The sequence below is a fragment of the Lygodium microphyllum genome, chromosome 16 (assembly GCF_053477565.2).
Source record: "Lygodium microphyllum isolate KBCC chromosome 16, Lygodium_microphyllum_v1.1.10, whole genome shotgun sequence".
NCBI classification, from domain to species: domain Eukaryota; kingdom Viridiplantae; phylum Streptophyta; class Polypodiopsida; order Schizaeales; family Lygodiaceae; genus Lygodium; species Lygodium microphyllum.
In genome coordinates this window covers 87405895-87477983 of record NC_141150.1, presented here as the reverse complement: position 1 = coordinate 87477983, position 72089 = coordinate 87405895, and the positions used below count along the sequence as shown (strand labels likewise).

The window sequence follows — 72089 nt, the reverse complement described above, 5'->3', positions numbered from 1 at the left end:
TATGGTAAATTTATAATGGTCATACCTAGTATTGAAAGTTGTTTTTGTAATGTTCTCTTCCTTGATCTAGATTTGGTAATACCCAGATCTCCAGTCAATCTTTGAAAAGATCACATCATCTTGCAGTCTACCTAGCAACTCATCGATTTGGAGAATAGGATACTAATTTTTTATAGTCACTTGATTTAGTCCCTTGTAATCGATGTAAAGCCTAAGGGTTCCATCTTTTTTCTTTTGGAAGAGAAAAAGAATATCCTAGGGTGAATTATTGGGATGTATGAACCCCTAGCCTAATAGTTGTTTCGACCACTTCTTCAATTCAATTTCTTTAGGAATAGACATCTTGCAAGGTTCTTTTTGCAACTAATTTTGATCCAAGTGTTAGCTCTATCTCATGGGTTTACTTCTCACTCAAGAGGAAGCTCAGTTAATTCCTTGCAAAAAATATGTGCATATTCACTCAACCATGAAGGTTCACCCCCATCTATAGTGTGATCTACCTTATTGAGTTTGATTAGATAGATGGAAAGCCCTTTCCTTATTCCATGAAAGATTTGGTTTGCCTTGGCTAACTAGATCCTAGGTTTATTTGGATTTCCATGCGATTGTACTATTTCCCTAAAGAGATATTTTAATGTAACTTGGCCTTCCCCACAATGTATATTTTCCTAGTTAGGAACTAGCCACTCCATCCCTAAAAGACAATCATATACCCCTAGTGACATGACTCTAAAGTTGGTTTTAGTAGCTTCCCCTCCTAGTTGAAATTCCACACTATTGATTACCTAAGTTGAGAGAGTTTTTTTTTTTTGTTTGCTAGCTCTACTAGGAGTTTCCTAGCAGGTTCTAGATTTAGCTTCATCATTCAATATTTCAAACTGTGAGTTTCAATCGCTCAAAGGAGTAAGGGGATGTCCTTGTCTCACTAATTTGTCCAACCTCCAAGATTTGTTGAAATTAGAAAAAATGATACAAGGCACTTTGACATCTTATGTGGGAGCTTTCGCTCAACCGCCAAGACCCACGGACCGCTTATTGTTTCAAGCATTCCAAGCGAGCTCTAATGGCTATCTCTCACCTAGCCGACGCGCCATCAATCCTATGAGTGTAGTGAGCTTACCTTGATGCCAATACGAGTTGCCTACTCTCTCACACACACCGGTAGCTCCACGATCCTAGATGCTAGCTCAAGCATCCTCAAGCCTCCTCCACCTCCAAGCTCCATCCTCCATAGCCGCGCGTGCAAGAAGAGAAGAAGAGAAGAGAAGATGGTGAAGAGCTTCACCCTCTTAATCCCTCGCTCTCACACACTCACTCCCTCACACTCTCACACTCCCTCTCTCAAGAGCACACACAAGCAAGAAGATGAGAAGGAGAGAAGAAGAAGAAGAATCTTGTTGCCACACACCAAAAGAATGAGCTTTCATTCACTTTTTGAACTTTATATACAAGCCCTAAAATCCCATGGACACCCATCCCTTTTTTACATGACTGGCCATTGTGGCAAGGTCCTTTTTCTATTTCCCTCTTCTAGCCTTGTGCCTCTAGCCTACACCCATCTAATATTTTACAATTGGCACAGGAGGGAGCCTGGCGCTCTTTTACAAGAGTTTTCTGAGTTTTTTGAGGCGCCTTTTCATTTAAAGTTGCGCTTTTTGCCCTGATTCATCTTTAGAGGCCACCTGCGTGTCTTTGCTCTTTTTCCATCTTCCTTTTGCTTTTTCCTTCATTTTTCCGCCGTCTTGACTTGGGGTTAACATCTTAATAGAGCTAATAAATCACATTTTGTAACTTTAGCCTAAACCCTTCTTTACCCCATGTTTCAGATTGAATGTCATGCATTGAACCAAAGCCTTCTAGATAGATTGTGCCATAAGAAGACATCTTGATTAGAATGATTGTCATATTAAATGAAAATTTAAACATTAGATAATTTTATCAATAGTTTTCTATGTATGAAACCTTATTGAGATTTACCTAAGCATTTATGAAGAGTCCCCTTCAATATGTTGGCAATCATTTTGGTACAAAGCTTGCATTTCTTTTGCCCCAAGATTGAATATGAAGCTTTATAAAGTACAATCTTAAATATATTAGGAGTCATTTTGTAAGATCCTACACACCTTTGGCATAAGCATGATAGTATGCTAGTTATGTCAGTCTCCAACCCATGCTCTTTAGGAAAAAAGTTTATAAGATCCTCCCATGAGTGGGATGTCGACTTTGTATGATGTGGGTTTTTATCAAAATGAGAAAAATGTATAATGATCATCCTAAAAAGCTTGGAAGAAAAAACTATGAGACCATCCCAACAAGCAACTTTCATGTACTAACTTTGAAAGCATGATCTAACTCCTCTTCTCCAAAAAACTCCTCAAACAAGAAAAAGTTAAGGTTGCAAAATAGAATAAACATGCTCAAAGAGCATTTGTCTAGCATTCAAGGACTTTAGTACAAGGATATAAGTGCTTGTAAACACATTAGTATAAAGTAGTGCATAAATTCTCATTCTGATTTGAAATTAAACATAGTTAGGTCTTTTAACATGCCTAGAGTAGTATAAAACTTTGAATAAGTCCTTTTCAAGATGCTTGCATCTTCCCCTTATTTATCATTTTCAAGTTTTCTATTGCCATTATGAGCTAATACTTTCTTATCATCAACAATTTTTGCATGTTGGGCCTTTTTGCCTACTTGTATTGCTTGCATGGAAGATTTTCCATAGTTAGAAAGAGCTCAAAATTGTATCTCGAACATTTTAGTAAAGCAAGGGGGAACAAAATGCAAAAGAAACAACGCTTCAAGCGTCTGTGTATAGTATCTACATCCTCATTCTTTGCACACCACATGATACTTGGAAGTCAATACCTATAAAAGTAATCAGACCAATAACCAAAACATATGAATTCAACTGATTTAGACAATGCCGCACCTTTGGGAGTAGCCATTTCAAAAGAGTCCATGTCTAAGTCATAATCAATCATCCTTGCTAACCAAATTTTTATTTAGGAGCCTACAATTTGCTTTTGGATTTCTTTTTAGGTTTAATATTTGCATTGGACACATTGAATCATCCTTTATTTCCTATGTCCCAATTTGGCCTTAGAATTTGAGTGTGGATGAGCAATTTTCTTATTTGGCTCAGGGTCAAGTTGATCCATTGTAGTAGAAAGCACATTATGTATTTCATTAGCATACTACTTAAATAGATCTAAAGTGGTGATGTTTATATTGATCCTCTCCTAACATACCCTATTTGAGCTTACAATACCTTCCAATTCCTTGAACATCTTTGAGCTTACAATACCTTCTAATTCCTTGAACATCTTGAACGTGTGTGCGTGTGCGTGTGCGTGTGCGTGTGCGTGTGCGTGTGCGTGTGCATGTGCGTGTGCATGTGCGTGTGGGTGGGCGTGTGTGTGTGTGTGTGTGTGTGTGTGTGTGTGTGTGTGTGTGTGTGTGTGTGTGTGTGTGTGTGTGTGTGTGTGTGTGTGTGTGTGTGTGTGTGTGTGTGTGTGTGTGTGTGTGTGTGTGTGTGTGTGTGTGTGTGTGTGTGTGTGTGTGTGTGTGTGTGTGTGTGTGTGTGTGTGTGTGTGTGTGTGTGTGTGTGTGTCCTTAGGGCAAAAAATATCTAAAAGGGGGCAAAAGTTACAAGTCCAATCGATAGACAAATAGTACAGTAAAATGTATGGTCAAATGCAACTTTTGACACTTAACTAATTTGAGATATATTTTTCTATTTTTTATTGAACTTGGAGTGGGGATAATGGCTCAAAAACTTTCATATGCAAGATGTTAGGGATGAGATGAAGGGATGGGGATGTAATAAGAAATCATAAAGATGATTCGTATGGCTAATCTTTTGTGTTTAAAGACTTGAATGGAGAAGTAGATGCCGGTTTCTAGATGGACAAAGTAAGATGTTGATTCTAGAGGGACAAGATCTTGAATGGAGAAGTAAGATGTCAGTTTCTAGAGGGACAAGGTCTAGTTGTGAAACATCTAGTGGCCATATCAAAGAAACTCAAACCATCTCCATTTTGAAGATGAAACAAAGATACTACCTAGTGGGGAGGTATTGAGTGCTATGACTTTCTATTCTCAAAAAGTATCCCATTTTCATGGGATATGGTAGTAGGTGGTTAAGCTCCATGGCAACACCCTTTAAATAAAACTTCTTATATAATCATGACCTTCCTAAATAAGAGATGGCCCATGTGAGGCAAGAGCTTACTTGTCTCATGAAGGCTCTATATTGATCCACCAATACACTTACGAATCGTTTGGGTAACTTCTATGTTTTTCCAAAGGAGAGTCCAAATACATACCTAATATGTTTTGAAAAGCTAACCATTTTTTTAAAAGTTAGCAAAAAATCAACAAATATTTTTGGAACTATCAAATTTAAACTTTGGATAATGCAATATTTTGATAATGGTAGTTGAAAATAAGTAAAAATTTAAGCACTTTTATTCACACAAATACACGCTTCGATATAAAAGTTTCAGGCATCACAAAATCTATGCTTCTTTACTCTCTCTTTACTACATGGGAATTAGTAGTTAAGGTATTGCGCCATACAAAGGATTGTAATATGATCTTTGCTAGTACATTGAGAATGCAATCGAAAGAACATTTTTAACCTACATCCATTATAAGATATGGCACACCTCACTCTCGAAGTCACAATCCAAAAAATCTTCAATGAACATTACTTGAAGTTCCATGATCCTCTAATCTTCTTGAAAGCATCGGCATTGCCTTAAACACATCAAGGATAATCTCTTGTGTCTACATTTGACAAACACAATTATCTGAAAAGAGAAACTCTCTCTAAGCATTACTAAGAAAACCATACGTATACAAACTCAAGAAAACATCAACAAAAAACCTCCTGAAGGGAAGGTAAACGTTGGACTACATATCAGCTACAAACGCATAATTAAGTCTATCTACTGTACATCGGTGTATTACAGACGACGCTCCTAGCCCACGAGGCCGTGTGGTGGGGTTGTCTGTTGTGTGCATGAGGTCTGGCTTGGCTAGTGTCATAGCCAATGCCGGCCCATTTTAGGTCCCATCATGTGATCAAGCTTGGATGGAGTATGTAAAGGCAGTTGACTATGAACAAGTAGGCATTGCCTAGCCAAGTGTCTGTATGTTGATATACATGTTGTATATCATTTGGGTTCAAGATTTAATACCATAAATTTATTCTATATTTGGGATTTTTACATAAATAATAGTTAAGCTTTGCTTTATTGGATGTCATCTTCTATCAAGGATATTGTGTACAATTCTCATAAAAAGTACAAAATTATAGGCAAAAATAGGAAAACAACAAATCATATGAATCCATACATATGCACACATTGTTTGGGTTGCCTGGGGTTTATACACTAATACATGATAGTTCACATGCATCAATTGCATAAAGAAAGACTATTGATTTGCACATGTAGGGTAATTAAACTTTTCTTTATTGGATGCCCTCTTGCATCAAGGATTTTGTGTACGACTTTCATGAAAAGTAAAAAATTAGAGGGAAAAAATAGTAAACAACAAATCGTATAAATCCATACATACACACACATCGTTTGGGTTAACCTTGTGTTTATACATTAATACAGGATAGTTCACATGCATCAATTGCATAAAGAAAGACTATATTGATTTGCACTTGTAGGGTAGTTAAACTTTGCTTTATTGGATGTCCTCTTGCATCATGGATATTATTTGCATGCTGGAAATCGCTATAGTTAGTCTTTGCATGCTCATCTCAAACTTGGGCAAGGAGTAATTGTCATCAATATGATTTCCTACTTTTTCCTTTTCTCGTGGCTTCAAACGATTCGGTCCAATCCAATAAAATCATGCTATGTAATATGGAAGAAAGGATCCAAGTGAAATTGGGGTCTCTTAGCAATGCGACACTATACTATGCACATAGGTGGGTATGCCTTCTTGGAAATTCTCATTTGATACCTTTATGAGTGGCCCTGCTATCGGTGTTATGTGTAGATATTTCCATGGCTATTGTCAAGGAGGTTGGTGTTTTCATAGCAATATCTAAATTTAGATGTCATGCAATGAATTTCACGCAAGTGATTATAACTATGCACTCTTTTTTGCTCTTCCATTTAGTTTGCCTCTTGGTAGGCGGCTTTATTTTTTAACTTCTTGGCTTTGTCTTGGGACTAGATAGGAAGCAAATTTTGTATTATACCCAGTATTAAAATTTTCTTGTTTTAAGCCAAGTTTCCATAGAGTGGTTATCAAATGGAATATTTTCACACACACAAAATGACTCTTGTGAATGTATAGATGGAATGTGGCAACTCCATAAATTGTAATCCTATCTATAGGGAGCTATCAAATGACAAAAAAATTTAAATTCTCAGTGAATAATGCATACTCTACGATTGTTCTTACATGGCTCATAGCTTTAGCTCAAATTATAGCTGTTAATGTTTATCTAACTAGGGCTAGTTCTTTGATAGGTTCTATGATTGACTTAAGTATTCTTATTGTTCACATGTGTTGTTTCACCAATTTTACCATTGATGAATATTTTTATATAACTATGGTGGTTGTTTCCATCGACCACTTTTACAATTTACAAGCCCATTGCTTAAACCACAATTTTATACTTGACACTGAATGAATGATATGTACAATTATTTGATATAGTGATGTTTAAGTAAAGTTTCCATAAAGTGATTATTGTGAATGGAAACTTTTCGCACAAATATGCAAGGCTAGCAAGCTTAATGCATTACTTGATATGTTATGGAATATATCATTTTCATGTGGTGACTCTATAGATTGTAATCCTATTTCTTGTTCCATTTGAAAACAATTATGCATGAGCATGCACTAGAGTATTGCCTCCCATTTAGTTTTTTGGGGTGCATAGTATCCTTGCAAGCATAGTAATTACAACCTTCAAACCCTCTAGTAGAAGCCTTTGTGAAGAATGCCAAAAGTGCCCTACCCACTCTCATTATGGTTGTCCTTGATGAGACCTACCTAGCGGGCTCGAAGGGTATAGAGATGGTGTGAAACATGCAAAGTGTAGTTTGATGCTCTTGAATAGTGCTAACAAAAAACATTCAAATATAACAACCTTTTTCTCAAAGTTTTGGAGATTTTTAAAATTAGATTGCACAAATTTGAGCATTTTTTGCACTAACACTTTTATGAAGTTTAGGTTTTGAACCTTCTTCTTTAAGTTTTGAAGGTTCTTTTAAAATGGTTGCACTGTAAGCCTTAGTTCTTGCAATTTCTTTTTGAAGTTTTGCACTTCACTTTACATTAAAGATCAAATTTTTTAACTTTTGAAATCATTTTACTTTAAATCTTGCCTTTTCATGAAATAGCAACTCTTAATAAGAAGAAGGTAATTGCGATAGATCTACATCAACTTGACGATAGAGTCAAGACACTGTGGTTCTTTGGGTAGCTAGAGGTCTATTAAGGGACAACAAGTAATCAAGTAGGAAACATTCTGCCACCAGCAAATAGGCAATTGATTGTGGTGAGAAAGCACTATGCTTGAGTTTTCCATTGACCATTAGATAGCATATACATTCTTGTAGAAGCTTATGAGGTGATTGAGCTTGATGGCCTATGGTTCATTGGCAGTTCATGGTCATACAAAAGTTATGGATGTGGGACAATGATACTAACAAATATCCCACTCTTCCCCCATTCTTCAAAACTCTAGTTTTGTATAACACAATGGATATGATAAGAGTAAATGGGAAAGATACATTCGAAGTGTTATTCTAGGTGTCTTAAATGAGGATGAGACCATACATCTAAGACAATCTCATCATCTAAGAGATGTGTTTCATACATGTTATTGTAAGCAAGCCATTAATGGATTATCATCATTCACAAAGAGTTTCTAACAAAGCTAACTTTTGGGGGTCTATGCTCTACTAAGCATTGTATCCAATTGTCTTCTACCAACAATCTTCTCAAGGAAATATACATTCAGTAAAATGAATTATTTAGGCATAGATTGAATTTGGCTGATAATGATCTAGGTCCAGTAGAGGCAACTTTGAGCCATCATGAAGTGTTATTGATCATTGAACTTGGATTGGGAAGTATTATGCTCCCTTTCTAATAATCTAATGTATGATCATAAGATTCTCTATAAAGAATCACGAATTCCTTAGGAAATAAGGAATCCTTTTCATTTTAGATATACTACACAAAAAAATGTTATATTGCTTTTTACTCTCTGCTTCCATTATTAGACCTCTTTTACTCTTGCATGAGGGGTTGAAATCCACAATCTTAGTTGTGCAAATGCTTGGAAAACATGATGTCCACTTCCTCAATAGTCTCGTTGGATTCAAAACCTAAGGTCATTAGTGTGATTAGTAATTCTATCATCCATAAGGCCTTCTTCAGCATCTTTGTTTTGTTCATAATGTTTATTCGACTAGGCTTGTTTTTTCTAAATCTAATGAATAAGATATGTGCTCTTGAACATGCCATTGATCTAGTATTTCAAGGACGCCAAGGAATTGTTATCACATACTTTATGCAATAAGATGTTTCCTTTGTGTTTAGAGTGAGGTTATTAGTTCTCATTAAGCATCATTTGTCTACCTATGAGGATCTTTTATTTGAATAAGTTCAAGATTTCATCTCATTCACACATTTATTGAAGAGATATACTTTTGTCTTACAAGTTAAGAATGGTTCCTATTCAATGCATTAGCTAAATTATATTAGCTATATCTTATCTCACGGTTATGATGAATATGATAACATATAGCTAGATGGCCTAATAAGAAAACCCATTCCTCATGCATGTAAGATAATTGGAATCAAACTTCAAAATACACACGTGGGGGCTATTTAAGTCTGTTTACTTGAGAGAGAGAGAGAGAGAGAGAGAGAGAGAGAGAGAGAGAGAGAGAGAGAGAGAGAGAGAGAGAGAGAGAGAGAGAGAGAGAGAGAGAGAGAGAGAGAGAGAGAGAGAGAGAGAGAGAGAGAGAGAGAGAGAGAGAGAGAGAGAGAGAGAGAGAGAGAGAGAGAGAGAGAGAGAGAGAGAGAGAGAGAGAGAGAGAGAGAGAGAGAGAGAGAGAGAGAGAGAGAGAGAGATAGATAGATAGATAGATAGATAGATAGATAGATAGATAGATAGATAGATAGATAGATAGATAGATAGATAGATAGATAGATAGATAGATAGATAGATAGATAGATAGATAGATAGATAGATAGATAGATAGATAGATAGATAGATAGATAGATAGATAGATAGATAGATAGATAGATAGATAGATAGATAGATAGATAGATAGATAGATAGATAGATAGATAGATAGATAGATAGATAGATAGATAGATAGATAGATAGATAGATAGATATATATATATATATATATATATATATATATATATATATATATATATATATATATAATGAAATGATATATATAATGATGATACAAATATCTGCAAAGAACAATAAATAAAAGCATTTAGTTGAAACAATGAAAATTGTATTGGATTCGTTCCTCGAGTCTAGGTTATAATCTAGAGCTACTAACAATATAAAAATATTAACAAGAATAATAGAAGTAAATCCAACTGTCTGGATATGTTTGGTCTCAAAACAATGAAAAATGTATTGGATTCATTCTTCAAATGTAGTCTAAGCTATAATTTGGAGCTAATATGTATATAGATGTCTTCAAACGAGTTTACTGTTCTTCCTAGACAATTGTATCATCATACAAATGATTGTAACTCATGGTCTCATAGGTCATTTTGGACTTTTGCAAATGCTAATATATCATTTCATTTTCTGTTCTTTCAAGACCGTTGTATCATCATATAAATGTTTAGCCTATATTCACAAGCCACGAGTAAATCCAATTGTATCATCGAACTATACTAACAAGTTTGGAGATGTTGAGTCTCAACAATGAAAAATGTATTGGATTCATTCCTCCCATCTATTAGATTGCAGCAACTCATTTGAAGACATCTATGTCCAAGGGAGAAAAGGAAAATGTAGGAAATCATATTGACAATTACTTCTTGCCCAACTTTGAGTTGAGCATGAAAAGACTAGCTAACGATTTCCAATGCGCACACGCTATCCTTGATGCAGGAGGACATCTGACAAAGTGAAGTTTAACTACCCTACAAGTGCAAATCAATTTAGTCTTTCTCTATGCATTTGATCCACATGAACTATCCCATATTAATGTATAACTAACCCAAACAATTTGTGTGTATGTATGGATTCATATGCTTTGTTGTTTCCCTATTTTCACCTCTAATTTTCTACCTTTCATAAAAGTCATGAATTGCGTACTTTTTAATTCTGTGTGTAATCTTGGATTAATATTAATTATGCTCTGGTTGAGAACCTATGAGACAATGATGCAAATGTGTGCATGTGCACATGTGCATGCATGTTAGAGAGAGAGAGAGAGAGAGAGAGCAAAGGTTTAAAATCTTTAAGTTAAGACTCCCTTCCAGCTGACAAAGGAGAATCTATATCTATACTATAAGTTAAGGAAAGGTGTGGGCAAAGTGCCCCCGCCAAACGCAAGGAGCCCTTTGGAGAGCCTCCTGCCCACCATTCGTACGGAGTGCCCATGTGTGAAGCGTATATGCATGCATGCATGTATGTATGTATGTGTAAACACTCGAAAATGAGGCCACCCGCCAAAAAGGCTAACTAGGGTCTCTCTTTCTCTCTCTCTCTCTCTCTTTGTGTGTCTCGTGATCGAGCAATGCACACTGCGCCCCTCTCATGGAGTTGATAGTAGGTAATTGGGAGCTCAAATGCGCCCAACTCAATCCCTTCTCTCTCTCTCTCTCTCTCTCTCTCTCTCTCTCTCTCTCTATCCTTTGATATCTTAGGCTATAAGCCCTTCCTCTCTCTAAGTTTGGACGACAATCACGAAATCGAGGCGACCCCTCTCACGTGGTGAATCGCTCAGGCGTAGGAAAGGCTCCGTGAAGAAGTGGAACATGAAGCCCTTCATGTCATAAGCCTACAAGAATGTCAACATTTCCTTTTGGTTCAACAACAGGAGCATCGATGTAAAGGAAGCGGAGTCCACATTCCACAGTCTTGCTCTTCATGGTTGGGGTATTCATGGACTTCTTCATTCCCTCTTCCTTAAAAGCTTTTCCTCATGTTTCCATGTGCACACCCATTCTCACATGACACTAACATGTATTTCACCTGCAAAAAGGAGTAAACTGCCTTGCCACCTGCGAGAATTCTTTCGGAATCCCACATCTTGGGCTATGGCATTCTCTTTTGACAGTTTCTGCTATTCTTTCAGCAGCCCCTGTATTGATCATGGCCGTGGTTCATGTAGGCATCCTTCTTGCATTGTATGGATTGAATTTTTTTAAATAGCTTATCGCTGATAAGTTCACCAATAAGCCCAAACTATTGTCATAGGGCATATGAGCAAGGAGTCATACTCCATGCATGGCTATGCATAGGTAGAGCTATCAAGCGGTTAGCATCTTTGGGCAATCCTAAGGCCTATTGCACTCCACAATAGCGCAATGTTCTAAATGTGGTCAAGGAGGAGCCAAGAGACCTCACAATGTTCCACAATTGCACACGATTGCATAAGGTAATTATATAATTATACAAGATATAGCAAACATTGCATAAGGTAATTGGCATGTTGCAAAAACTGTATAATTATGGCTCACGTACCTTTGAGCTCTCACAAAAGTTCAAAGTTAAAAAAGCTTTGAGAATACTCATGCAAAGCACCGCGAACACTGATGCAAAGCGTCAAGAGAAACTAGGCTCAAAAAGTTACTATACAAAATTGGGAAGTATGAATAACCTTTGACTACCCATAAGCATTAAATAAAACCACCGAAATAAAAATTGCCATAGATGATAATACTCTCTCTCTCTCTCTCTCTCTCTCTCTCTCTCTCTCTCCACACACACAAAAAGAGTCCGACCAAGAAAACATTTTGTACCAACCCTTATTAATAAAGCTTAAAGTTCCACCTCAAGAATTGGTTTTACCCCAATTACATTTTCAGAATGACAAATATCTAGTGATTGCCCTTGTATGGATTTGCAATTCTCCTGTTGGGACTCTAATTTTCTATTTTCCACAGAGTTCACAGGAGTAGACTTGCTTATTGTAGGTGTAGCGGTAGAACCACTTGTGCTGGATTTACTCTTGGACAGTTTGTAGACACCAATGCGTTGATTGAAAACATATGAGACCACAATGCAAAATAAAATGAATCCAGCGATTAAGATTATCCTGCAAAAGGATACATACAAAGAGTAACAAAGTCATTCTTTCTAGTCAACAACAAATTAAAAGCAATTAAGATTTTGTCTTGAGTCTGTCCATTTGATTCAGTCAAGGAATAGGCTAATGAGAGAATCCTTTTCTAAAACCCAAGCATTTGTTGATTGTACAGTATACTAGTAGATCCAAATGGAAGAAGACATCTCATACAAGGACAAAGCACGACAGCCTCGTACGAGCAATACTTTTGATTTTCTTATCTCAAATCTATCCATGTGGTTGAGTCAAGGGACAAGGTAATGAGCAATAAATATATATCAAGTTATGTTTATACTGTGTTAGTTCAGGGTGAATTTGGCAATCTGGGGCAAATTGAGGCTAATTATGTGCTAAAATAAAGTGTCAACATTAGGGAGCCACCAAGTTTAGGCAAAAGATACAACGTATTAAAATGTTATACACATATGGATGCAACCATGTTGCATGAGGACATAAGAATGCCTTGTGTGCCCTAGAGGTTTATAATGCATGTAAAGTGCATATCTTCATCCGGCCTGTAGAAGTGAGAGCACTTGTCTATCATCAACTATAAATGTTTCTAATGCTCAATTTAAACAAATTGTATGCCATAGGGGGCTCCTAAATAGTCAATGGCTCTTGCTTTCTAGATGCATGATGCTGCCATCTGGTGGCAGTTTAGTCACACAAGTCTTTTGCAATCCTAACTTAAATGAGTTCAACAAAGGCAATTTGAACATTCACATTGGTAACCATTGCAATTGCCCATAGGCTTCATGGTATCTCCCTGTGCTGATTTTGAGCGCCCCTCCAACCCCCATACACAATCCCACACCACCGCAACACCCACCCACCAATCAACCAACCAACCAACCAACCCCCCCCTGATGAAAGGAATCTACATTTGGCTGGAGTGTTAAGTGCAGTATCAAGCAATCTTTTGGTCTTTAAGAGTGTAATACAAATGCTTTGGGGCGCAATTGACCAAAGTAAGAACAAATTATTTTTAAGGGGAAAAAACATGAACTCTCACCGGTCAAGAACATCTTGTCGCCCCATAACTGATAACAAGCCTCTGGTAGTAGTTAATAAAGAACGCTGACCTTTGTACTCCGAATCAGCTTTTCTCAGTGTCGTGTTAGAATCGTCTAGTCAAGAAACAGGTCATTAATGTACATGAGCGAAAGTCCATCAAAATAAGTGTTCAAAAAAGAAGCATGTTGAACAAACTAAAAATAATCATAAACAAGCCCATATTGACCCTTCCAGTGCATTCAACATACACCTTAAAACTGAAAAAGAGATTGGGGGCACACCTAGCACGGCAAGAGTATTGGCACCTCTTTCCAGCTCCTGCATTAGAAGCATACTTCATTAGCCAGACCTTAGGACTCTAATTCGAACATTTCAGAGTGCAGTAATTTTCCAACATCAGATTTTGCAACTGACCTGTACCATCATTTGTCTTGCTCTTCTTAAGGATTCGGTGATGCTTTCTGCAGCAGCTGACATTCCTGCTTGTGTCCTTCAGCATTACATACGTTTAATAAGCTGCTGAGATCAAAATAGCATGTCTGGATTTCTGCATTGTTATGCTAGTTAAAAATTGATTAGATTAAATATGCAAATGAGCATGCATCATGGATGTGGTGAATGTGACTTGAGAAAGTGTTTTTTATTTGAGTCATCTCATCCCTTAAATGTTTCACTCTGAAACACCGCGTTTCAAAACAACACATTTCAGGACTGAACTGCTCTGACTGAAACCGGAACCACAACAGTATTTCATAAATTACATAATACAAATACATACTGCATATTTAAGTAAACAGATACACTCGTTTCACATTTCAGGGTTCTGAAACAGGTTTGGCAGTTATGCTGATTTGATTCTACTAGCATCAAATAGATCCATTATCATTTAATACACAGCTGCTAGCAGTAGGCAAACTCAATTTATCTTACTGTACAATGGAAGGAAATATTGGCACAGCTTACCCTAATTATCACCGAAAGTGTAAACATAAATACAAGCAGTATCATAGCAGCAAAGAAACGCATTTCTTTGAGTTTAAAAGTTAAAACTTACAAGACATTTCTTTAAGTAAGAAACACTTCTGATAGTACAAAACATGAAAAGTCTTTTTCTTGGCTTTTTTGACAAAAACTGTCGGGGAATGTTAAACATGATGTTGATATTGAATTGGAATAGTGACTCGTGAGTGCTCCAAGATTTTGGATAAAAGACTTTCTTTGGGATTAAGTTATTGACTTTGCCACTCTAGTATCTATTCTTGTCTCGAGAGTTGTTGATTATTGTATGGCTTTAGTCTCATGAGTTATCTATGAGTATTATGATTCATCCTGGATTATTGTCAATTTGTTTTGGAATCAGAATCACGATGTTGCAACTGACCCATTCCATATTGTACATGAGCTATTAATATGTTTATGTTTATTTCAATTTTCTTTGTGTGATATGTACAACTCATAATAATTGAGGTATGAACCATAATATAGCTTGTCCAAAGACTAACTTTGAAGTAAATCAATAACAAATCATGGATGTTAATGTATTATTCTCAATTGACTCTCATGTATTATCACTTAGGCTCAGTTGGCCTTTCTTTGTTTAAGAGAAAGCTCCATAGAGGTATATAAAACTTCTTTCCCTAGTTAAAACCATCAAAATGTTTTTATAAAAACCCACATTTCTTATTTACCCCCTCTTGAAAGAAACTTACGAAACGTGTTTCTAACATTTCATTTCTAAATGTTTCTAATGTTTCTGGCTGCTATGACCAGTATGGGGTATCCCCTCTTCAATAAGATATTTTTAGCAACAAAACAAAGAAAAAATGATGTGGCTAGCCACTTCTTTACACAGCAGGTAACTCAATTCTATAGTCCTCTATCCAATCTCTGACCCAAGAACATCAGGAAAATATGCTCCCATCCACCACACAAAGAAGCACTGTAAATTTATAGGCCATGATATAATTTTGGTTGTGTCTAGTTTGAGATTCTGGTTCCATACAGGGAGTAAGACACTCCATCCAAATCAGGCACTGATCCTGAAATCGTCAAAGGCTTCAGTAAGCAATAAATCCCAAGGTCCACAGATAATCACATTGGAGCTATATGATGTCATCATAGCATTGAGGTTAGTCTTTTCACAACGGGTGTTGAGGCACAACCAATTGGGTCGCTTTCTGGTGGCATCCCACAGCATGCACAGTCAATTGCAGTTGGGTGCCTTGAGACTTGGGGGTGCCAACACATGGCCTACTGCAACCACTGCATCCTTGAGAAGGGCCCAGTAAACAACCATGGAACTCTCCATTTCCACCCATACTAGCATGCCTCCTTGAGTAAACATTGGAAATCTGCCATTAGACGCAATGAGACGATATGCACCTACTGTTTATCAAAGAAAAGGGGCTTCTTATTGAGAAGGAGATCCCGTGCCAAAGTAGAAAAAAAGCACAACCTCATAGAATCCACATGGATTTGGTCAAGCACTTAATTACAGCAATTAGTAAAAAAGCATAAACTAAAATGCACACTTCACCTTAACAATCCTGGATATTATACACCCTATCGGCCCCAAAACTCTCACACCCCTTTCGGTATTTCTTTAACTTGAATTGCTAATGGATTAAGTACAATCTAAGAGCTCACAATCTCCTCTACTAATCCAAAAGCCCCTTCTTGTACAATTGATCAGCAAGCAATTTGGGCCAATTGCCCCTTGATTTTCACCCAAGACTTGCTTTAATGGAACCCCAATTGGCCAAATGTTGCCCCAAATTCACAATGGATAACCTGGCATCTAAAATCACTAACAATTCCTAGAATTTCAGGTGTTGATTTCAATGTACAATGCCCTTGACTAATGGCACGGGTTCCAAGGTGCCCACTGGCTGCTAAACCATTCTGGAGAAATTTAGGGTCTATAGCAGAATTCTCCTTGCTGTCCACCAAATTTGGCTGAGATCTGCTGTGAATGGCCAAGAAATGTTGAGAATGATTGAGCACAAGTTAGAGAAGGTGAGAGAATCTAACAAACATAAAAATAGGGCCTACAACAAGAGAAATACATGCTAAAATGCCAAAGCTCGCATGTATCCGTTAGACTCTAACAAGAGCTCATAACCGGGAGATGAAAGACTGACAACACTAAAAGTGGCAAGCTAACACCCCCTCTCAGATCCTAAAAGTGTTTAAAGATCCAACAATCTCATGTGATGAAGCATAGAAGCCTTGGGTAAAGGCTTCACGAAGAGATCCGACGCATTGTCCTTATTAGGACAATAGGCCACCGTTAAACTCAGAATCAACAATCCACTCTCGAACAAAGTGATACTGAACCTCAATGTGCTTCATGCAAGCATGAAACATCGGTTTCTTTGCCAAAGCAAGGGCACTCTAGTTGTCCACGCACAGACCCGTAGGTCCTATCTGTAGAAAGCCAATCTCCGCCAACAAGCGATGGAGTGAAACTGCCTCCACAATTGTAGAAAGGGCACAGTACTCAACCTTTGTAGATGAAAGAACCACAGTAAGCTGCTTCTTCGTTTTCTATCTCTTGTTAGTCACACTCTGTCTGGCAAGCCATGACTTTTTTTTTTGCAGTCAAATTGCATTTATTGCAGTCCTATGGTCCTTTCGAGCTGGTTGCCCATATTTTTGGCCCATTTATGCAAGTTGGCCAGATGTGGGGGATTTCAGCTATTTATAGCTGATCCCCCCACAATTGGCCATCATTTGTTGCAGGTTGCTCCTCCCAAAGAATGCTCCTCCATCTTTGGTGCTGGTGCTGCCATCATCATTTTCATACAGATTTGGTGCCCTCACCAACACCTTAGGCTGTGTGCAGGGACTGATCAGTCCTGTTTGTATTCAACATTTATTACAGTCAATGAAAATTTTTTATTCCTCTATCTTCCTGTTGTCTTCTTTTCTTTGTGTTCAAGTTCCTTCTCTGTAATGGGTGGCATCACTAAGGAGATCTCCTACTGGCAAAAGCTTGGACTCTAGGTCCATGCGGGTAAGAAATAGGCCTACACTCCGCCATAAACTCCAAAAGAAGCTTGGAGATATACTTGTGCCAGGAGATAAAAATGCCCTGTGTCATCTCATAGATCTCCAAGCCAAGTAAGAAGTATAGGATATGTCAAACTCCTAGCCCAGTATCTATGGAGTACAATCAACCCCATGTGTGTCACTCCCCGTAATGATGAGGTCATCAACATACAAGATGATGAGAAGCACCTGTCCTCTGCAACCTTGAAATAAAGGCTAGGGTCATGATCCCATCGATGGAAGCCACTATCCTAGAAGAAGTGATCAATCCACTGATACCAAGCCCTAGGAGCATGCTTCAGGCCATAGAGGACCTTCCACAACATGTAAACATGGTCCTCCTTCCCCTGCACAAGAAAACCAATAGGTTGTGAGATATAAATCTCCCCCTCCAAGACACCTTTCAGAAAAGCCGATTTCACATCCATCTGATACAAGGGCTAGTAGTGACGTGCGGCCAAAGTCAAGATAGCTTGAATAGTCCACATCCGAGCCGTCAGTGCAAAAGTCTCAAAATAATCCAAACCTGCCCTCTAGGAGTATGTGAAACCAGTCTTCCTTCTTGGAGAGGGAGGTAATTCCCTAATGAAGCACTTAATTACAGCAATCAACAAATAAACATTAATTGAAATGCACACTTTACCTTCAAAATTCTTGGACAACAGACACCCTATTGGCCCCAAAACTGCCACCCCTTTCGATATTTCTTTAACTTCAAATTGCCAATGGATTGATTACAAGCTGAGATTTCACAATCTCCTTGGCTAATCCAAAAGCCCCTTGTTGGTCCAACAATCAGCAAACAAATTGGGCGATTTGCCCCTTGATTTTCACCCAGGACTTGCTCTAAATTGGACTCCAACCGGCCAAATGCTGCCCCAAATTTACACTGGATGGCTTGGCATCTGAAATCCTTGTCAACACTACAAATTGTAGGTGCTGATTTCAGTGTACGATACCTTCTACTGATGGCATAAGACCCAAGGTGGCTGCCAAACCCTAATTTCTGCTTAGGGTTTATGGCAGAATTTTCTCTATTGTCCACTAGATCTAGAGAAGATCTACTTCAAATGGCTGAGATAAGCTGAGATCTCCTAAGGATGGATTGGACAAGGTGAGAGAATGCTAGAGGAGAGAAATTTCTGATTTACACGCGGGAAATAGCTGAAATTGATGGCTGCCTGCTCTGATCAGCCCAAATTGCTATCACCTACTGCCAAGGGAACAAGGGAACTGCCCAACTACTGTCACCTGCATTTGTAGGCATCATAAATGCTTTCACCTGCATCACCAAGGTCTCCTACAGCAGTTGGCAGCCTCCTGAATGTCTGCACAACAGCAAATTCTGACCAACAACCTTCTCTTTTTTTTTCGTAACCTCTCTCTCTCTCTCTCTCTCTCTCTCTCTCTCTGTGTGTGTCTCTGTCTCTGTCTCTCCAGCTGAAAATTGACTGAATGGCTGACACCCAGTCCCCAAAAACGTTTTCTTAATTGCATGAGCATTTTTGCCAAGTGGTAGACTTCTAAACCCATTTTCTAGCATTATGCAGCCATTAAATTGATTTTCAGAATAAATAATTCTGAAATTTAATTTAAGTCCTTCTAACCCTACCTAAATTAAATGTGCCCATCCATAATAAATTGGATGGGCCATTTGCAAACTGGAGTAGTCCCAACCTTTGTTGGCCCTTAGACTAGCATTAATCAATTAATTGATGCTAGTCCCTATTGTCACCACTGACACTTATTGGCCAAACAACTGTCCTAGGGTCAAAAACGACACCAACTAACCACCAAATCCCAATTGACATAACTTATCACAACTTTTGTCCTTAACATCCATTGCAACCTCGGGATCCTTGGCCTATTACTATGAAATAACTGCCATGTGCATCACATGTGCTAAATAACCTTGCACGTTTGATTAATAACTTAATTAAAATGTTATGGACAGGACTAAAGCATCTCAAAATTTCATGTCCCCGTGACAGAATCCCTTCGCAACAAGCCATGCCTTATGCTTGTCCAAGGTCCCATCTACACGATACTTGGTCTTGAAGACCCACTTCACACCAATCACCTTCTACCTCTTCGAATGAGGAATCAACTCCGAAGTTTGACTCTACTCAATAGAATCAAGCTCAGCCTACATAGCACTACGCCAAACATCCTATGCAAGTGTCTCATCAACTATAGTAGGCTCATGGTCTTCAAGAATCTGAGACATAAGAGCATAGTTCACATAGAGTGAACTGTCCTGCCGAGCTTGTAACCTGGCTAACCAGCGTGGGCCAAGAGGCGTCTCAAGGAACTGAGTAATCCCTGTGCTTGATGATGGATCTGCTTATGCAAGAGTCAGAAGCAAAGATGGGAGGAAAGCAGACCAATTTCTTACCGTTTGTGTTAATCATCCTAGTAATCATGATACGCTTCGAGAGTCTCCTTTGGTTCCAAATGCAAGGGAATTCAAAGACCTGGATTTTCATTAAGCACTGCTGTAATGCGGGGCTACAGTAGTGCTGTTCAGAGGGTGTACTCGCCTCTTGATGAAATGAAACATGTATTTACTATTGGTAATTCTCAGTTTACAGCAAGCAGTTCATGTTGGTTTAAGCCTATGGAAGCTATGTGTAGGGCTGAACGCATATCTATGAAACGGGCTATTAAGAAACTGAGATCATTGGGCCTGTTACACGTCTAAAAGAGGTGCATTTAACTCTTTCTGGACAAAAGTCTGTCTTTGGAGTTGAGGAGGTTTTGATTGTTGGGCATATGTATGGGCGAAGACCATCACCAGCAAAAATAGATGGGATTGATAGAATGCAAGATGTATGCACGAATGTATCAGAGGTGCATAGATTCTTGGGTGCATGTGTGTTCTATTTGATATGGATTCCTCACTTTGCACATGTAGCCGATGCTTGTCCATTAGGTTGATGAGGTCAGGTAGATCCACTTCCCTGATAGTGTCGGTCCTTGCTACGTCAGGCTTTTCAATTGTGTTCTTCGCTTGGTCCTACTTTTGGGGATTCAATCACCCGTCTATGTATGGTCCCCACTCCAAGTACAAGGACTGAAGAGTTGTCACTAACGGTGATAGATCCCCTCTAGTTCACATATCCTGAAGTCGAGGCCCCACTATCCACGAACCAAGGCTTCTTCTCAAAAGAAGAATCAAAAGTTGTATCCTCCACCTCAAACAAGTATACAAAGACAAACTAAGTGGAAGTGGGTGTAGCCTTTGAATCCCTAGAGACCTCCTTAGGCTTCAAATGGGGGTACTTCTACCAGCATGTCTCCTTAGGATAAGTGCCCTTCCCACAATGTGGGTACTTGGGCTTCTTCTCATCCTTGGAATCATCCTTCTTGTCCTCCAACTTCTTAGCCTATGGCTTCGCCTTCTTCTTCCCACCCCCAGAACTTGCAGTAAAAGCCTTTGTAGAGCCAAATCCACTAGTCCCCATCTCTCTAAGATGCTCATTATGCTCCAAGACAAGCAGTGAAAGCTCCTCCAAAAGAAGCGTATCTCGGGTCCTCGAAGTCAAAAGACTGGTGTAGAAGACATCATACTTAGGAGATGGTAGTTGAGTTGATAGAATCATGGCCATATCCTCCGAAGAATCCTCCTAAGAGACACAAGCTCGTCCTACATATCCTCCAGTTTGTTGATGTGATCCTTAATAGAAGGGGAGTCATCAACGCCAAGTATCTGAAGCTTCTTCTCTAAGCAAATCCTGTGGCAAACATCTTCTGAAAGTAAAGAGACGCAAGCTTCTTCCACACCTCTGCCACGGTCTTCAATCTGCAAACGTGAACGAAGACAAAATCTTGTAAACTCATAAAGATCGGGCTCAAGAGTTGAGCCCATCCCAAAGGGCTACACGAACCATCGATGACCCATGTGCGGGACCTTCCACGAGTTAGGGAATAGGGAGAGATAAACTCCCAAAGGTTGAAGGTGTCAAGAATACACTCCACCTTATAGGACCATCAAGAATAGTTGAAACCATCCAACTTAGACCCAAAAATGAGCTAGAACAGGCGCGTTGCCTCCGTCCGCAATGTGTCAAAACAGAAGCGGTCTCTCCCTTCGCCATTGATCCCCCACTCTCCAAGTTGCTCCCTTGATCTGCAGAAACTTCCCCCCCTCAGGGAGCACCGCGACGTGATTGGTAGTCCTCGCAGAAGGGACGCACAATGGAAACCTCCGGTTAGACGTTGGCGCACTCAGTGAGTGTCCCGAAGTCAAACACCTTACGCGTCATCCTCTCTGAGGAGCAACTCTTAACCATCCGAGCTAAGGAGCTGGAGCTAAAGGAAACAGCGATTTATGGTCACATAGTAGGACATTCCCCAACCAGGGCCCAGCTTTGGGACTGGCTTCACTCCACGCTGCACATCGGCACAGCGCAAATCGTGGAGGCGGTCCTAATGGGCCAAGGGATCTTCATGGTCCAGCTCAGTTTAACGGACGCAGCTCGCGAGTTACTCGCCAGTTCACCATATGCGTCCACGAAGGGGGGTCATATACATAGTCCCTTGGTACAACGGCTTTACTGTGGAGGCGTTTGCACTCCACAATAGGTTTCTCCGACACCCGGTCACCCTTCTTTTCCCCGGCCTGGCAATAGAGTATCACCAATTGGTGGAAGATTTTGGTCGGCTCTTCAGCACTATCCTTCCTGCGTCTTTCACCCATGCAGTGACAGCTGCAGGAGTCCCAAAGGTACGGGTGGCAGTGAAAGAGGTCAAGAATATCCCACAGTTCCTAGAGATTGAGGCGGTAGGGCACTCCTTTAGGCAGCAAGTCATTGTGACGGGGCAGCCAAGGCAGTGTCTGCGCTGCCACGACTTTGGGCATCAAGCAGCAGGTTGCACGCGTTTCGGAGCCAAGGACACTAATGACTTCACACGGGTCCAGAGATGACAGAGAGGGAGATGGCAGGGAGGGCCGCAGCCAGCATCTCAGACCCAGCCTCAACAGCAGGGAGTAGAAGGGCGTGTGACGCCCCCTCAGCAGAGCACTCCACAGCCCGCCCCACCCGGCAAGACCGCAACCCCCCACATCCACCACCCGCGCCACAGACTACCTCTCCTAAGTTCCCACAGCCCCCACACCCACCGCCCTCCACATCCTATGCCTCCCCCAACTGACCTTGGCCCATAGCCCCCCACTTCCAAGACTACCAGCCCCCTCCCACACCCGCCATGTACTTCCATCCATCCCACCATTCCTTGATATCCTCCCCTCCACCACCTCCCGTACCGAGCACCCCCCCCCCCCCTATCCGTACCTGTTTCAGGCGATCGCCCCCAGACCCACCACCCCCCCTCCCACAGGAGGTGATGAGCCACACGCGCCTACATTCTCTTCGCACCAGCAGTCCTCCCCCTCCCATACAGCCACCAGCTCATCCACCCCTGCCGCCCGTCACACTTTCCCGAGACAGGCACACCTGTTGCCATAAGAGTTCTTCCGCAGTGGCCCATGGTCCTACTTGAGAGTTGCGGAGCGCAGAGAGTTCCCACTACCTCTAGAGGTGGGGATCTTCGTGGTTCGTAAGTCAAGGAGGGGCAAGGTCCATCTACTAGCACCACCGAATGGACCAAACTATGCTTTTTTTATTCAGTCCTCTCACTCAGGGGAGTGGATGACGCACAAATAGAGGAAGAGTTGAAGAGTCAGGTGGCGGACCACACCTCCCAGTGGATGGGAGAAGAAGAACTAGCATTGTTTGCACAGCAGTGGCCTGGTTGCATGATGGACATTAACTGGTGGGCTAGTGTCGAGGTCCCTCACCTGAGCATTATCTTTCGAGCCCCTCCACAGTGGAGGGCTCCGAGGGATGTGATCGAGGGGCCCCTGGCACAGCAGCTCGTTTCTACCAATGCACAGAGTCTCGACTCTCAGCTTGGCTGATAGACGCATTGATAGTACCACCTGGAACTTTGATCACCCCTATGGTCCGACCGAGGACCACCATGGGGGAATGGAGCTCACCGTCCAGACTGGCGGCAAAGCGTACCTGCATGCCTCATAGCTCCTCCTCGTCATCAGCAGCCTCCACACCAAACAGATGCTTGTTCGGGCAGTCACAGGTTTTCCCATGAGTTTACACCTTGCATCCTGGAATGTGAATAACCTCCACTACAGTGGGGCACGTGGTTCCAGGAAATTGATTGTTCGGCAGGAGTTGCAGCCTACCCTCGCCAGACGGATCGACATCTTACTTCTACAGGAACACAAGCTCACCCCCCCACCCAGGCCCAGCGGGTAGGGAAGATACTCCCAGGCAGCTCGCACACTTACTGGGAGCATGCCATAGGTACCCACGGTAAGAGTGGAGGCGTGTGCACCTCTATTGGTCCGAGTCTTACCGCTTGTGTTCGAGACCATGGGACGATAGTGGCAGGGAGGGTGCTATGGATCAGTAGGTTCTGGGTGGAGATCGCGGAAGAACTCCCAGAGGTGGACTCCTCGATTGTTGGAGGAGACTTCAACAACCTAGAGGCTTTGGAGGACCAACAGGGCAGAGGGAGAAACTACCAGGGCATGGCTGGGGAGGAGCAGGAGGCATGGGAGGTGTTTCTACTGGCAATAGGAGCACACGATGCCTAAAGAGACCAGACCCTGCCTTCCACAGGAGGGAGAGGTTGCTGGACTTCTCTTGGGAATACAGGCAGCTAGGTGGAGTCCTGCTACAGCGGTTGGACAGGTTTTATGTGGGAGAGTGGGGAGGCTCTCGGGGAGACCAAATTGGGCAGTTGGTGGGCACCACGTTGTCCAATCATTGCCTGGTCTCCTAACACTAGATCCCCCAGCATCTGCCCTAGATACACGATCTTGTCGGATCCCTGACTCGATCTACAGGAGGGAGAAGGTGACGAGACAGATAGAGCAGATTTGGACCAAAGAGTGGAACAAGAGGGGCCAGATCGCAAAGGAGGTTACAGAGCCCCTAGCTGAGTCGAGCAGAATCTGCCAAGAGGCAGCCATACAGGCCAAGGCAGCAGAGCTGGGAGGAGGAGAGAGTACTCCGGCGGGACCTTGCAGCCATGCAGAGATTATTACAGGAGGCACTAGGGGATCCCACTCTCCACGCACAGGATGTGCGTGTGCGAGTGCGAGTAGCCATTGCTGGCCTAGAGGATAGGCGCTCTGAGTTCTCTTTCCATACCTCAGTAGCTTTCTGGGCACGGAAGGGGGACACGATGTGCAAGGAGTTTTTTCAGGTGCACCAGCCTCGCAACTCAAAAGAACAGATGCGTAGCCTCCGAGATCAGTATGGGAGGACCCGTTCTAGCCCAGACGAGGTGATGGAGATTGCCACCGATTACTATAGTCGCCTCTTCCAACAGGAGACAGCCTCAGCTAGAGGACAGCGATGTAGATAGCAGGTTTGGGATAACATCCAGTCCCTCGTCACAGAGGAAATGGGACGCTCCCTCCTAGCCCCCTTCACAGAGAAGGAACTAGAGGAGGCTTTCCATACACAATAGCTGGAGGCCGAGAAGGGTATCGTATTTTTTATGGCTAGTAGCACATGGAGGCTTGGCAGTGGGAAGCTGGCTTGCCCAAATGCAGAAGGAGGGAGTTTGTAAGTGCTGCACACAACTGTCTATGGAAACCCCAAAGCACTGCCTTTGGTCGTGTGAGGCAGCACAGCTCGTGTGGAGAGGAATATGCCGCATCCTGCGCCGCATAGCACCCAGCCTTGGATGTATCTCTTGGGGTACTTTTTCCTGACAGGCGGTCAGCCAGGGCCGTCACCTTCTATATGAGGCCAGGATACAGGATACAATATTCATTATCGAGGCAGGGTCATGCGCAGTGGTGGGTTTAGAGGCTCTACCCATCCGCCAGGTACTGGAGCCCACAGCAAACCACTCTGAGGTATGGGAAATCATAGGGAGTCTTACTGGTTGGCATATCTAGAAGGCGCGGTGTCAAGTGGCTTTCGGCGGAGAGAGACTTTCAGTACAGGCGACCTTAGCAGAGCTCTGGACCTCCATCATCCACTCCCTTCAAGGCCGATGGGATCAGGTGCAGGGCGAGTCCACGGCTCGTCACGAGCTCCGAGGTCATTTCATGCGCACTTGGGGCGGCCAAGACCTGTTCTTCGTGATGCAGGCAGGCAGCCCCAGATGGCAATACACCCCCCCTCCATGGTTTCTTGCCCCTATCCCCCCCATACCGCCTTGAGAGGCTTGTATATATGATGTATCTGTGACTCTCACCAGCTCCAGCTTGGTCTGTTGAGCATGAGCACTTCTTTATATTCAAGGTTTTTTCTAAAGTAATATAATTAGCCACACTTTATGATGAAAAAAAAGAAACCATCCAACTTGTCTTCTTTGGGCAAAGAATAAAGCACGAACACGTATTCAATGAGTGCCGTGTAAGGGCATCTTAAGGTCGGTAGACCAAGATTAATGAGAAACATGAAGGGAGGGAGGAGGAGAGGGTTGCTCCACAAATGGGGAGTCGACATAAGGGACTCAAACCTCTAATAATCTCGTCATCGCTCAAAGGAATGATGAGAGACCTCATCCTTGGAGTCAATAAAGCCGAAAAACTCATGTTGAGACATCTTCAAAACCTGCAATCAACCAAAAGGATGTGTTTGACAGTCAAACAGCACCCAAACAGGAGGAAGTTGGCTATTGTCAGGATCTAGATGGGCTACCTGCACAAAAAAAGATGTCGCTTGCACCCAGTCGTCGTTGCTTGCACCCAGATGTTATCGCCTATAGTCAAAGATTGTTGCCAAGTAAAAAAATAGACATCGAAGAAGTAGAGAAAAACTACGTTTAGCAACCATATGTTGACGCCTAGTTAGAAGGACTGTCACCTAGGCCAGAGAGGAGGTCGGAAGCAGTTGGATGATGTCGCCTTGGTTCCAGCAAACGTAGATCTGGAGGAGGCTGCCTAGCAGTCAACCATATGTTGACGCCTAGTTAGAAGGACTGACGCCTAGGCCAGAGAGGAGGTTGGAAGCAGTTGGATGATGTCGCCTTGGTTCCAGCAAACGTAGATCTGGAGGAGGCTGCCTAGCAGTCTGACGTGGGCTTCGCAATGGAAATTGTCTTTTTGATCTCTCGTAAGGCGATGATACCATGTGAGAGTGCGCAACGGACGAAGGAACTCAAACACAAAGAAAAGAAGACAACAAGAAGATGAAAGAAGAAAGAAATCTGCACTAACTGTAATAAATGCTGAATACAAACAGAAGGACTAATTAGTCCCTGCACACAGCCCGAGGCATTTGTAAGGGCATCAAATCTAGCTGAAATGATGACAACAGCAATATCGAAGACAAAGGAGTATGCCCAAAGTCGAAGGAGTAGCCTGCAAAAGATGATGGCCAAAGTGTGGGGGGATCAACTATATCTAGCCGACCTGCATAAATGGGCCAAAAATATAGCCTGCCAACTGAAAAGGACCATGTGATTGCAATAAATATGATCCAATTGAAGAAAAAATTGCCATAAATAATGTCATGGCATGCCGAACAATGTGTGACTAACAAGAGATAGAAACCAACTGACAGGCATAAGACCAAGGCCTAAAACAAGAGAAATGCATGCTAAAATGCAAGGTCTCCGTCAAACTTTAACAGGAGATGACAAACTGGCAACACTAAAAGTGATAGAGGCTAACACCCAGGCCTCATAAATGCTACCGCCTAATCAACCATGCTATTACCAATCCCTAGAGAGGATCTCTTTGCTATCACATGCCTCCTGGAGCCCTCTAATAATCAAATGTGCCCATCCATGATTAAAAGGACTAGGCCATTTGCAACTTGGAGTGATCACCAAACTCAATTGACCCTTAAGACAGGCATTAATTAATTAATGCCTAGCCCCTAGTGTCACTACTAACACTTAATGGCCAATTTGGTTTGTTACCATGAAATAACTGCCATGTGCATCACATGTGCCTTACAAACTTGCAAATGCCTTACAACCTTGCACATTTGATTATTGAATTAATCAAATGTTACTAGCAAGATTGAAGCATTTCATAAATTTCACATCCTTTGACAAGCCTTCTCCTTGATATCCCTGTAATCATCCTCAATTGCACTGCATTATGTCAAAGCAAAAGTGTACTGTGTTGGAAGTTCCATGAGGCATCATAATCATAACATTGGCATTGATGTCTAACCATGCCATATGCCCAAAATTTGCTTAAATTTTTCAACCAACAAAAACATTACATAAAACTAAAAATCAGTCCAAAACTGTTGTTGGAAACCCATTGAATGTATCATTAATTCATGTTTCTCAACTGTTTTGACTTCCATAATAGAGCATGTACTCACCATAAACCATGGCTGAAACTATCAATGGCATTTACTAATCATGTTGTTGTTCATTGAACCAACTGAAAACCATTGATATAACTAATGATCATCACTCAAAACCAACAATCAATAATCAATCTCTGATGATCATAAACTCATGCATGGCAATGCATAGTGATGCAAATGTATAGTTTTAGAGCTACAATGAAAACCATGTCCATCTCCATACCAACTGCAATGACTAATACATTGAATAGTGATTCTCATGGCACAAATATTGCCAGCATACAGTACCCTGAATGCAAACTGAGTACATCCGAGAAGCCACTACATAATTGACCTTTGTACTTTCACATTGCTACAATTCCAACTTAACCAATATGCAACATTGCATCCAATTGACCAGCCCCTTATGTGTACTTGACATCAAATGCATTGGGAAACAATCTTGTTTGCATACTTTGGAGCATTGCAATATGACTGTGCATGGAAATTTGCATACTAGCAGCCATATCAAGATACATTATCCCACACATTGCATGCATTACTAGCTGCATTTTTACTCATGACCAACAGCACTATAGAGTGCATTTGCATGACAATAATTAATACAATGAGTCCCAAACACAGTAGGCTGCATCGTGCCAACATTGCTATACATGGGGTTATACATATTACCAGCCATACCCGGATACATTGGGTCTTGCACACCATGCATTGGTTGCCGCATACCATCACGAATTGTGTCATACATTCCTATATGCGGCCCTTGTCCAACCATAGTATGAAAAATCGTGCTATCACCAAAATATCCTAGTTGTCTCATCATTGCATGCATGCCCTGCTGTCCAAAAAAGCATTGGATTTGACACTTCCAAGTTGGCCTTGCATATGCATCAATTGCCCCACCGGTATCATTTGATTCTACTCACTACCTACATTTGGAACATCATGCTACTGTATTGGCTCTTCCTTCCATGCATCTTGCTATCCTGAAGCTCTTGAAGACTATTTTCTCTCCTTGCCTTTACTGCCCTATTTTAAGGGGTTCAAAAAGCCCATGAACTAAGGATCATTTGCCAATTGCACAAACATTTCAACTGCTGTCCTCAACCGATCTTTAAATTGGTCATCAAATTTCTCTTGCTGGTCATCATCTTCAAGAGACCTCAAAGGACTCCCCTCTTGTCCAATTCCCTCATTTGCAGGTTGCTATCGGCTGTCGCCTGCAGCAAATACTGATTTCTGTGCAAAGAATTGGACCGCTAGTCACACGCACACACACACACTCTCTCTCTCTCTCTCTCTCTCTCTCTCTCTCTCATAGCATGCCAACACTAAATGGCTCTCCCCAGCCCAAAAAACCTTTATCCTCAATTGCATGGGTATTTTTGCCAAGTGGCAACGTTCTAATTCTATTTTCCAGCAATTTCCAACCATAAAATTTATTTCAACCCTTCTGAACCCACCCAAAATAAATGTACCCATCCATAATTGAATTGGCTAGGCCATTTGCAACCTAGAGTGGTCCCCAACCTGAATTGACCCTTAGATTGGTATTAATTAATTAATTGATGCCTAGTCCCTAGTATCACCACTGACACTTATTGGCCAATTAATTGTCCTAGGGTCACAAGTGACACCAACTGACAACCAAAGCCCAGCTGGTGTAACATGTCACAACGCCTTTGACACCCACTGCATCCTCGAGGTCCTTGGCCTGTTACCATGAAATAACTATCATGTGCATCACATGTGTCTTACAACCTTGCACATGCCTTACAAAATTGCATATTTGATTATTGAATTAATCAAATGTTACTAGCAAGATTAAAGCATTTCACAAATTTCACCTCCTCATGACATGGACCAATGAAGATCTACACACAATCAATCTAAAGGATAGATGTCAACCACTAACATAACTTGGCATAGCACAAGAATCCGATCAATGAGGAGAATAACGCCTCACTTGTGAAACGCATAAAGGAGCGAAGAACCTCCTAAGTACGCACTTGTGTATCCAAAATCTCCTCCGCACAAGCAAGAATAGCTTGATGGTTGTTGGGTATAAAGGCCCTTCCTTACACTTCCTGTGTATATATTTACTTGTACATGTGAACGCACCCTTATAGGTGTAAGTGTACCATACCCTAAGTACAAATATATTCTTTTATTCTTTGTGTGTACCACACCGGTAAATACCCTACTCATGCTTTTGCTCTCTTTGCACTCTCTACTGCTGCACACACAACACTCTTGCTACACACACCCCCTTCAATGGTTATGCTCCACATATTTCTCCAAAAGAGAATTCCCAAACTCAGGCAATTGTTCCCAGTTAGGTTCTTGCAAATCTTGTGAAGTAGAAGCCACTTGAGCATATTGTTGAGCTACAATATGCATTACATAGTGAACTAGTCTCTTGAACAGCCCCAAAAATGATTTGTTAATAAAAACCCTAAAACAAGGAGTGGTTCGAGAGAGTTTAAAATGAGGAGAGGTTCAAGGTCCCGAAACTTTCTATAAAAAGGCAAGCTACCCTCCATTCAGTCTAATCTTGTTTTCGCAGGTTTCAGGCCCTCTAGCTTCACTACCCACACCCCGTTCATGAAGGACATCTTAGCAAAGGCTGCCCGACATTGTCTACATCCATCCAACACCTTTTTGCACCCTTCATCGTGCAATCTACACCATCTACTGCTGCTGTCCAGCCTCAACGATTGCTGCTGATCACTCACCCTACTACCGCTAGCTGCCATATAGCAGTAACTGGTGCGTTTACACCATCTGGCTGCCGCTCTGCCCCTATCTACTGCAGATTTGTTGCGTTTTGCACTGCTGGCTGCCATACAGCCTGCCACATCATCAATTGCTGCTGAGTTGACAGTTTTTCTCTCTCCTTTGCATGTCCAACACTCATCTGGCACATGATCTGCTGCATTTGCAGCTGTCCGACATCTTGAAGGCTGCCTTGCCGCATTTTGGGATCTGTCAGGACTAAGACACTCTCCTGCTCATTACCTCACCCTCTATCCTTAAGACACGAGAGTTCAGGATACAGTTTTCATTCCATGCATGGTTTTTTTGCTGCACAAGCATCATATTATATTTATTCATTCATTTAGATCTTTACTGTGTTAGTCTTTGAGTTACCGTAACCCTAACTGTGTTCTATTGAGTTTATGCTTTGTTGTTCACTTTCATTTATGTTTTTGCATTACGGTATTTCTTTCCATGGTATCAAAGCAAGGTTCTCTTCAAGGAAACCTCAATCTTTGATCTGAAAGTCCTTCACAAGAAGCAAGAATGACATGAGGGCAAGATGACTTCAAAAACATCTTCACCACATCATCATGATGCTCCTGAGCCTAGCACATCGAAACATGAGACAAAGTGGGCCTCACAGCTTGCTCCTTCAACTTCCAACATTGCAAGAGAGTCTTCGGACTACCATGGAGTCCATAGACCATACAAGATCTCACAAGCTAAATACGATCTCATCCTCATGTATCAAGCTACCGTTTAGATTCAGTGCACTAGTCTAATGATTTTGCAAGAAGGACAAAAGCTCCACAAAGAACTAGCCATCCTAACGTGGAAACTGCATCATCCTTTCCATCTCTACCTCTTTCATCTTTTCCATACACATCTCCATCTTCATTCACTCCATACACATCTCCACCTTCATTCACTCCTATGTCACGTACACAAATCAATATTTCTCAATCTTTTGAATTTACTTCCTCTTTTTTGCAAGATATTGGTGATGCTCAAGATGAAGGAACTCTTCATACCAAGTATTGGTTTATAAGCCTTGAAGAGGATAGATTTTTCCATTTGAACTCAAGAAAAGGTAAGCAAAAGTTGTAAGATTCATTGGTGAGTGCTCCTTCTTCATCTTTAAGTTCAACTTTTACATCTCATGGTCAATTTGATTTTGGTGAATCATCTTTTTTATCATTTGCATTTAATGGACAAAAGGTATCTAACTCATTTCGTACTACTACACAAATGACAAATCCATTTGATCTCCCGCCCACCAGTTCCACTCCACCTTCCTTTCAATCTCCATTAAGTGCACCTTTCATATCTTCACACATCACACTAAGGGATCCTTTATCCTTAGGCATGCCTTTAGAACCTAGTCTTTTCCTCAACCGGGTGATGTCTCCATGATGAAGGTTCATCCTCCCATCTACACACTTTTGGGATTTTCCCAGCCATAGAAATGCCACCCAACCATTATCAAGTGTGGATCAATTGGTACCAACTTCACGTCCATGACATTACCTAGTGGACCTTCTGGTCATTTTGTTGCACCCTAGCCGATAGTTGGACACGGCTTACGTATCTGGATGCCTCCATCTCCACCAACACTCTATGGAAACATTCATGTTCAAGTGCCTCCATATCAATCAGCACCCATCACTAAATATTTTAAGCCTATTTCTATCTACCCACCTCCTCCTCCTCCTTCTTAACCTCCTCCACCACCTCCTTATCCATCTTATTCCACTCATTGGACACCTCATGGTTCTTCCTCCTCATCAGCCAGAATGCCTTTAATCACAATACTTGTTTTAATAAGTCGAACTTCACTACTTGGTCAAACCTAATGAGACATGTCCTTGACTCACATAACATACAGGATCTTGTGCATGGATTGAAACCGCAACCTGATCCCACACTTGTTCTATATGAGGTTGTTCACTCATGGAAGGCTAGGAATGCCTCCGCTATTGTCAAGCTAATACAAGGTCTATTACTTGAGTTTCATTCACAGCTTCAACATTTAGACTTAGCATCCAAGCATTGGGCACACTTGACTAATTGCTATGAGGCTCGAGATAGGACTCGTCACATCAATTTAAATCATGAGCTTCAAAATTTTTAAAATCACTAACCGAGATGACTTGACAATCAAGTTGACTGAGTATCAACGCCTTCTCGCCAAGTTCTCTACCATGGAGGCTCCTAAGTCCTCGGACGATCAAGTCACATTGTTTCTTAACAAGATACCATGAAATACTTCCATTTTGTACAAGTAATCTCACAAAGGGGGCTCTCATTGCTTTTCTCATAAGGGGCAGCAAGGAAAGGGTAAACAAAATCGAAACTCCAATCAAATTAAAAAACAAAACCAAAATCAAAATCAAAATCAAGCTAGTAAGATCCAAGGAAACTCCCAGTAATCTCTCAAACCCAGATGGCAAAATGTACCGAAGAAAAATCAATATTGTCAACAATGTCAGAAGGTTGGCCGCTCTCACAAGGAGTATCAATCAAAGATAAGAGACAGATAACCAAAAGCTAGGACTTAGACCCCTGCCCCTCAATCCGACAACCCCCGACGGGGAAGTAGAGTCATGGCGACCCTCAACAAGGGCAATGGCATGGCCAAACCCACACTGCCACCGATCAGCCATCATAGTCAACAACATTCTCAATGCCGAAGGGCTTATCTGACTCGCTTGTAGAGACCCTCATCATCTCCATAGAGACATTTGAGGATGTGAGTCTTGTCCACATCTACAAGTTGTCTCCTAACGAGATGACTACAGAGGCCCACTCATCATAGCCAAGTACTTCAACTATTCCTTGGATTGTGGACAATGGAGCTACTCATCATATGACCCCCATTGAGGACATTTTCATTTCTCGAGCCCCTACAATCAAGAGAGTCTGAGTTAGAAACAACTCCTCGATCGAGATTCAAGCTCACGCTCACGTTAATTTTGTCACTAATTAGGGCCCGGATTGCGCTACACATTGAATTATGTATACTATGTCCCCAAGCTTGGGGTGAACTTATTATCCATTCAACAGCTTTGATGTTTGGGTCGAGCAGTTTATTTACAATAACTGTCACGAGGACGTGAAAATTTGATGCTTCACTTATGTTTAATTGACAATTGATTAAAGGATTAATCAAATGTGCAATTAAAAGATGCACATGTGTTGCACATGTGAGGTGCAAGCTACTTTCTCACAGTTGAAGACCGAAGGACCTTGTGAAAAAGATGGGTGTCAAAGGTAAAAGTTGTAACAAGTTACACTTGTTAGATTCTAGGTGAATTTTGGTATCAGTTTGCCCCTAGGACCATTAATTGGCTATTAAGTGTCGGTGGTGACACTAGGGACTAGGCATTAATTAATAGATTAATGCTTGTCCAAGGGTCAATTAATGCATGGGACCACTTTGGGTTGTAAATGGCCTAGCCAATTAATTTTTGGATGGGCAAGGTCAATTTTCTGGGCATGGATTAAGAGCTAAATTAATTTTCAGAATTAATTAATTCTGAAAATTAACTAAATGGCTGAAAATTGCTGAAAATGGATTAAGAAAGCTGCCACTTGGCAAAACTTTCCCATGCAAGTGGGGGAAAGGCTAAATAGGGCTGAAGGGAGAGGGAAATCTCGTTGGAGCTGTTGGAAAGAGGTGTTGGACTGTTGCTGCCAGCTTTTGGGGCTAATTCCCAGCCATTGGAGACCATTTTGGTGATGGAGATTGCATATTTTTGACCTTGGGAAGCTGACAATTGCTACTGATACACTTTCTCCTGAAGATCACAGTCTCTGATGCTCCTATTGTTGTTGGTGTATCCGTTTGGGGCTGGTACAGCAGGGCAGCAGCTGATTTTGATCAGTTCTTCGCGACAAATCTCAAAATTTTCTCTCTCTACAGCATTCTCTCATCTCCTTCAGCCTATGTGCTCAGCCATTCTCAGCAATTCTCAGCCATTCGGAGGAGATCTCAGCCATTTTTGGTGGGCTGATCTGTAAATTCTGCAGTAAACCCTAATTCACAGCAGAAATTAGGGTTTAGCAGCCACCTTGGGATCCGTGCCAGAGATTGAAGGCTTAAGGGATTGAAATCAGCAACTGATAATTGAAGATTATCAAGGGATTTAAGGAGCCAGCCCATCCCGAATTGATTTGGGGCAGCATTTGGCCAGCCACGGGTCAAATTGGAGAAGAAGCCCTGGGTGAAACAAGGGGCAAATGACCTAAAAGACTTGCTGGACATTTATGACAGCTGAGTAATTGGTTAGCAGGAGGAGATTGAAGAATTTCAAGTTGTAATCCTTCCAATTGAATGAAAGCTAAAGAAATACCGCAAGGGGCGCCAATTTTGGGGCCAACAGGGTGTCTACTGTCCAAGAATGTTATGGTAAAGTGTGTATTTCATTTTATGTGCATTTATTTATTGCTGTAATTAACTCTTAAATCAGGTTATCACCACCCATTCCAAGAAGGAAGGCTGGTTTCAACAACCATAAACGAGATCCTTGACTCTAAAATTGATTTAGTAATTGCTCATGGTAAGGCACGACCTAGTGGCCTATACCGCATGACACAATTTCTTTCCAAGCCGCCAGTCAAGGGCTCTGAGTTCCATCGCTTTCAGACTTTAGCCACTACACAAGAGCCCATGAGCACTGAGTGTCTTTAGTATTTTCGCTTAGGACATCTCGGATACAACTCTCTTTATGAGTTGTCGCATCAACAAATAGTTGATGGCCTTCCATACCTAAAGCTACTTATCAACTCAAGAAGCAATATCGTACCCCATTCCCTCAGTAATCCTCACATAGAGCTCAAGCGTCTCTTAGATTGATTCATGTTAATCTTTGTGGCCCGACATCCACTTCCACCTTGAACAACGCACTGTACTTTTTTATCATGGATTATCATTCTATATGTATGTGGAAGCAAAAGTCCCATGCCCTTACATATTTCCCTGCTTGGGTGTTGTAGTGCATAACTAGACCAATCGTCATATAGGATGCATGAGGAGTGATGGTGGAGATAAATTTACTTCCGACGAGTTTTTCGAGTTTCTACAGAAGCATGGCATTTTGCGCCAGCTTATCTCTACCAACTCCTCTTCATAGAATGGAGTCGTAGAGTATCGGAACCCGACCATCATAAACATGGCATGCTCTATGTTGTTCGCAACAGAGCTCCCTAAGTGCCTTTGGGTCGAGGCTATTAACACTTAACAATACATCCTCAACCAGTGGCCGATGTTGAGAAACCCTTCACCCGCAGTTTGCGTTTTTGCGTTTGTGCGTTTTGCATTTAGGGTTTGCAGCCCCAAAAAGGAGCGCCATCCTAGACTGACTATGCCTATTTATAGGCCACTCTCTCATTCATTCCTCATGGCTGATTTATTCCATCCGTCACCTCTTCTCTCCAGCCTCTCCACTACCCTCACACCCCTTCACGAGGACATTGCGGTTCGTGGTTTGTGGCTATCTTCATCATCTTCCTTGTGCTACGGCACCCTTGTTCCCTTGTATCACATTCACTCCATGGTTCAAATCTTCATCATTCCATTCATCAGAGTTTCTTCTCTCTTCCCTTCTCTTCTCCATGAAGGGCAGTGGAAGGGCTGGAAGTGAGCTGTCTGTGGGAGGAAGATGCGACCAGCAGTAAGAGATTGCAACCAGTAGAAAAACGCAAGTGAGGAGAGAGAAAGACTAAAAACGCAGGCAGCACAGCCTGTAGGAGAGAGAAAGACTAAAAACGCAAGCAAAAAGACTAAAAACGTTTGCAGGACAACCTACAGGAGAGAGAAAAACTAAAAACGTAGACAGCAGGTGAGAGAAAGACTAAAAACGCAGGAAAAAACAGCGGCAGCAGTCAATATGTTGAAATCAGCTCCGAACAGTGTGTAATAGGCTGGAAATAGGTGTCAGACTGTTGTAGACAGCAATGACCAGCTTGGACCGCGATGTCCTCCATGTTTGGGGTGTGGGCAGCAAGCTGAAATACCTGAAATCTACAAAAACGAGATTGTTTTCTGGATGGAGAGTGATCAGCAACAGTCGTTCTGTTGTAAACAACTGCAAACTGCGGATGGAAGGCTGGTGCCAACTAATGGAGACAGCAATGGACAACTTCGGCCCATCTATGTACTTGTAAATTGTCGCGCATGTTGCGGTGTGCACATGTGGCATGTGTCATAAAGGTTTTGGCATGTTACCCTCATGTATTGATCCTATAAACTCTAATAGCATTGCTATTTGGACTTTAAAAATATGCTCTATCATCGTAAGTCCAAAATAATCAAGTTTTTAAAAAAAATCATACTAATATCTTAAGGTATGATTTAGTACCATATTTTACTGTACCATATGCTATTGTACCTTTCGTACCTGACAACTATAAATAGTGGTGCTTTAGAGCAGATCACTTTATGCAAGAAGCTATTTACTGCTTTACAAGATGTACATCATGGTGGACAATCACTTGAGCTAGTGACCCATCTCACATGTAACATCATAAAAGGCATGAAGATTGACATCATGTAATAGAGACACATTTACTCTTGTTGATGCTATTTATGTATCTAGCATCCATAAGGATCTCATTTCTATTGCAATACAGATGAAGATTGAATGGCTTTTTGGTCCTTTGTTTCATGGTCTTCACAAACTTGATTTGTATGAGCACAATAATACTGCACATGAAGATTGAATGGCTACTTCTACATTTGGTTCATATTGTAACATTGAGTTATGGCAAGGTTGGTTTGGTCACTTGAATTTCCCTCTCTTGTATGCTTATCCATATGCATTTGCAACTTTCCTTATGTTTTTTTCCTCTAGCTGAAAACGAGTGTGGACATTATTCACAACTTCTGACATTCTTTTCCTTTAGCTGAAAATGGGTGTGGACATAAGTTTATGACATTATTCGCAACTTTATGGGGGCAGTATATGTCCCATAAGTTCTCAAATTATTTGTAATCTTGTGGCATTGCACATTAATGCACAACTTTTTTCACAGAAAATGGTGCAGTTAAGCACCATAATCATACATTGATGGAAATGGTTAGATGTATGCTTAAAACCAAGGACTTGCCCAGTCAGCTTTGAAGCAGCTTGTACAAAGTATGTACTTCATCTTTGTTCTATTAAAGCATTGGCATCAATGATTGCTTGTAAGGCATGGATTGGCAGAGTACCTGTTATAACTCACATGTGAGATAAGCTTGATACAAAGGCATTAAAAGATACCTCTGTATGTTATAGCAATGAAAGTAAGGCCTATCAGATTTATGTACCTTCTACAAGAAAGATCATTGTGCCTAGGGATGCCATTTTTAATAAGTATGCATCTTAATCTTCATTTTCATGTAAACAACTACCTGCTATTGGACTCATGGAGATATCTGGCACATTATTGCCTGTGTTCAGCTCAAGCAGTGATGCTTTGGAGCTTCTACAAGCTGATTTGCAGCCCACTAATATGACTGAAAATCAAAACATTAAGCCATTAAACACTTCACCTTTTGATCATGTTTTGTCACATATTGATTGTGAAAGTTTGGAGGATTCAGTGCATGAGGAAAATGCTGATAATCACTCAAAAACCAGGTCCACCTAGATGGCTGGTGAAAATTAAAAGAAACTTGTTTGATGCCAGCTGCTATTCGCAATACACATGCACATTAAATCGTATTTATAGGACACAGATCACTAGAGCGGCAAATAATCCATCCTCAATTTTGCATTCATGGAATTATGCAAAGCTGATTCTAGCAACTGAGACAGATCTGCTTCTATTTTTAGCTCTCTGCTCTACTTCTTTACTATACAACCTCCAAAAAGCTGTCTAGAAGCTGAAGTTTGCATACTTTGTTGTCTAATTTTGTTTGAGCTTGGTGTATTCAGAGATCTGGGATTTCAAGGTGTCTTTTATGGAGAACATTGATCTGCATGAGAGGAGGATCTCCCAATATTGCTTTTATCAAAGAGGCTGATCTGTTCCTATTTCACACATTGTGCTCTACTTCGTTGTAAATAGAAATCTTCAAGAAGCTGTCCAGAGGCTGAATTCTACAAACTTTCTCATCTAGTTTCATTATTGCTTGGTGTATTCAAGGAGTCTTCTATAGAGGGCATTCATCTGTGTAAGGCACCTGACTAGAGGAGGATCTCATCATCAGATTGTTCTGTTTCGTTTGCATTATGTTGTTAAGAATTTTGAAAGAGGATAGCTGCTGCCCTTTTGCACAGAGACGTGTTTCAAACAGGTTCAATATGTGCCTGTGTTTCCAAACTTTTCACGCTTATGAAACCCCTTTTTATACACTTGACTGTGTACAAAGTAAGGTCCTTTTTCAAAGGTAAAATAATTTAACCCCCTTAAGCGTTCATAAACAATGGAACATCTTAGCTCTTCCTTGTTTGCATACAATTGAGTACTTATTGCTAGGGTGAATTGGGGTTTACTGACAACCTTTAAACACGATTTTTATGTATTGGCCTATTTGCCATGAACCTGTATCATGCCATTTCTTAACTTGCATGGAACATGTGATATGTATGAAGCCAATGTAAAATTTGCCATTTCAGAATCTCCTGGCTACATTGAGAGACTGAAAGCCTGCCATAATGTGAGGGTCCTGAGACTAATCTCTCTTTCCTATGAACAAGACAAAACCTTCCCATCTTAGTGTTGTGTTGCTATGTCTCTATCCAGCTTCTTTACTTTCAATACTCTCTGGTGCAACGGACACAGAGAATATCTTACACACAACCCCTGCCGGGTTTCTCTATACTCATAGATAAACTGCACAAAATTGCTTACTATACCTAGATAATTAAATTTATTGAACTGACAGATTAACTAACCCAGCAAAAGTCAGATTATATATTAGTCTTCAACTGGTTGAGTAGACCTGGCAATGCGCTGCAGTACTTTCTTGAACTCTGACAAATGACTCAAAATTGCTGAAGCATCAGCTTAATCTGCAGCTGGAGCTCGCTGAGTTTTCTGCAGAGCCGGTGACTGCAGCTGGATAAGGATTATTGCTGAGCAGAGACCTAAGTAAGGACTCTAGACAACTGACCTGAAAATTGCTGATCTGTACAAGTCTCTGAACAAATAATGTAAGCGAACAACACACTTGGCATGCGAAATAGGAGATACCTAACAAAGAATCAAAAGGCTGCTGCTTCTCAGTCTGAAGCAAGTGATAATTCTGTCTAGCTAGTTTAACTTCTGTAAATTACATGCTTTCAGGTTTTCAACTTAGGAATTTGGTTCCTTATCCAATCCTCAATCAAGCACTGACAGCATCTGATGGTTTGTCAACTTGTGCCTTACAAATTCTTCCTCCATTCTTCCTAGAACACCTTAAGTGGCCTTGTTTTCATATGACTAGGTTTTTAGCTCCAACTAGGGTAGGCTGTCAAGCACTTCTATTTCTTTGAGTTTCTTCTTAGACATATAGTTAGCCACACTTTATTTCGCAAAAAGACAAAAGCCAAACAAAACGAAACCTCACAATTTCTTCTTCTTTTTATCTACAAAGCACCAAGGAATGTGCTTGTACATCCTTCTCTCCTTATCGAGATGTCCCGTGTTAAGGGTCAACTGTCCCATGTACACTCTTTGCTTTATTTATAGTGTATTACAATAAAGGACATTGCACACCAAGATGTAAACATGTAAGGTTTATCAGGTTCTTTGAAACTTCCTATAGCACACAAATGTATATAAAAGTATCTAAAATTGGAGGAAAACCTTACTGTAAATTGCGTCGACGATCTGTAAATTCCTCTCCACCACCCAGGAGAAGCTCTCTCTACACAAAACAAGTAGTAGTGAAAATGTTGATCGGAAAGGAATAATCCTCACTCTCGCCTATTGAGCACCAGAACAATCAGAAGTATACCTCCTTTTTTGCAGCTTTCTGAAGGTTGGATTTAGCCTGAAGATTAGCACTCCTTAATGTGGCATGCAAACTATAAGTGTAACATCAGAATTAGTAGATCCCAAGAAAGGAAAACATGACATTCTATAAGGTTTCCAATCAAGGTTGAAAATACTATCAGGAAACAAAAGACAAATAGATCTGAACACTTACCTTTGGTATTTGCTTTTCCATTCCTCCAGCATTTTTGAGCAGGCATCCTTTTCTTCAATACTGCTTTACACAATAGAAGTTTCCAGTTTGCGGTAAAATGAAAAAAAAAAAGACTTAGATCAAGCTTCACAACTATACATGCATGAAAGTTGACAAGGCAAATTACAAGTATAAAATATCTTGCTGGTGGCCTTCTCATAAGTATTGGCATATGCTGTATGTGGCATATGCTGTATGTGATTGATACAAGGCCACACACAACTATTAACATAATATTCTAACAATAATCATAGTTCTCCCAAATCTCCAGGCCAATGTCTATAAACTGGTTAAAAATGTATTCTCATTTCCAAGGTGGTGAAAATGCTACTCATGGATTTTTTATGATGTAACTACTCAATATTTCTCCTTGTTGCTTTCACAAAAAAGAATTGTCCACAATACTTGGTTTTGATAACTATGTTGTGTTGAAAAACCCATTCTTCAGTTCACACACTTCATTTAGGGTTTCCCACCGACAGTCCCAAAAAGGGCTGACGTCCACATTTTGGCCACTTTTTCAGTGGGTGCCCACACAATCGTGCACCACCCTAAACAGCTTATGCCTATAAATAGGGAGTCCCTTCATTCATTCACCACCCCACCACTCTTCAATCATTCTTCAACCCTCTTCCTCCATCATCAAACACCCTTCACTTCTCTCACTAGCCCCTTCCACTGCCCTCACACCCCTTCAAGAGGACATTGCGGTTCATGGCTCGTGGCTACTTTCACCCTTCTACTGCTTCAGGCGCCCTATTCCAACATTAGGCCTTGCGTTTGGAGCATCTTCCACCTGGCATCACCATCATCTGCTTGGCGTCAACACCCTTCTCCTTTAGGCTCCACCTTCAATTGCATTTTTTTCAGTCTGGAGGTCTTCTCCTTGCGTGGTGTCATCATGTTCAACTTGGCGTCTACATCCTAGCCTCTAGCGACAGTCTACATCATCAAGCGTCAGTGATTTCATCATTCGTCTATCACAGGGGGCTGCTAGGACCTGCATTTTTCCAGCTTGAATCCTCCTCCATCACTTGGCATCACTCATCTATCCACGGGCTGCTAGGACCTGCGTTTTTGCAGCCTGGCTCCTCCTCCATCACCTACCGTCACTCATCTCTCAGAGAGGCTATTGGGACCTATGTTTATGCAGCCCGGCTCATCCTCCATCATCTGGCATCATCATTATCCACCTGGCATTAGTATCTAGGCTGCTCTCCTTGCATTTGACAACTCCAACACTCTGGGATTTGCGTTTTGCTGCCCAGGGCACTCCCCAACATTGGAGGACTGCCGTCTGCTCCCTTGACAACGGGTAATCATCTTCCGCATCTCCGACAGCATCAAAGGACTACAATTCGCTCCCTCAAAAACTTTCTTTCACCTTCCAATGACTACTTCAATAGCCCACTACCCCGGAGGTCTACATTTTGCTCCCTTCAATGTGCAGATTCCCATAAGTGCTACCGCCTGATTTAGGCAGGACAGTGTAGTTATCTTCTAAGCTTCGGCTCCATTGTATCAGCTTTTCTTCTCATAGCATGATTCAATGCCTCATCACTGTGTTCTTGTGTTTCTGAGTTTCTCTTCTCTCTCAATATTTGCCATACACACTATGTTACTCCCCACAAACCCTACTATCTCTCTGCACTGTCACTTATTTTTGACATGGTATCAAAACATACCGGTTATTTTTGACATGTTATCAAAGCGCAGGAGCTTAGAGAGCTAAAGAGCCTATTCATTAGAGAAGGCAAAGACAGGTTGTGGGTTCAGCATCATCTACTACTTTCCCCCTTCATTTCTGCTACATCACCAAGAGATAGGGATACCCTTCTCTGCCTTTCCCACCCACCCTCCCTTTGCAAGTTGACACTCTGATGCTATACCTTCTCCACAGGCAAATGGACAGACCACTAAGTGCTCCCCTTCTAGCATCACCGGAACCCCCACTGATGCTTACCCACATGGACCTTTACTCCCTACCCCGCCGGAGTATATACATCTATCCCCAAGCACTCAATGTGCAACCTCTCCCTTCTGGACCACAGAGTTGAGTTTGCACTAGCTTTCAGATTTTTATGCTCAAGGCAATAAGACGAATCCAATGCACACTAAGCCTTTTCAAGCCACACGAGGATCGATTGGTATCACAGCCTCCTCACGACCACTCACATGCGCTACAGAGGTTGCTTCTACTTCTTCTAGGGTTTCAAGAATGCCACCTCGACAACCCGCAATTCTGCAACCCGCTCCCCTAAGAGAATGATTGTTGGGTACCATCCCCTCAACAGTCCACTCCTTCGAGAGACAGTGATTGTTCAACACCTTCTATTACTTCGGCTCCGCAGTCCGCTCCACTAAGAGACAATGACTGTTGCCCACCCTTGGCTCAACCTAAGCCTCCCTTTTCCCCACTCTCGACTGCTCAAGTTTGAGAGGCCACCTCTGGGAGTTCTTCAATATCTTCGATACCCCAGATACCTTCTTCGGTACGACCAACAGCACTTCCTTTGTCATCAGATGATTTGAAGTCCATGATCCATGAGTTTTTAGATTCCCTATCTCTAGCAAAGGGGGCTTCAGAGGGGAATGTACTCTCTTTTCCCTTAGTGGGGGCCTCTACTTCTTCGGCTTCTAAGGGGGCCCTTGCACCTTCATCCTCTAGGGAGGCACCTACTCATCATGAAGTTCGTCACCCACCATTTACTCTTTTAGGATGGTTGTCTTCGAGTAGTCATTTCTCCTCCCGATACCTAAGATCTTCAAAGACCACCTAGATCGAGATCTTGGAGATTCAGCCGCCCGCGACTTGGTGATGAGACCTTCGAATTTCTTCCAACATGGAGTTACGAAGCTAGTGGCTTCTCTCTCGAGGTGGAGTCAAGTTCTACAATTCATCCCGTCTACTATTCCTTACTACAAGTTTCCTTCCATGTGGACATCTTGGATCTTCCAGATCCTCTACATCTTCGTATCTCTCTTCGCTCCTCTTTCTTCATCTCTTTTCAAGCCTGAGAGGAGGTGTTGAGAAACCCATTCTTCAGTCCACACACTTCATTTAGAGTTTCACACTAATAGCCCCAAAAAGGACTGGTGTCCACATTTTGGTCACTTTTTCAGTGAGCGCCCACACAGTGATGCACCACCCTAAACAGCTTATGCCTATAAATAGGCATCCCCTTCATTCATTCACCACCCCACCACTCTTCAATCATTCTTCACCCCTCTTCCTCCATCATCAGACATCCTTCCCTTCTCTCACCAGCCCCTTCCACTGCCCTCACACCCCTTCAAGAGGACATTGCGGTTCATGGCTCGTGGCTGCTCTCACCCTTCTTCTGCTTCAAGCACCCTATTCCATTATCACGCCTTGCATTTGGGGCATCTTCCACCTAGCGTCACTATCATCTGCTTGGCATCAACACCCTTCTCCTTTAGGCTCCACCTTCACTTGCGTTTTTTTCGATCTAGAGGTCTTCTCCTTGCCTCATATCATCATGTTTAACTTAGCGTCTGCATCCTAGTCTCTGGCAACAGTCTATATCACCGAGCATTAGTGATTTCATCATTCATCTATCACAGGGGCATGCCGGGACCTACATATTTCCAACTTGGATCCTCCTCCATCACTTGGCATCACTTATCTATCCAGGGGCTGCTGGGACCTGCGTTTTTGAAACCCGGCTCATCCTCCATCATCTATCATTATCATTATCCACCTGGTATCAGTATCCAAGCTGCTCTCCCTATGTTTGAGAGCTCCGACACTCTGGGATTTGCGTTTTATTGCCCAAGTCACTCCCCGGCATCAGAGGACTGCAATTCGCTCCCTCGACAATTGGTGATTATCTTTCACATCTCTGACAACATCAAAGGACTACAGTTTGCTCCCTCAACAGCTGTCCTTCACCTTCTAGTGACTACTTCAATAGCCCACTGCCCACAAAACTGCGTTTCGCTCTCTTCACTGTGCCGATTTGCACAAGTGTTGTTACCTGATTCAAACGGAACAGTGCAGTTATCTTCTGAGCTTTGACTCCATTGTATTAGCTTTTCTTCTCATAGCATGATTCAATGCATCATCACCGTGTTCTTTTTGTGTTTCTGAGTTTCTCTTCTCTCTCAGTGTTTGCCGTACAACACTGTGTTACTCCCTGCAAACCCTACTATCTCTCTGCACTGTCGCTTATTTTTGACATGGCATCAAAGTATACCTATTATTTTTGACATGTTGCTAGTCACTTGATGACCTCACACTCAACATAGCATCCACCATCCATCCTAGCTAATGCTATAGAAAACATTAAATATACCTGCCAAGATAAAGAAAATCGTTCCCTCACTAAATAACATACCAACTAAATTCTCCAATAATCACTCCTAGTTTTGGTATCTACCAAAACAAAAATTGCCACCAACAAATCCAACATGCCAATGCTTCTTGAAGATACCACATTCTATGATGAAAAGCATCCACAAAAGTAAACTAATTGGCAGGTCTTACGTAAGACACTAGGTCCTAAATGCACAACTCGTAGACAAGATAAAAGAACCTAGAGAGGCAGAAACAATCCTCAATGTTGGGTGTAAAGTCCCTTCGTCTCCGTGTAAATAGACTTACAAGTGTGAACACACCCTTAATGTACCCTAACATATAAATACATTCTTTTTATTCTTTGTGTACCATCACAACAGTACACCTATCTCTGCGTTCACTCTTCCTCTAACTCTCAACTCATCTCTGCTCTTCAGCTAACACCTTGACCTTGCACGCCATTGCGCACTCTCTCCCCTTCAAACTAGTATCAGAGCTTCAATGAAGGTGTGCGCGCTTCCCGAAGTCAAAGCGAGTCAGTTTCAGCTCACGTGTGCAAAGAAAACAGCAGGTCTTTTTTCAGCAGACGGCTACGCGCGCATCGAGGTGACACATTTCAGCAAGTTGTCACCTCCCACAGGTCAGGTTGACAGTTTTCTGGTCTGCGTTAACAGTTTGCAGCAGGCGACAGCCAAGCGGCAGCAGGGACAGGTCTGCGCAGGCAGGCAACAGCCTGCACAAGTCAGTATGACTACAGATGACAGCTCCCGGGCAGGCGATAGGCAGGCGACAGCAGACAACCGGCAGGCGACAGCTCATGGGGACAAGTGCAGGCAGATTCGTCAAGCGGCAGGCATGCGGGACAGGCAACTGGTCGACGGCTGATGTTTTCATCACGTTATCAGCAATTTATGTCAATTTTTCATTAATTTTGCAAGGAGACCCTTGCTCACTAACCGGGATTCACGTGCGCAAGCACAATTCACAAGTTTGTGCAGATTTAGCCACAGAAATTTGGGCTTTTCAGATTGAGTGCTTCTCATGCAAGATTGAGGCATCTGCGTCATAAATTGCAAACATTGTGCGCGTTTGAATTGGGGATTTTGCCAAATTTACTGAAATTTTGCTCATCCGAGTGAAATTTCTCAACATTGGACCGGGCTTTTGTTGTATATTGGTGAAATTCTGGTCAGCTAAGTCAGATTGGCTGACATTGGTGCACAATTAGACTCGAGAAATTTGAGCCTTTTGCAAAATTTTGGGAAATTTTGCTAAAATTTGCCCGTTTTATGCTTTCAGGAAAATGTATTAATGCAATCGGGGCAGATTGGTCAGTGAAATTTTGGGGTTTTTGCTGAAATCTGTGGATTTTGGCAAAGTTAATGTGTGAAATGCACTTCGGGAATATTTCTGAAGCAATCTTCTTGCCATAAGCAGAGTGATTTGAGCATTTTTATCTCCCGCTTGTGCGATTTGGGAGAAATTGCAGAGAATTCTTGGTGTTTTTGGGTATCACAAGTTGATATGCGCACATATGTATGCAATACATGTCATGAGGACATGTATTTTTGAAACCTCACTTAACATGTGGATTATTTTTTAATCACATGGTTAAGTAAACGTTGCACACGTGAGGTGTAACTGGGGTTAGAGTAAATTTACGAGCTCGGGACCCAAAGAAATCACGAGATGTCAAAGGCAAAAGTTGCTATAAGTTATGCCGCACAAGTACTTGGTGGTATCTGGTGCCAGTTGTTGGCCTAGGTCATCCATTTGGCCATAAGTGTCAGTTGGTGACACTAGAGAAGTGGCGTTTAATGGTACCTAACACCAATCTGATGGTCAAAGATCGCGCACAGACACTCGGGAATGGAAGTTGCCTAGCCAATTTAATTATTGGCCAGTCAGATTATTTTTCAGAGCACAGAAATAATTATTAGATTAATTTTCAGTATTTTAAGGCTGAAAATTAATATTTAATTATGAAAAATGCTGGAAAAACCATTTGGGAAGACTCCCACTTGTGAAAAATGTCCATGCAAGACTGAAAAAACATCTTTAGAGGCTGGAAAGAGACATGTCTATAAATTCAGCCTGCAAGAGAGAGGGAGAGGAGGCTACTGGTATGATTTGCAGCCATTGGAGGACCTTCTGAGGCAGCCAGGGACAAAAGAAGACCAATCAACAGCAGGAGACAGCATCTACAGGCTGTTGAAGGAGAGCAACAACAGTAAATGACTGATTTTCAATCATTCTTCGCGACAAAACTCTAAATTTTCTCTCTCTACAACTTTCCCTCTCATCTTCCAACCATTTCACAGCCTTGCTCCGAAGATCTTAGCATTTGGACCCTTGGAGGCTGAGAAATTGTAAATTTCTCTATTGTAAACCCTAATTTACAGCAGAAATTAGGGTTTACCAGTAGCCTTGGGAAGCGTGCCAAAAATTGAAAGCTCCAAGACTTGGATTCAACAAGGCTGAAGGTGAATTTCAGCTGAATTCAGGTGGAGGACTAGCCAGCCATTGAATTTGGGGCATTGCCATCGTCTATGAAGTGGGTGAAGGCCAATTGAGTGTCCTAATCAAGGGGCAAAATAGATTGAAGACTTTGCTGTCAAAGTGCAGCGATGCGGAAGCGTAGGACAAAGACTGAGAGAGAGTGAACACAAAGAGGAGAGAGAGAGAGAGAGAAGGGGACACGCAAAAAACCTGCGGTGTAGTATGTTGTATAAGAGTGCAAAAATACACAAGGGAGCAAAGGAAATATCTGCGTATATCTCCGACTTGATGACCTCAATCTCTGTTAGCCCGAGCACAATCTGTCTCAGCCAACAGATCTCAAGATCAAAATCTAAAATAATGAATGCTGGAGTGTGCCACAAAACCGGCTATAAATAGCCGGTAAATAGGAATTCCCAATACCAGGTCGGCTGCATTTAATGCAGCCGACTGTAGAAAAACTGGCGAACTGCACAGAACTGCAATCCGACTGTACCTGTGCCACGTGGCACTTGTCTGCCCTGCTGACATGGCATCATGTCGTATTGTGCTGACTTGTCTGCATGCTGCCGTACACTGCTGACGTGGCACTGCAATCCGGCTGTCCAGGAAATGACTGTCTAATACCCCCTCTCAAATCCTAGACGGGTTAAAAGACTGAGGGATCTGGAATGCTGCCGAAGAAGAGCCTGGGAAAGCGCCTTCGTGAACAAATCTGCAATATTATCCTGCGTCTTGCAATACTCCACATCAATGGTCCCATCCAGAAGCTTCTCCCGAATGAAGTAATACTGGATCTCAATGTGCTTTGTCCGGGTATGGAATACAGGATTCCGTACCAAGGCAATGCAACTCTCATTGTCGCACTGCAAAAGAGTAGGACAAGGCTGAGGACAGCCAAGCTCCTCCAACAATCTTCGAAGCCACACAACCTCACATGTGGTGGAAGACAGCCCGATATACCGCCTTAGTAGAAGAAAGGGTGACCATGGGCTGCTTCTTGCTACTCCAAGAGATAACACCTGTACCCAAGGTAAACTAGTAGCCTATAGTAGACCGTCGATGGTCCACATCGCCAGCCCAATCCGAGTCACTCCAACCAGATCTGAAGCATCTGTAACTGCGGGATAAGAAATCCATAAGTCAGAGGTCCCCCTTAAATACCAAAGAATCCTCAGGGCAGCCTGTCAATGCACCTGTTTAGGTTCCATCATAAACCCTGCCAAAAGACCCACAGCAAAACAAAGATCAGCACGAGTGTTGAGAAGCCAAATCAAGGATCCAATCAACTGACGGTAGTGTGAAGCATCCATCACGAGAGAATCTGAGTGTGAACTGGCCTTCCAATTCGGATCCATAGGAGTAGTAATGGGCCGACAAGTCTCCATCTCAAAAGTCACCAAGAGCTCCTAAAGATACCTCTGCTGAGAGATGAAAATCCCCCTCTGAGACTGATAAATCTCGTAACCCAAGAAGAAATGAAGAAGCCCCAAATCCATCATCTCAAATACCTGATGTAAAGCTGTCTTGGTTTCTCGGGCCTTCTGTGCATGATCCCCTGTCAAAATCAAATCATCAACATAAAACACAGACAACACACGACCAACCTCAAAAGTGTGTACATAAAGCTGCGGATCGGCCGTAGAGCACCCATATCACAACTTCAACTGAAGAAACGAGTCAATCTTCTCGTTCCATACACGAGGAGCCTGCTTGAGGCCATACAAGGCCTTCTTCAACCTGTAAACTTTCCCATCCGAGGATCCAAAGCCAGGAGGCTGCTCAACATAGATCTCCTCCTGCAAGTCCCCATTAAGAAAGGCCGACTTCACATCCAACTAATAAACAGGACATCTCCTATGGCCAACCAAGGCAAGAACAGCTCGAATAGTCGCCATACGAGCAGTGGGGGCAAAAGTATCATGGAAATCAATGCGTGGGCGCTGAGCAAAACCTTTAGCAACAAGGCGAGCCTTGTGCTTATCCAAAGAACCATCGCTAAGGTACTTGGTCTTAAAGACCCACTTGACACCAATCACCTTCTTATGACAGGGACGAGGCACAAGAGACCAAGTGCCATTCCTCTCAATAGCCTCCAACTCGGATTCCATGGCCTTCCGCCAATGATCAGACTGCAAAGCCTCCTTCACGGAAGTGGGCTCTCGATCCTGCATAACACGGATCAGCAAACAATAGTTGGAGCAGACAAGCTCCGAAGAATGTGCCTGGTTCCTCCCTGACCTCCGCGGTCCATCTTGTTAGCAGAGTATTTGTCAGCTCATGTGTGAGTCTGAGCTTGATCTGGGCTGGGCATTTTTATTAGGTATTTTAGGTATTTTTCTGGTGTGGCATTTTATGCCATTGGGGCATTTTATGCACCAGTCGACCAGCATTAATGCTGTCCGACCAGCATTATTGCTCCCCACTTTTTCAGCCTATTTATACTCAGTGACTCCTCCTCAATCAGTATCATCATCATCATCATCAACTTCACCATCTGCAGACTCTGTGAAGAGAGGTGCCAGTGCCAGTGCCCACGCAGCCAGTGACTCACTGTTGTATGCGACTGTCTCGTGTTCAGATATATGGATTCCATTTCCCGTGCATACATCTGAGGTCTCATCTGTATCGTGTTCTTTTCTTTTCTCTTTTTGTCTTGTGTTTCAGCAGTTTATTTCAGCAGATGTTTATGCTTCCACCGCTGCTCCACTTCTCACATGGTATCAGTTTTCAGGATTTGTGTTTCTGCTGTGTTTTATTGCTGATTTCAAGACTGTTTTCCCCTTTTCTGCTCAGGCGGCCGCTGCTCAAAACAGGCGACCTGTTTGACCTGCGTTTTCTGCAGTTTTACCATCGCCTGCTGCCTCCGCACCCTCTGCTGCCTGCGTTCTCCATCAGCAGCTGCTGGCGACAGTTTTCTACCTGTTTTTTTCTGCAGCCTGCGTTTTGCTGATTCAGCATCTCTCGTGGCTGGGTAGTTAATTTAGGCCGTTTTTGCTATTTTTGGCAGTTTTTGACTAATTTTTTGCCTTTCTGCAGCAGATTTTGTCTTCTATTGATCAGATTTTGGGTTATATTGCATGTGAACTCTCATTTTCTGCAGTCTGTGCTTGTGTTTTGGCTGTGTTTCCTCTCTACATTCCATCTCTTCTCTACTTCTCTTCTTATCCTCTCCATATGGCTCCTCCGTGCACTTCCACTGATGATAAGTTACATGGACCTGATTATCTCACTTGGAGTGCTGTCATGAAAGCTTGGTTTGTGCAGAAGCGGTTATGGTACATCGTCTGTGGAGCTCTTCCTCGCCCTCTCCGTCCTTTTCCTCTTCCTGAAGACTTTAATGAGGACAACCATGAGGAAGCAGTGCTCACATGGGACTCGGACGATGCCCGTGCTTACTCGGCGTTGCTTCGGTGTATTTCTAAAACGGTCTTACCGGCGGTTACCTCCTGTAGGACATCTCCTGAAGTATGGCAGAAGTTGCAGCAAATGTACGAGGCACCTTCCACCATGCGGGCAGTCACACTTTATGGCCAGCTCCAGCAGATGAAGTTTGAGCCGAAAGATACTATTCAGTCTTTTCTTCTTCGTGTTACGCAGGTACAGGACCAGCTTCGGCACATGCAATCTGCTCTTCCCGAGGGGCATCTCGTCGGGACGGTCCTCTACAAGCTCCCCCCGGAGTTTGATGGAGTGGCCAATGCTTTGCGGGCGTAGACATCATCGACTCCTGTCAGTTTTACACATATTACCTCGATGCTTCTTGAGCATGAGACATCCTTGAGATTACAGGGGCGGCTTCCGACACATTATGGAGGCGAGGCTTATGTAGCTTCAGAGAGGGGTGACGGGAAGAAGAAGTCAAAGGCCCAGTGTTACCACTGTGGCAAGAAGGGACATTTGCGGAAGGACTGCAAGACGTTAGCGGCTTCCAGGAAGAAGGAGCAGAAGAAGAAGCGAGATGTTGACTCTACCGATGAGTCCTCTCCTTCATCAAACTCGGACTCCGATCCTCCGACCAAGGTGAAGTCCAAGGCGCGGAAGGGATCCTCTTCTTCGGATCGCGGGAAGGGCTTGGTGGCCCCTTCCTCGGCTGCTTTCTAGTGGTGGTGATGAGGTCATCCCTCACGACTCTCTTGTGCCAGAGAGGGAGTGTGAGTGGGTGTTCAAATGGGGCAGCCACGCCTCATCTATACTTTTATACAAGTGCACAGGTTCCAGAGAGGGACGTCCCTGATGCATCGATTTCAGTCTGGCGGAATCCAATCCTAGAGCTGGGATTGACATCCAGGTTCATGATGAGCTGGTCATCTGACAGAGAGCGGGAGGCTTTCGTCTGGAGCTCACATGAGGGGACACTTTGGCGGTCGCCAAAGGCGGGGAATCCATGGTCACCTATGTTCAGGGGCATTTTTGACTGGATGGTCTTGTATGCTACTGCGAGACATTGATGATGGACACAGAGACATGCTATGATCTTCTCTATTTTCAGGTGTTTGGTGCGATCGACATCAGGTTCTCTCCGAGGCACCTTGGTGGTGGCTTGATCACCCACTGCTTGGGTATCCATGGTTCTACTTGGTGGTTCTATGTTGTATAGTTTATGATCCCTTTTCATTGTACTATTGTATTGTATCAGATCACTCATGATCTGAGAGAGGGTGTTAGCAGAGTATTTGTCAGCTCATGTGTGAGTCTGAGCTTGATCTGGGCTGGGCATTTTTATTAGGTATTTTAGGTATTTTTCTGGTGTGGCATTTTATGCCATTGGGGCATTTTATGCACCAATCGGCCAGCATTAATGCTGTCCGACCAGCATTATTGCTCCCCACTTTTTCAGCCTATTTATACTCAGTGACTCCTCCTCAGTTAGTATCATCATCATCATCATCAACTTCACCATCTGCAAACTCTGTGGAGAGAGGAGCCAGTGCCAGTGCCCAGGCAGCCAGTGACTCACTGTTGTATGCGACTGTCTCGTGTTCAGATATATGGATTCCATTTCCCGTGCATACATCTGAGTTCTCATCTGTATCGTGTTGTTTTCTTTTCTCTTTTTGTCTTGTGTTTCAGCAGTTTATTTCAGCACTTGTTTATGCTTCCACCGTTGCTCCACTTCTGACACATCTTGCGGTTCCCACTCCTCAAGAACCCCCTCAATCCCTGAATCTCAGAGGGTGTCACGGGCCCAACGAGGAGAAGGATGAACCTCTCCCCGTCGCTCTCCATCTGCTGAAGACTCAGGAGCATCCACCAGCGAAAGCTCCTTGGAGGTGACCGGTGAAAGAGAAGACTCTAAATCAGAAGAAGAATCTCCAAAGATGGGGTGCTCCTCACCCCCCTCTGTGGCCGGAACTTCCACGAACCGCACAATCTCGGCTCGCGTAGACATCCCACTTGACGGGATCAAGCAAACGATAACCTTGAGACTAGGAGCTAAAGCCAACAAAAACCGATCGTCGGGAAGCCGTCTCACACTTATCACGCTACGTCTTCGGAATGTGCACATAAGCGTCACACCCAAAGATCCTGAAATAAGAGACATCAAGCTTAGTCCCGAAGTAAGCCTCAAAAGGTGTCATTCTATCTACGGCCGAAGTGGGAGATCAATTAAGGATATGAACTATGGTAGCCACTGCCTCGGCCCACATAAACTGAGGTGTCTGTCGATGCTCCATCATGGTGCGTGCCATCTCGATCACACTTTGGTTCTTCCGCTCCAAAATGCCATTCTCTTGGGGAGTATTGGTGTTAGCAACCTCCTAGGCACCACTGTCTACAATCCACTCTTGAGCCTGGGCAGCTATCATCGCAGCATCAAAAGTCTTTGATATAGAGTCCTCAATGACTGCTAAGTGTAGAAAAGCAGCTGATGAGGGTGCAGCCACTGCTCCAGAACCTTCGTGTCCTTCTTCTTGGTATCCTTATTGTCTTTGTCAGGGCAATTCTTCTTCCAGTGACCAGTCTTTCCACAAATATGGCAAGTCGATTCCTTCTCCTTGTCCTTCTTGGATTTGTTGTCCTCCTTCTTCTTCTTTTGGTCCTTCCCCTTCTTCTGAGAGACTTGACCAACCAATGCCTCCGATTTGGAAGCATTCTGTCCCTTCAATTGTTCCTCCTAGTCCAAGACCATAGGAACCAACTCTTCCCACCGAAGAGTCGACTCCCGCCCTGATACAATAAGAGCAAAATAAAAAGTATCGAATCGTGGCGGCAACTAGAATAGTAAAGTGATCGCATGGGTCTTCGGAGGAAATAGGCTTCCTCGCATTTTGAACCTGCATCTGAAGTTGCCGAAGCTTGTTGATATGTTCCCGAAGCGAAGAAGACTTATTCATGGATAAAGTCCGCATCTACACCTCCAAAGAAACCCTCTTCATCAGGGTCATCCGGTTGTACATCTGGTCGAGCTCCATCCATATCTCACAAGCCACCGTCAAGTGCTCGATGTGAGCTATCACGGCTGTGGTGCAAGACAGAAACAGAAAAGATCAAATCCTGGCATTCAGTTTGTCCCAATGAGACTAGGCCTTGGTCAACTCCGCACGAGCATTGAAAGAGAGTTTGGACTCATCCCTCACCGAGGGCCTGTTAATCTCCTCCATCACCAGTTCCACCAAATCATAGGACTCCAAAATGGCCAACATCATCACCCGCCAGATGCGATAATTGTCACCATCAAGCTTTTGATCCGTAGGAAGAGTTGGTAGGACAGGCACCTTCCTGTCCATGATCGCCTGGAACTCTAAATCAGTCTCTGTAGACATGTTAACCTGCAATACCTGCATAAATGCAAAATCAGCCACCTCTGACTGTGAAAACGCAGCCTTCTAGGGCTGGTTCCTCCACCGCCCAATCCCTCTTCACCTGCCGGAGGCAATGAAAAGGTAAAATCTGCAATGGAAGGCCTCAAACACAGCCTTCCTCCCCTTCGAACAGCAATAACCTGCAGCAAATTCACCAATTAGACTCCTTTCGCGCATGTCCACGCTCGCTTCAACCTTGATCCAATGCGCAGCCCTCCTGCTCGCCCTCGAATCCTGGAAACGCAGCCTTGTGTCGCACTGAAATCTCCTCTTCAGATAGGTTCAGCCCTCAATCAGTCCATCTTCACCGCTCTAATACCATGTCAGAGTGCAGCGATGCGGAAGCGTAAGACAGACTGAGAGAGAGTGAACACTGAGAGAAGAGAGAGAGAGAGAGAGAGAGAGAAATGAGATAGTGTAAACGCAGAAAATCTGCGGTGTAGTATGCTATATAAGAATACAAGAATACACAAAGGGACAGAGGAAATATCTGCGTATGTCTCCGACTTGATGACCTCGATCTTCGTCAGCCCGAGCACAGTCTATCTCAGCCAACAAATCTCAAGATCAGAATTTGAAATAATGAATGCTGGAGTGTGCCACAAAACCGGCTATAAATAGCTAAAAAATAGGAATTCCCAGCACCAAGTCGGCTGCACTGCAAAAAAATTGGCCGACTGCACAGAACTACAATCCGACTGTACCTATGCCACGTGACACCTGTCTGCCCTGCTAACGTGGCATCCTACCGTATTGTGCTGACGTGTTTGCATGTTGTCGTACGCTGCTGACGTGGCACTGCAGTCCGGCTGTCCAGGAAATGATTGTCTAACACTTACTGGTCACTTTGGACAGCAAGGGGAGTTGAACTACCGAAAGGGATTGGGAGAATCCCATTGTAAGGCAACTTTTTCTTCAATAAAGCTAAAGAAATACCGAAAGGGGCGCCAATTTTGGAGCCAATCGGGTGTGTATTGTCCAAGATCAATAGGTAAATTTGTATTTTCAGATTTGCATTTATTGTTTGCTTTTGTAATTAAGTTATAATCAGGGATTTACCACCCTATCCGAGGAGGAAGGCTGGTTTCAGTACACATGTTGGGCAGCTCCCATTGAGTTGATATATTGCTAATTATTCATGTTGCAGCAGCCTTAGTGATCATTTGCAGATCTGGGATTGGTGAAGATGTATTTTTGGTGATATTGCTGAAGTGGGAGTTACCTAGCAGTGATATATGCATTTATTGTATGCTGAAATTGCAGTCATACTGCTGAAAGTCATTTGATCTACTGCTGTACATGTATTTGGACTGAATCTTGCTATTATTTGCTGAAAATTTAGGCTGAAATCAGCTGAATATTCAGCTCGTTTTTTATTGCTGAAAAATGGCTGCAAATGCTTCTAGCATCAGTGACACTAAATCCCTCTTTGAAATCAAGAGGTTTGATGGCACTGGCTTTGACTTGTGGAAGGATAGGATGCAAGGCATTTTGTTTCTCAAGGACTGTGAAGATGCTCTCTTGGAGACTAGGCCTGCAACTATGACAGATGTGGATTGGGCTAGACTTAATAAGAAGGCCATTGCATACATTAAGAGGGCAGTGTCTGATGATGTACTTACAAACATCAAGCGTCTGATACAAGTTATGCTATATGGAAAAAGCTTAAGGATACTTATGAAAATACAACTCCTGTGAATCAAGTGCATATTATGCGTAAACATGGAATTGGATGAGTCTAAGCCAGTATCTGAGCATTTGTGACAGCTGGGAATCTTTGGTTGTGCCACTTAGCAGCAACCCCGCTTTGACTTTTGATGGTATTAGAGGTTCAATCCTCAATGAACAAATCAGAAGAAAGTCTAGTGGTGAAAGCAGTGGCTTAGCTTACCATGTAAGAGGCAGGTCTGAAATGAGGGGTAATGCAGCCAATAAAGGGAAAAGCAAAAGCAAAAGCAAGGGCAAACAGCAGGATGTCACATGCTATCAGTGTGGGCGTAAAGGGCATAAAAAGCCCGATTGCCGATACTTCAAGAAAGAGCAAGAAAAAAAGAAACAGTAGGGTAAGAAAAAGAAAGATGATGACAGCTCTTCCTCAAAAGAAGTTACAAAGGCAAATGTTGCATCCAGTGTGGTCATTGAGGACCTTCCTGACACTGAAGAGATACTTGTTGTAGCCTCATGTAATGATGCAGATATTATGGCAGCAACAGGTGATATACACATCACCAAAAAGGAGGTAATTGATGCCTTACTTTCAACTCATGATGGGCTGTCACAATCATGGATAGTGGACAGCGGTGCTTCTTTTCATGTTACCCCCTCTTTGGAGTAATAACTATGCATGTGAGATAGAGGGTGTTGGCACCATTCACTTGGCTCTTGAAAATGGCCAAGAGTTGATTTTGCAGAATGCCAGATTTGTACCTAGCATAAAGAAGAGTCTACTATCAGTTGGGCAGCTTGACGCTAAAGGGTTCTTTACTACATTTGGTGGTGGATCTTGGAAGGTCCATAAGGGCTCTATGCTGATTGTTAAAGGCAGCAAAAGGGGGACTTTATATTACTTGCATTGTAAAGCATTACCTAGCAAGTTCTTGGCTGTGGCTGAAGTCCATTCACAGATGGAGCTTTGGCACAAAAGACTTAGTCATATGAGCCAGAAAAGCCTTCAAATTCTCTCCTCTTTAGGGAGATTTGATGTAAAAGGCTCTGCTCTCGAATTTTGTAATGATTGCTTACATGGAAAATAAGTGAAGTCTCCTTATTACTCTGGTGTCGTTAAGAAGTCTAATGCTCTTGACCTAGTACACTCTGATGTGTGCACTATGCCTGTTAATTCGTATGGGGGCGTTACTTTCATTGATGATTTCAGTAGAAAGTCATGGGTGTATGCACTTAAGAGCAAAAACGAAGTGTTGGATTCTTTTAAAAAGTTTCATGCTTTTGTTACCACACAAAAAGGGCTTAAGTTTAAAGCCATAAGAATAAATAATGGGGGTGAGTATGTCTCAAAAGAATTTAAGTTTTGTGAGATGCATGGCATTAAGAGGGAGTTGATAGCCCCTTATGTAAAGAAAAATACCCTAACACAGAAACATAAACAGAAACCATACGACAAAGCACAGACTAATAAAAAGAACACAGTTAGGATTAGGGTTAGAGTAACTCAGAGACAATGAACATAGTGAATAAATAAAATGATATGACTACTAATAATACGATGCTCATGCAGCAAACACACTATGCAGTGAATGAATACTGAACCTCGACTCATGTATCTCTAGGATCAAGGCAGGGATAATGAGCTGGAGAGTGTGTCGTACTCCGAACGGATCCCGAATCGCAGCAAGGCAGCCTCTGGATGTCGAACACCAGCAAACGCAGCAGTGAGAAGCTGGATCTGATGCAAACAGCAGTGAGAAGAGAGAAAGACTAAAAACGGAGCCTACAAGAGAGAGAAAAACTGAAAACCCAGGCAAGACAGCTTGCAAGAGAGAGAAAGACTAAAAACGCAGGCAAGATAGCCTGCAGGAGAGAAAAAGATTGCAGCGATTGCAGACAGGAGAGAGAAAACTAACAGGGCGACAGCTGGAGCCTGCAAACGCAACAGTTTGGTAGCGTGGCAGGCTATACGACAGCAGTGCAGATAAACAGCAGTCAGTCGCCAAGCAGAAACAGCAGCATTCAACGTGCGGAGGGCTGGAAACAGGTGCCAGATTGTAGGAAATAGTGATGGACAGCAAGGGTTGAGATGTCCTCCGTGACTGGGGTGTGGATAGCAAGTTGGTAACACCTGAAACCTGCAAAAACGAGATTGTGAAAAAGTGGAGGGATAGCTGCCAATTTATAGAAAATTAGGGTTTTAGATCCTCTCCCACTTAACTTTCTCGATCTGCTCCCTGTTTTAGGGTTTTGGCTAAAATAAGCCTAAAATAAGCATGTTTTGGGGCTGTTTAAGTGGCTAAGTTCATTTCTTAGCATAACACCCCCTCTCAGGCCCAAAATAGCGCGAGAAAAATAGGCCAGCCTAAATTTTGATTTACCCCAAGGCGTCCCACCCCAAAGCAGCCAGGGCATCGGACAAAAGGTTCACGTCGGCTGCCCAGTGGCCTACCAAGACTACAGAGGCGATGGATATCTTACCAAGGGAGCCCAAGTGATCACCCCAGAGAGATCAAGGCATCGGACCAAGGGTGCACGTCGGCTGCCCAAGGGCCTACCAAGGCCTACAAAGACGGATGGAATCAACAATGGAATTGTTTGTTTTGTTTTCTTTTTTTCTTCTTCTTTTTTTAAGTGTTTTGAAAATACATAAGTAATATAGGGGCAACAGCCGATTAAGTGACAGATGGGAAAAGATAAAGAGAGTTTAAAACCCAAGTTATTCACAAAACTAGCAAGCCAATCCCTCGCACTCACGAGGATAAGTGCCTAAGAATGATAAAAGTGAGTGTATGTGCCAATCATGTGTTAAATATGTGAGAGGCAAAAAAAACAATGGGCTTAGCAAGACAAGCAAAGCAAGCAAGGGTAGAGAAAGTGCCTTTAGGAGAACTGCCATGTGTTATGCTACGAATATGGTGGATCCTAGAGTCGACCACTCCAAAAGACCGAAAAGGGATAAATGCGCACATATGCATGTTGACATGAACAGAATGCCAATGCATAGGGTAATGCAAAGGGATGCAATATGCTATACAATGGTGCCACTGGGACAGTGCCCTCGCAGGGGAAGTGTTCACTTGTCCAAGTGCCCTTTTACAATCAGGTCATCCTGATAGTGCGGATGAAGTTACAAATGTCCATAATACAATACAAAAGAATAAGTGAATTTAATGTCTAAAAAACTGTAAGCATCATCACTGTCACGATCAAGAGTAGGAGCCGCCCCCTCTCAAACTAGAAAGGAAAGCAAGAGGAAAGCATCCTCTCCCCATCAAGCTGAAGAAGTAGGGGAGGGTGTACCCAAGCCGATCCTAGGTAGCAGGTACTGAAGAACCGGCCGATTGACCGCTTTGGTCAAGATATCTGCAAAATTATCTTATGAAGGCACAAACTCTAGGGGAATAGTGCCTAGCTCAACCTGCTCTTTGGAAAAGTGGAAGTGGACTCCCACATGCCGTGTCCGTGGTGTGATGATCAGATTGCCCGCAAGGGCAATGGCACTCTGGTTGTCGCAGTAGACAACTGTGGGAGAGACATATAGAAAATGAAGCGCCACCAGTAAACTCCTCAGATAGATGGCCTCGGTGGTGCCATCGAAGAGAGCCCGGTACTCAGCCTCGGCTGTGGAAGCCGCCACCGTCTCTTGCTTACGACTGGACCAAGAAATGAGAGCCGTGCCCAAGGTAAAGAGGTAGCCTTTTGAAACGCCGGGTGTCAAGATCTCCTACCCAATCAGAATCAGTATACCCCTGCAAACATAAACCAGAACCATATGTCAAGCCATAACAAAAAGTACACTGCAAATAATGCAACACACGAAGACATGGAATCCAATGTGACATCCTAGGTACTGTGAAGTACTGACTGAGTATGCTAACTGAGTAAGCTAAATCTGGCCTAGTGTGAATTAACCAAAGAAGTTTTCCTACAACAGAACGATAGGTGTGTGCATCGAAGGGCTGTCCTAGGGTATCCTTCGACAAGTGGACAGTAGAATCAATAGGCGTGGCCACTGGCCGTGTCTGATCCGAAGTGTACTATTCCACAAGCTGAAGTGCATATTTTTGCTGTGACACAAAAATACATCCTCCAAAACGAACTACCTCCATTCCCAAAAAATAAGACAACAAACCAAGGTATGTCATTTCAAATGCAGCTTTAAGCTGAGCCTTAATTTCCGCTATGGCAGTAGAATCTGAACCTGTGATGAGTAAATCATCAACATATAGCAGGATATAGCTAACCCCCTCTGAAGTGGATCGAACATATAAGTTCGGCTCATAAAGGGTAGAATGGTATCCATGAGTCTGTAAGAACTCATCCATTCTATGGAACCAAGACTGCGGCGCTTGCTTCAACCCATAAAGAGCTTTTCTGCAAGCGGAATACCGTATCCCTAGGGTTCCCTGAGGGAAAGCCGGGTGGCTGCTCCACATAGACTTCCTCCTCCAAGTATCCGTTCAAGAAGGCACTCTTGACATCCATCTGATATATCGGCCAGCCGTGGTGAGCGGCGAGCACGAGTAGCAACCAAAAGGAAGTCAACCGTGCAGTAGGGGCAAAGGTCTCTTCATAATCAATGCCGTGCTTCTGTCGAAACCCTTGCACTAGAAGACGAGCCATATACTTGTCTAAAGTCCCATCAGCTTTTAGCTTTGTCCGAAAAATCCACTTTGTCTCGATGACTTTCTTGTGGCTTGGACGATCCACCAATGTCCAAGTCTCATTTCGGTCAATACTCTCTAGCTCCCTTTCCATGGCCTCTCGCCATTGAGGGTGCTGAAGAGCCTCTTGCGAGGTATTCGGCTCAGAATGTGCTATGTAATCAGCTGTAAACAGCGATGCAAATGATACCTGAGGAGCAAGCCGGGCAGATCTTCTAGGTCCCTCCGGAGTGGAATCCGGTGGTAGGATCCCCGAATCCCGCATGGTCTGCTGGTACCAGCGAGGTAACAGGTCTCGCGAAGGGGGCTTGGGAGGTGAAGAAACTGTGGGAATGTCAAGAGCGGAAAGTAGACCAGGCTCAACAGGCACGATCTCTGATGATGTGAAAGAAGAAAGCGGATCGGAATCCAATGCAGGAGACTGCACAATATCCCTCTCGTCAAAGACGATATCCCGCCTAACGATCACCTTGTTTGTCCGAGGATCGAACAAACGATAGGCTTTCGCTTCAGAGGAATATCCAACAAAAATAAGAAGATCAGCTCGGGGAGTAAGCTTTCTTATCTTGTCATCAAGCGCGCGCGCGTGTGTGTGTGTGTTTGTATGCAGGACACCCGAAGACTCTGAAATGGGAAATAATAGGCCAAGAGCCCAAAAATGCCTCATACGAGGTCTTCTGAGGAAGAGCCGCAGTCGAGCACCGATTGAGGATGTACACCGAAGTGTTAACAGCCTTGACCCAAAGGCGCTCAGGAAGCTCTGCTGCGAACAGCATAGAGCGTGCCATTTCCATGACTGTGCGGTTTCTACGCTCTACGACTTCATTCTGAGAGGGGAAGTTGGTAGAGATGAGCTGGCGAGAAATGCCATGCTTCTATAGAAACTCGAAAAACTCGTGGAAGATAAACTCACCACTGCTATCACTCCTCATGCACCCTCCACAACAACCAATCTGGTTATGAACCAACAGCACCCAAGCAGGAAAATATGTGAAAGCATCTGACTTATGCTTGAGGAAGTACGCCCACATGTATCGAGAATAATCATCCACTATCAAAAAGAAGTACAGCGCGCCGTTCAAAGTAGCAATGGATGTCGGCCCACAAAGATTAACGTGAATCAGTCTAAGAGGATCCTCAGCTCTATGTGTAGATTGCTGAGGAAATGGGGTACAATGCTGCTTCCCAAGCTGACAAGCTTTACAGATATCTCGAGCTAGCTTCAGGCGTCCATGGCCCTCAACCAGCTCACGGCGTGACAACTCATAAAGTGAGTCATAACCAAGATGCCCTAAGCGAAAATGCTAAAGACGCTCATTATGCGTAGGTTCCCGAGATGTGGCTAAGGCCTGGAAGCTATGGAACACAGAGCCTTCGGCGGTCGGCTCGATCAGAAAGTATGTCATGTGGTATAGGCCATTAGGTTGTGCCTCACCGCGAGCAATCACTAAACCAGTCAGAGTCAAGGACCTCGACTGTGGTCGCTGTAAAGAAAACTGCTCGCCCCAACCGGCAAAGCTGCTGAACAAATAACAAGTTCACCCCAAGCTGAGGCACATGATATACATTGTCCAATGAAGCCAGATCTGGATCCTTGTCAGTGGCAAAACTGACGCAACCTTGAGCCTGAATCTTGACCAAATTGTTTCCTACACGGACCCGCCCGGTTGTAGGGGCTCGGGTACGGAAAATGTTCTCTATAGGAGTCATGTAATGTGTAGCTCCACTGTCCACAATCCAAACTGGAGCTAAAGTGCTCGGCTGTGACGAGTGGGCCTCTGCAGTAACCTCGTCGGGAGACAACTCACAGATGTGAACGAGACTCGCATCTGATGTCTCTATGGAGACAATATGGGCCTCTGCAGACCAGTCAGACAAGCCCTCTGGAGTTGAGAGTGTTGTCGACTGAGATGACTGTGCGGTGGCAGTGTGAGTCTGACCTTTAAACTGCCCCTTGCTATCACCCTACCTCCCTTGCTGGGGGTTGCCCGACTGAGGGGCGGGGGTCTGAGACTTAGGTTTTGATGTTATGCCTCGTACCTTTGATCGACACTCGTCGTCAAAATGGCCAGCCTTTTGACAATGTTGACAAAACCTATTCTTTTTAGGTACATTCTGCCACCCAGGTTTGAGTTGTGACTGGGAGTTTCCTTGAGAATCCCTAGATTGATTTAGCTTTTGAGTTTGATTTTGATTTTGAGTGGAGGTTGGGTTTGGTTTGCCCTTTCTTATTGCCCTTTCTGAGAATGAGCAAGAAGAGCCCCTCTGAATAGGAATTCATATGAAATTGATAGAACAACCGTGCGTAACGCAACAACTAACACTCAAATTCATAAAATGTAGGCATGGGAGGCTTTGAAACTATTCCTTCCACAAAATTGAAGTATTTCTTAGGGAGTTTATTTGGAAACAATGTGACCTGATCGTCATAAGACAGTGGAGAATTCAGCAAGGAGACGCCAATACTCAGCCAACTTGACTTTCAAGTCATCCCGGTCAGCGATTTTGAAAAGCTAAAGCTCATGGTCAAGATTAATACGACGGGTCCTATCTCGAGCAGCATAGCGGTCAGTCAAGTGTGCCCATCGCTCTGATGCTAAGTCAAAATGCTGAAGCTGAAAATGAAACTTTGGCAATAAGCCCTGCATCAACTCGACAATAGCGAAGGCATTCCTAGCCTTCCATGAGCGGATGACCTCGTATAAAACAAATGCGGGATCGGATTGGGGTTCCAACCCCTGCACTAGATCCCATAGATTCTGTGAATCAAGGACATGTCTCATCAAATTCGACCAAGTAGTAAAGTTTGACCCATTAAAATGAGTTTTGTCATTAAATGCATTCTTGGCAGAATATGAGCTAGAACCATGAGGTGTCGGGTAGGCGGAGTAAGATGATACTGGAAAAGATAGTAGAGGTGAGAGTGTCTGATAAGAGTAAGAAGGAGGGAAAAAAGGTGGGTAGGCAGAAGTAGGCTGTGAGTGTCCAATGAGTGCCGATTGATGCGGAGGCACTGGAACATGAATGTTTCCATAAGATGCCGGTGTAGGTGGAGACACTGGGACACAGTAGCCTTGTCCAAAGTAAGGCTGGGACACAGCATTATAACCAGAAGGTCCACTAGGCAATGTCATGGAGGCAAACTGTGGAGACAACTGATCCACACTCCCGGAGAGACTGAGTGGGATACCTAGGCTGCAATGATCCCGAAAGTGTGTATGAGGTAGGTGGAACACCACCTGGCTGAGGGGAGGATGAGGTCCTAAAGGATGTGCTTATGTTTCCATAACCCCCCGAAGTAATGTGCGGTGCAATATGAGGTGTCTGAAATGGAAATGTAAATGGTGTAAATGGAAGTGGTGAAGCAGCGGAAGAATGTGGTGGAATAGGTGGGTTTTGAAAGTGAGGTGTATGAGGTACAAATTCTTTTTGTTCATTTTTATCATTTAAAGACTGAAAATGAAACTGTGAAGATGATGATAAACCACGTAATGAAGTAAAAGAAACACCAAATTCATTCTGATTATGTGAAGTAGACGGAAAAGAAAGAAGGACAGAAGAAGAGTTACCTGGCTTTTTCTTATAATCCCCACGACGTGTGTTAACATACAAGAATTGGTCCTCTAGAGGACCTTTTCCGTAGTCAACATATTGGACTCTTTATTCCACATGATCTCTACCAGTATATTGCAAAACAGAAGAGGTAGAAGAAAAAGGCACAAAAGACGAATCAAAAGTACCTTGCACCGGAGAGGACGGAAGAGTCTGAAAAAATGGAACATACTCCGGATCTTACTCTCCAAGAGAGGGGCCCATCGCTGATGGAGGTCTCGACGGCCCTGCAACATCATCAGACTTACGCACAACACCTGAAGAGTGAAATCCATGCATACCTTCATTTAGAAGCTTTTCTTGAAGGGCAATCCTTCGGTCGAACTTCTCAATCTTCTTTTGTCAATAGGCTATGATCAGTTTACATTCCTCAGAGGTCAACTTGCCTATCTTTTCTTCCATGTACTCGGATGTTTCTCCCACCATGTCTGAACTTTGTGGACCAAGCTGATCGGCCCACTCGCTCGGTTCTCGGCATAGGCTGATCTGGAGACTGAATTGGTGTTGATGTGTTCGAAGACATTTGAACCTACTGTTGTTCTTGCTTCTTGCGAAGAGCTTTCAGATCAAAGGCCTAGGTTTCTCAGAGAGTACCAAGCTCTGATACCATGTAAAGAAAAATACCCTAATACAGAAACATAAACAGAAACCGTACGACAAAGCACAGACTGATAAAAAGAACACAGTTAGGGTTAGGATTAGAGTAACTCAGAGACAATGAATACAGTGAATAAATGAAATGATATGACTACTAATAATACGATGCTCATGCAGCAAACACACTATGCAACGAATGAATATTGAACCTCGAACTCTTGTATCTCTAGGATCAGGGCAAGGGTAATGAGCTGGAGAGTGTGTCGTACTCCGAATAAATCCTGAATTGCAGCAAGGCAGCCTCTGGATATCGAACACCAACAAATGCAGCAGTGAGAAGCTGGATCTGATGCAAACAGCAGTGAGGAGAGAGAAAGACTAAAAACGTAGGCAAGACAGCCTGCAGGATAGAGAAAGACTAAAAACGGAGCTTGCAAGAGAGAGAAAGGCTAAAAGCGGAGCCTACAGGAGAGAGAAAGACTAAAAACGCAAGTAAGACAGCCTGCACGAGAGAGAAAGACTGCAATGACTACAGACAAGAGAGAGAAAACTGTCATGACAGCAGCTAGAGTCTGCAAACGCAACAGTTTGCTGGCGTGGCAGGCTGTACCACAGCAGTGCAGATGAACAGCAGTCAGTCGCCAGGCAGAAACAGCAGCAATTAGTATACGGAGGACTGGAAACAAGCGCCAAACTATAGGGAATAGTAATGGACAGCAAGGGCTGAGATGTCCTCCGTGACCGGGGTGGGGCAGCAAGCTGGTAACACCTGAAACCTGCAAAAACGAGATTGTAAAAGAGTGGAGAGCTGGCTGTTAATTTATAAAAAAATTAGGGTTCTAGATCCTCTCCCACTTAACTTTCTCGATCCGCTCCTCGTTTTAGGATTTTGGCTAAAATAATCCTAAAATAAGCATGTTTTGGGACTGTTTAAGTGGCTAAGTTCATTTCTTAGCACAACACCTTATAATCCTACATCAAATAGCGTGGCTGAAAGATTTAACCGCACACTTTGTAAGAGAGCCAAATGCATGTTGTCCTAATCTCTTGTAGCAGTTTTCGAGAGAGGCTCTTAAACTGCAGTTCATGTATGCAATCGCTCTCCCAATCGTGTATTGGAAAATGGCATTCCTAAAGAGGTTTGGTCTTGCGAACCTGCTTCATATGACCATTTGCGTGTCTTTGGCTATGATGCCTTTGTGCATGTACCTGTAGAACAGAGGACCAAACTAGACATGAAATCCATCAAGGGCATCTTCATGGGATATGGAATGAGGGATGATGGGTTACAGAGTTTGGCTTCCTCAGGGCAGGAAGATAATACACAGCCAAGATGTAGTATTTAATGAGGCAAAGTTGCTAAAAAATGCTACACACGGTGATCTTGACAAAAAAAAGGTTAAATTTCAGCATGAACAGCCAGTCATTCAGCAACCATTAGCTGAAAATTCTATCCCTTTTGATGCTGAAAATGAGCAACAACCTATTGTGCTACAACCAGAAGATCATGGGCAGCAAATAGATACACAAGATGAAATAGGACAGCAAGAAGAACATGCTGAAAACAAATTACAGCAGCAAGAAAATGCTGAAAATCAGCCACCTGGTGATGGTGTGCACATTCCTCAGGATGTAGGCCCACTGTGCCTGATAATATAGATCATTGGGTAAGACGGTCTACACGTGTCAGAAGGCAGCCACAAAGGTTTCAGCCATCTTTGGATTGCATTTTGTTGACTGACGAGGGTGAGCCTCTGACATTTAAAGAGGCACAATCATGTGAAAACAAGAGAAAGTGGGAGCTTGCTATGCAAGAAGAGATGAAGTCTCTATATGCAAATAACACATGGGAGCTTGTACCTTTGCCCAAGGATAGGAAAGCTATTCCTAATAAATGGGTTTACAAAGTGAAATGTATTGATGGGAAGCCCAAGTATAAGGCACGGCTGGTTGCTAAGGGCTATACACAAATGGAAGGCATAGACTTCCAAGAGGTCTTTTCACCAGTGGTGAAGATGACTATGCTCCGTGTTTTGTTTGCTCTGACGGCATCCTTGGATTTAGAGTTGGATCAGACGGAAGTGAAGACTGCTTTTCTTCATGGTGACTTGGATGAAGAGCTGTACATGAAACAGCCAGAAGGATTTGCTATTCCAGGAAAAAAGAGCATTTGGTTTTTAAGCTGAAATGCAGCTTATATAGGCTGAAACAAGCCCCTAGAAAATGATACAAAAAATTTGATACCTTTATGCTCAATCGTGGATTTAAACGCAGTCATGCAGATCACTGCTTATACACTAAAAAGGCTGATGATGGCAGCCTTATTGTGCTGGTTTTATATGTGGATGACATGCTGGATGACATGCTGATTGCAGGACAGCACAAGAGTACTTTGAATGCTCTTAAAAGGCAGCTGAGTTCAGCCTTCTCTATGAAAGATTTGGGAGCAGCTGAACACATTTTGGGCATGCGCATTAAAAGAGACAGAGGGCAACATTTGTTGTTTCTCTCACAGGACAAGTACATCAACAAATTACTTGACAGGTTTAATATGGCTAATGCTAAGCCTCTTGGTGTGCCTTTACCACCACATACAAAGCTTAGCAAAGTTGATTGCCCTAAGGATGATGCAGCTGCTAGTGTTATTAAGGGTATACCTTATACATCAGCTTGTGGATCTTTGATGTATGCCATGGTTGCAGCTCGCCCTGACATTGCTCATGCAGTGGGAGTTGTTAGCAAAAATATGTCTAACCCTGGCAAGCCACATTGGGAAGCAGTGAAATATATCTTCAAATACTTGAAAGGTACACAAGAAAAGTGCATATGCTATGGAAAGGGTATACTAGAATTCCAGGGATTTTGTGATTCAGACATGGCAAGAGATCTTGACACTAGGAAATCTACCAGTGGGTATGTTTTTACTTTGGCTGGTGGGGCTATGTCTTGGTGTTCAAGATTGCAAAAAATTGTAGCACTGAGTACTACAAAGGCTAAATATATTTCAGCCACAAAAGCTTCTAAGGAAGCTATTTGGCTTGGCCGTCTAGTCAAGGATTTTGGTCTTTCTTCACGCACTCCAATGCTTGGTTGTGATAGCCAGAGTGCAATATGTCTGGCTAAGAATACCATGTTCCATGCACGTACCAAACACATAGATATTCAATAATATCACTTTATTCGACAGGTCTTGGATGATGGTCTTGTCACACTGACTAAGGTCAAAACCCAAGATAACCCTGCAGATGTTCTCACTAAGTCTCTTGCAAAGGCTCAGCATGCGCATTGCATTCGTTTAGTGGGAGTTGGTTAGCTTAAAGGTACCACTTCGGGCCTTTAAGTGGGAGGTTGTTGGGTGTAAAGTCCCTTCGTCTCCATGTAAATAGACTTACGGGTGTGAACACACCCTTAATATACCCTAACATATAAATACATTCTTTTTATTCTTTGTGTACCATCACAACGGTACACCTATCTCTGCGTTCACTCTTCCTCTAACTCTCAACTCATCTCTACTCTCTAGCTAACGCCTTGACCTTGCATGCCATTGCGCATTCTCTCCCCTTCGCTCAAATATTATATTATGGTAGTTAATATGAGATATATCAATAGTTAATATGAGATGTATAAAACATATAGGCTCTGATACCTCACACTGTGCAATATGCAACACATTCCCGCAATTTATATCCATAGAATATGTCCCTATACAGTCCAAGACACTCATGATCACACATGATCAGCCCTTGATTGATCTCATGCAACCACAAACATGTCAAAAGTGGGTGCAGCAATGGAAGTGTAGAAGACTGCTGTAATAGGCTACACAACACAAGAGAAAACAGAAAACAAAGGGAAATAAAAGAACAGTGCAAAGGGAAAACTCAGAGATATGCTCAGTGTTGTGTGGACACTGGCACTAGCTCCCTCTCTCTAATAGCACTTGCACTAAGAATATCTAAGTGGATGATGATGATACAAACTCAATTGGAAGGAGTCGAATATATAGGCATAAAATAATACCAAGAAAATAAAAGGTTGGCCAACATTTGTATGTAGTTAGCCAACAAATAAATGGCCTAAATCATCAGAATGATAGCAATAAAAAATACCTAAAATAGTCTGCAACACCCAACCCACAACTGCAAATGCCCAAACTCTCATAAGCTGAGTAAACTACTAACACCTCTAAAGGCCACCCAAATAGGACCATGGATACCCAAGTATTGGGTGTGCCTTAGAGAGAACCTGATGTCAATGTCGAATATACAAAAACTTGAAAATAGAGAGGAATCATAGAAACTCTCTGTGTCTGTCAAACAATGCCTTGCAGGAACATATAAGACCATCCTAGCAACAATGCTTCTTAGCATACGTGACCATGGATTCCTCGCCTTTGGTGAGACCATTGAAGTGTCCCCTCATGTGAGTCGGAATCATGTTCTTTATCAAGTAATAGCACATTCAGATACTTATTTATCTCGTAAGAGATAGAGCATTGCACACAGTGCAATGTACCAACCAAGTCTAGCCCACATAATCTTAAAAAAGAAAAGATGGATCTACTAAAAAGGGGTACTTTGAGCATCTTCTTGGAGCATCACTTGTCAATGTTGTATATACTATGGCAATACAAGTTTCTAGCATATCATCACTATGGGCAATTGGGCAACCCATTTAGGGCTAGCCCATTTGTCTTAGATCTTGCCCTAGGGCCTACACATACTCCACCCCTCCTCCATTCTTGTTGTGTCAGATCACATCCATTTGGAGAGGGGGAATCTAGAGGTGCTGTTGGTCATTACATGTGCCATTCACCTGTGTGGTTTATATGATGCATCTCTTCACCTGTGTTATGGATTCCATTGCCCTTCCTTCATTGTTTAAGTTCTTGTGTTCTCTCCCTCACTATTCCTTCTTCTCAGAGTCCAATAGTTGTGCTTCTTTCACTTCCATTGCTCATTCTCATAATAGCTTGGAGTTGCAAACTTGTCTAGAGGTTCGGAGATGTGTTAGTGGTTTGATCTTGAGACACGCTTGTCAATGCTAGTGGCAGAATACAAGCAAAGGAGGAAGAGAGCTACCTCGTGATGTCCTTTATCTAAAATGTTGAGATAAGGAACAAAAGTACCTCCAGATACCCTCGATCTGAATTAGGCAATATCTAGACTCAAAATGGGGGATGAAGGATTTACAATCCCTTGTCACCCCTTCTTGATCTCGCCAAATTTTCCAATCCTATTAAGATCCATTTGGACGAACGGAAACATCAATTAAAGAGATATTAGAAACGTAATAATGATTATATTACTTGGTAGAGATATTAGCAAGTCCTTTTTCTTCCTTTCACTTATTGAAAACATCTTGGTCTCTACGCGTTAAACCCTTTCAGACAATGTAATTTCGAGCCGTTTGGCATTGTGGTAAGGCAGTGCAAGAGAAGGGAGGCAGGACTTTTACCTGACAAGCTGCTGGGCGAGGAGATCGAACTGGCGTTGGAAGGAGCGGAGAGCCGAGAGGCAGTCCTGGGCGAGGGCGTTGAGGCGAGGCAAAGAGGCGGAGTCCCTTGCGAGGTCTCCGTTTCCGCAAGAACGCAGGGCTTGGGCGTGCCCCACGGCAGCCTCGTAACTCTCCTGCCATTTCTGCTTCACCTGCTTCAGCTCTTGGAACAGATCCTCCTCCTCCTCCTCCATCATCATCGTCTCGTTGGTGGATCGACTGTAACTTTGCGTGAGGCTCGCTGCGTTAGAAGCTGTCGTCGGGTGGACACGTGCAAGAAAAGAAGAATAATAGAGAAAAAAGGAAAAGGGAAGCAACAATGCAAATGTGTTTTCCTCTCCCTTCTCACACACACACACGGATTTTAGATCATACACCATATATTTTTTTATTATTACATTTTTATTATTATATGAAATGCACTTTTGCTCATTCATGTGTGTGTGTATATGTGTGTGTGTGTGTGTGTATATATATATATATATAGTAGCTGGTCTAGCTAGCAGCTAAACCCCATTAATTGTGCGCTTTAGCCACCCCATATCTTAATTTCACAAACATACTTGAAAAACTCTCACCCAATAGTTGTATCATTAAACAAAATTTTCCTATTAATCACTACTAGCATTCTGTGCGCGCGCGCACAGAATGCTAGGTTGCTTCGCAGCAGCTTCGCTGCCTCGAAGCGACAAGCGAAGTAATCGCATGGCAACTTCGCTCAACAATCCATTTCTCATCTTTCTCTCTCCTCTTTTTCCTCTCTCTCTCTCTCTCTCTCTCTCTATTCTCCCCCCCTCTCCTCTCTTTTCCTTCTCTCCCTCTCCTCTTTTTTCCTTTTTTTTCTTATCTCTCTCTTTTTATTCTCTTTTTAAAATTTTTCTTTTCTCTCTCTCTTGCACTTTTATTCTCTCCTCTCTTTTCCTTCTCTCTTTCTCCTCTATTTTTTATTCTCTCTTTGTAAACTTTATCTTTTCTCTCTCTATAATTCTCTCTACATGTTCTCTCTCTCTCTTCTTCTTCTTCTTTCACTTTCTTCCCCCCCCCCTCAGTCTCTCTTAAAGTATGCAAATTTTATCTTTTCCTTATATATAATTCTCTCTTTATGTTTATATTCTCTCTCTCTCTCTCTCTCTCTCTCTCTCTCTCTCTCTCTCTCTCTCTCTCTCTCCCCTTTTCTTCTTCTGTCCTTTCTCCTAATTTTCCTTTTTTTATTATCTCCCTCTCTCTCTCTTAAATTTTATCTTTTTATTCTCTTATTCTCTCTTTTAAATTTTATATTCTCTCTCTCTCTTCCCCCTCTCTCCTCTCTCCCTTCCTCTCTCTCTCTAAAAATATTTAAATTTTAAAAAGAATTTTCTCTTTTTTCTTTTTTCCCATCTTTCTTCCTCTTTTCCTCTCTCTTCTTCTTATTCTTCTTCTTCTCTCTCCCTTTCTCTCCCCCTTCTCCTCTCCTTTCCCTCTCTCTCCTCTTTTTTCTTTTTTTCTTCTCTCTTTAAATTTGTTTCTTTTCTTTTTTAAAAAAAAATTATCTTTCCTCTCTCTATAATTCTCTCTATGTTCAAATTCTCTCTTTTTCTTCTTATTTTCTCTCTCTGTCTCTGTCCCTCCTCTCTCCTCTTTTTTCTTTTTTTATTTTCCTCTCTCTCTTTCTTAAACTTTATATTTTCTCTCTCTATAATTCTATTTCTCTTTGTTCCCTCCCTCTCCTCTTCTCTCTCTCTCTCTCTCTCTCTCTCTCTCTCTCTTCTTATTTTAATTAAACAAAAAGTTTACATAAAAAAGTTTAATCTGAGAGAGAGAG

The 72089-nt window shown here is 42.7% G+C and overlaps 1 protein-coding gene across 1 annotated transcript; it reads right to left on the bottom strand.

The window, feature by feature from the left end:
- Nucleotides 1–11978: 11978 nt before the first annotated feature.
- Nucleotides 11979–70609, bottom strand: ATSEC20 (Sec20 family protein). Its single transcript, XM_087696068.1, has 8 exons — nucleotides 70250–70609; nucleotides 40587–40646; nucleotides 40395–40464; nucleotides 40249–40304; nucleotides 13755–13830; nucleotides 13622–13658; nucleotides 13339–13453; nucleotides 11979–12296 (listed from the first exon to the last, which is right to left on the bottom strand). The coding sequence occupies exons 1-8, from the start codon at nucleotides 70486–70488 to the stop codon at nucleotides 12020–12022; spliced, it is 930 nt and encodes a 309-aa protein (XP_087552194.1). The 5' UTR covers nucleotides 70489–70609; the 3' UTR covers nucleotides 11979–12019.
- Between the last annotated feature and the right edge of the window lie 1480 nt (nucleotides 70610–72089).

Bases quoted from the DNA above. Each gene is read 5' to 3' on its own strand.
- ATSEC20 (XM_087696068.1), bottom strand. From the start codon at position 70,488: ATGATGATGGAGGAGGAGGAGGAGGATCTGTTCCAAGAGCTGAAGCAG. The intron at 40,305-40,394 runs GTATACTTCTGA...TGTTTTGTGTAG, and splicing joins AGAAAGCTGCAAAAAAGGAG to AGAGAGCTTCTCCTGGGTGG. The intron at 13,831-40,248 runs GTAAGGTTTTCC...GTAATGCTGAAG, and splicing joins GATCGTCGACGCAATTTACA to GACACAAGCAGGAATGTCAG.